The following is a 69,219-nucleotide window of genomic DNA, read 5'->3' as shown; positions in this document are numbered from 1 at the left end:
TAAGAGGTGGTTAAATAACCAACCTAAGGCCAGCATAAAGACATGGAAACAGCTGACAGAAAAATTCCTGAATCAATATTTCCCTCCAAAAAGGATGACACAGCTAAGGCTGGACATCCAAGGCTTCAAGCAAGGAGATAATGAATCTCTTTATGATGCTTGGGAGAGATACAGAGAGATGCTACGAAAATGCCCCTCTGAAATGTTTTCAGAGTGGGTTCAGTTAGACATCTTCTACTATGAGCTTGCAGAAGGAGCTCAGATGTCTCTAGATTACTCAGCTGGTGGATCTATCCATATGAGAAAGACAATTGAAGAGGCTCAAGAGCTCATTGATACAGTTGCCAAGAATCAGCATCTGTACCTAAGCAGCAACCCTTCCATGAATGAAGAGGTTAAAACAGTAACTGCTGAATTCAGTACTGTAAAATAAGCTGCTGAATTCAATCAGCAATTGGATTTTCTAACAAAGCAGCTAGCTGAATTCAAGGACAGGCTACAAGAGACAAGGATAGCTAATATACATATGGACGAACAGTTTAAGCAAACAAAGCAGCAGCTATCAAGGCAAATAGCAGAAGAATGCCAAGCAGTTCAATTAAGAAGTGGGAAAACATTAAATACCCCACCTCAAGGCATCAAAAAGTCAAGAAATGAGCAACCCACCAAAGATTCACCTAAGGACAGTAAGAGCCCAGGAAAAAATAATTCTGGCGCTAAAACGCCAGAGAATTGGTGGAAGGCTGGCGCTGAACGCCCAGACCATGCCCAAAACTGGCGTTCAACGCCAGAAACAAGGCAGGGTTGGCGTTCAATGCCAGAAATGGGCAAGAATCTGGCGTTGAACGCCCAAATTGGGCAAAATCCAGCGTTGAACGCCCAAAATGGGCACAGTTCTGGCGTTCAGACGCCAGAAGCAGACAAGGAGCTGGCGTCCAGTTTCACTCCAGCTTCTGACTCTGGCACTCAATTGCCAGTGAGGGATCAGACACACACAAGTGCTGATAACAACCCCTCTAAAAAGGCTTCTCTAACCACTAAGGTTGAGGAATATAAAGCCAAGATACCTTATCCTCAAAAACTCCAGAAAGAGGAGCAGGATAAGCAATTTGCTCGCTTTGCAGATTATCTAAGGACTCTTGAAATAAAGATTCCATTTGCAGAGGCACTTGAGCAAATACCTTCTTATGCCAAGTTCATGAAAGAGATCTTGAGTCATAAAAAGGAGTGGAGAGAAACAGAAAGAGTTCTCCTCACTGAAGAATGCAGTGCAGTCATTCTGAAAAGCTTTCCTGAAAAGCTTAAAGACCCTGGGAGTTTTCTGATACCATGCATATTAGAAGGTGATTGCACCAAGACAGCTTTATGCGATCTTGGGGCAAGCATCAACCTAATACCTGCATCCACTATCAGAAAGCTTGGTTTAACTGAAGAAGTTAAACCAACCCGGATATGTCTTCAACTTGCTGATGGCTCCACTAAATACCCATCAGGCGTGATTGAAGACATGATTGTCAGGGTTGGGCCATTCGCCTTTCCCACTGACTTTGTTGTGCTGGAAATGGAGGAGCACAAGAGTGCTACTCTCATTCTAGGAAGACCCTTCCTAGCAACTGGACGATCCCTTATTGACGTCCAACAGGGGGAAATAACCCTGAGAGTCAATGATGATGAGTTCAAGTTGAACGCTGTCAAAGCCATGCAGCATCCAGACACATCAACTGACTGCATGAAAGTTGATCTTATTGATTCCTTGGTAGAAGAGATCAACATGGCTGAGAGTCTCGAATCAGAGTTGGAAGACATCTTTAAAGATGTTCAGCCTGATTTGGAGGATTCAGAGGACATGAAAGAGCCTCTGAAATTTCTTCTAAAAGAGGAAAAACCTCCTAAACCCGAGCTCAAGCCATTACCACCATCCTTGAAATATGCATTTCTAGGAGAAGGTGATACTTTTCCAGTGATCATAAGCTCTGCTCTAAGTTCACAGGAAGAGGAAGCACCTATTCAAGTGCTAAGGACACACAAGACAGCTCTTGGGTGGTCCATAGGTGACCTTAAGGGTATAAGCCCAGCTAGATGCATGCACAAAATCCTATTGGAGGATAATGCCAAACCAGTGGTTCAACCACAGAGGCGGCTAAATCCAGCCATGAAGGAAGTGGTGCAGAAAGAGGTCACCAAATTACTAGAGGCTGGGATTATTTATCCCATTTCTGATAGCCCCTGGGTGAGCCCTGTTCAAGTCGTCCCAAAAAAGGGAGGCATGACAGTGATTCATAATGAAAAAAATGAACTGGTTCCTACAAGAACAGTTACAGGGTGGCGCATGTGTATTGACTACAGAAGGCTCAATACAGCCACCAGAAAGGATCATTTTCCTTTACCATTCATAGACCAGATGCTAGAAAGACTAGCAGGTCATGATTATTACTACTTTTTGGATGGCTATTCAGGCTATAACCAGATTGCAGTGGATCCCCAGGATCAAGAGAAAACAGCATTCACATGTCCATCCGGAGTATTTGCTTATAGAAGGATGCCCTTTGGGCTATGTAATGCGCCTGCAACCTTCCAGAGATGCATGCTCTCTATTTTCTCTGACATGGTGGAAAAATTTCTGGAAGTCTTCATGGATGACTTCTCAGTATATGGAGACTCATTCAGCTCCTGTCTTGATCACCTGAAACTTGTTCTGAAAAGATGCCAAGAAACCAACCTAGTTTTGAACTGGGAAAAGTGTCACTTCATGGTGACTGAAGGAATTGTTCTTGGGCATAAAATCTCAAACAAGGAAATAGAGGTGGATCAAGCAAAAATAGAGGTAATTGAAAAATTACCACCACCTGCCAATGTTAAGGCAATCAGAAGCTTTCTGGGGCACGCAGGATTCTATAGGAGGTTTATAAAGGATTTTTCAAAAATCGCAAAACCTCTAAGCAATCTGCTAGCTACTGACACGCCATTTGTGTTTGACACAAAGTGCCTGCAGGCGTTTGAAACGCTGAAAGCTAAGCTGGTCACAGCACCAGTCATTTCTGCACCAGACTGGACATTACCATTTGAGCTAATGTGTGATGCCAGTGATCATGCCATTGGTGCAGTATTGGGACAGAGGCATGACAAGCTTCTGCATGTCATTTATTATGCCAGTCGTGTTCTAAATGATGCCCAGAAAAATTACACAACCACAGAAAAAGAACTACTTGCAGTGGTTTACGCCATTGACAAGTTCAGATCATACTTAGTAGGATCAAAAGTGATTGTGTATACTAACCATGCTGCTCTTAAATATCTACTCACAAAGCAGGATTCAAAACCCAGGCTCATCAGATGGGTATTGCTTCTACAAGAGTTTGATATAGAAATAAGAGACAGAAAAGGGACAGAGAACCAAGTGGCTGATCATCTGTCCCGGATAGAGCCAGTGGAAGGGACGTCCCTCCCTTCTCTTGAGATCTCTGAGATGTTTCCTGATGAGCATTTATTCGCCATTCAGTAAGCACCATGGTTTGCCGATATTGCAAACTATAAAGCTGCAAGGTTCATACCCAAGGAGTACAACAGGATACAAAAGAAGAAATTAATTACTGATGCAAAGTACTACTTGTGGGATGAACCTTATCTCTTTAAGAGATGTGCAGACGGAATTATTCGTAGGTGTGTGCCTAGAGAAGAAGCACAGAGGATCCTGTGGCATTGCCACGGATCTCAATATGGAGGCCATTTCGGAGGTGAGCGAACAGCCACCAAGGTCCTCCAATGTGGCTTCTATTGGCCCACACTCTATAAAGATTCCCGAGAGTTTGTACGTAATTGTGACAGTTGCCAAAGAGTGGTAACCTGCCTCATGGTTACGCCATGCCTCAACAAGGAATCTTAGAAATTGAGTTGTTTGACGTATGGGGAATTGACTTCATGGGACCTTTCCCACCATCATACTCAAACACTTATATTCTGGTGGCAGTTGACTATGTATCAAAATGGGTTGAGGCTATTGCCACACCCACCAATGATACTAAAACAGTGCTGAAGTTCCTCCAGAAACATATCTTTAGCAGGTTTGGTGTCCCTAGAGTACTAATCAGTGATGGGGGCACTCACTTCTGCAATAAACAGCTTTACTCTGCCATGGTTCGGTATGGAATTCGCCACAAAGTGGCCACTCCATATCATCCACAAACCAATGGGCAAGCTGAAGTCTCTAACAGAGAATTAAAGAGAATCCTGGAACGGACAGTAAATACCCGTAGAAAGGATTGGGCACGGAGCCTGGATGATGCTCTGTGGGCTTACAGGACAGCATTCAAGACCCCCATAGGGACATCTCCATACCAACTCGTGTATGGTAAGGCATGTCACCTGCCCGTGGAACTGGAACATAAGGCCTACTGGGCAACCAGATTCCTAAACTTTGATGCCAAATTAGCAGGAGAAAAATGATTGCTCCAGCTAAATGAGCTAGAGGAATTCAGATTCACAGCTTTCGAAAATGCCAAGCTTTATAAAGAAAAATAAAAAAAATGGCATGACAGAAAGCTATCATCTAGAATCTTTGAACCAGAACAGAAGGTCCTGTTGTTTAACTCTAGACTCAGGCTATTCCCCGGGAAACTGAAATCCCGGTGGAGGGGACCATACGTGATTACAAGTGTGTCACCATATGGTTATGTGGAGCTTCAAGATATTGATTATGATAAGAAGTTCATTGTCAATGGACAGAGAATCAAGCATTATCTTGAAGGCAACATTGAGCAAGAATGCTCAAGGCTGAAGCTAGATTAAAAGCTCAGCAAGGTCCAGCTAAAGACAATAAAGAAGCGCTTGCTGGGAGGCAACCCAGCCATGGGGCAACAATCCTCTAAGCTTTTTTTCCCTATTTCTATTTTTATTTTTATTTGTTTATATAGAGTTCATTGATAACAAGGTAAATAATCATTTACAGAAGACCTCGGCACACAAAACAGAGAAAAAGATCTCACTGGCAAGAAAACGCCAGTAAAAGTACATTTTGGGCGTTCAACGCCCAAAATGGGCATCCACTGGGCGCTGAACGCCAGTGATGGTAGCAGTTGGGCGTTCAACGCCAGAAAGGGGCACCCACTGGGCGTTGAACGCCAGTAATGGCAGCAGCTGGGCGTTGAACGCCCAGGAGAGCAGCAATTGGGCGCTGAACGCCCAAAACAGGCAGTGTTTGGGCGTTCAAACTCCAGGAAGGCAGGGAGGAGCCAAATTCATTTTTTCCACACGTATTTCCATTTTAATTTCAAATTTTATGCTTCAATGCATGATTTTTACATGAACATGTCAAGAACCCTGATTTCTAAAACCCTTAATTTCTAAAAATCCATCTTTCCAAATTCAATCCAACTCTTTTCAAATCTTTTCTGAAAACAAATCTATCTTTTTCACTCTAAAATCTTTTCAACTAATCCATATCTTTTTCAAATCTCCATATTATCTTTTTCAAAATTAAGATTTATCTTTTTCAAAAATCTATCATATCTTTTCAAAATTAAACTATATCTTCTATCTTATCTTTTTCAACTCAATCTTTTTATCTTATCTTTTCCAATTTTTCGAAAACCCACCCCCCCATCCCTTTAAATTTGGGTTCAGCCTCCCTCCTCCTCCATCACCAATTGCACCTAGCTCTCCTTCTATCCCTCTCCTTTCTTTTCTTTTGCTTGAGGACAAGCAAACCTCTAAGTTTGGTGTGTTTATCCGAGATCACTAAGATCATGGCTCCTAAAGGAAAATAACCCACTCCAAGAGGCAAGAAAGAGAGCGTTCCAAAACCACTTTGGAATCAAGGGAAGTTCTTATCTAAAGAACATTCAGACCATTATCTTAAAGTAATGGGTCTGAGATCAGTGATCCCGGAAGTTAGATTCGATCTGAAAGAAGATGAATATCCGGAGATCCAGGAGCAAATTCGAATCAGGAACTGGGAAGTCCTAGCTAATCCTGAAACGAAAGTAGGAAGGAACATGGTCCAGGAGTTCTATGCTAATATGTGGCAGACTGACAAGAAAAAACTATCTGGAACTGCCTTCTATGAATTTCGGACCATGGTCAGAGGGAAGATTGTTCATACCACCCCTGACAAGATCAGGGAGATCTTAAAGCTACCTCAGCTAAAGGATGATCCAGACTCCTTCAACAGGAGGATGATGAGAGCAGACATTGACCTGGATAAGATTCTAGAGGACATATGTATCCCTGGAGCCAGGTGGACCACCAACACAAAGGGTGTCCCAAATCAACTCAAGAGGGAGGATCTCAAACCAGTCGCCAGAGGATGGCTGGACTTCATTGGGTGTTCTCTGTTGCCTACTAGCAACCATTCTGAAGTCACAGTCAAAAGAGCAGTGATGATCCATTGTATCATGATGGGAAAGGAAGTGGAGGTTCATCAGCTGATTTCAACTGAACTCTACAAGATTGCTAACAAAAATTCAAAAGAGGCCAGGTTGGCTTATCCAAGCGTGATTTCTCTGCTCTACAAGGACGCTGGAGTAAGGATGGGAATAACTGAATATATCCTAATTGAAAAGCCAATCACCAAAGCATCAATGGAAAAACAACAAGCACAGGAGGATCCCATCAAGAAGAGAGCACAGGAATTCCTCCCAGAGATCCCTCAAGCTGAATACTGGGAGTATCTTGAGACGTCCGTTACCAAGATACGGGAAGCTATGGAGCAAATAATAAAAGAACAGAAGGAACACAGTCAAATGCTGACCTATATGTTTAAAGAACAAGAGGAGCAGGGGCGTGACTTAAGGGAACTGAAGCGCCAAAAGTCTTCTCTTGTAGGACCAAGCACCCCAAGGATCAGAGGAACCCCCGTACCCCCAGAATAAAGGTTGTTAATTTCCAATTTCTGCCTTAACTCTGTGATAGTGTCCTTATAAAAGTTTACCTTAGAAGTCATGTAGTAGTAAGTAGTATCTATTTTGATTTTATCTCCAATTAAGCTATAGTTTATTTTTCTCATCATCAGCAAACATGAATAAAGTAGTAGATCTTTTGAATAAGAGGCAATAAAATTTCGAGTTTAATAAGAGAAATTCTAATTAGTTAAATGTGGTGGCAATGCTTTCTGTCTTCTGAATGAATGCTTGAACAGTGCATATGTCTTTTGAATTTGTTGTTTAAGACTGTTAAATATGTTGGCTCTTGAAAGAATGATGAACATGAGACATGTTATTGATAATCTGAAAAATCATAAAAATGATTCTTGAAGCAAGAAAAAGCAGCAAAGAACAAAGCTTGCAAAAAAAAAAAAAAGAGAGAGAGAAAAAGCAAGCAGAAAAAGCCAATGACCCTTAAAACCAAAAGGCAAGGGCAAATGAAAAGGATCCCAAGACTTTGAGCATCAGTGGATAGGAGGGCCTAAAGGACTAAAATCCTGGTCTAAGCGGCTAAACCAAACTGTCCCTAACCATGTGCTTGTGGCGTGAAGGTGTCAAGTGAAAACTTGAGACTGAGCGGTTAAAGTCAAGGTCCAAAGCAAAAAGAAGAGTGTGCTTAAGAACTCTGGACACCTCTAATTGTGGACTTTAGCAAAGCTGAGTCACAATCTGAAAAGGTTCACCCAGTTATGTGTCTGTGGCATTTATGTATCCGGTGGTAATACTGGAAAACAAAGTGCTTAGGGCCACAGCCAAGACTCATAAAGAAGCTGTGTTCAAGAATCATCACACTGAACTAAGAGAATCAATAACACTATCTGAATTCTAAGTTCCTATAGATGCCAATCACTCTGAGCTTCAATGGATAAAGTGAGATGCCAAAACTGTTCAGAAGCAAAAAGCTACTAGTCCCGCTCATCTAATTAGAATCTGAGCTTCAATTAAAAACTCTGGGATATTATTGCTTCTCAACCTATTAGTCTTCTATTTTATTTATCTAGTTGCTTGAGGACAAGCAACAGTTTAAGTTTGGTATTGTGATGAGCGGATATTTTATACGCTTTTTGGGGATAATTTCATATAGTTTTGAGTATGTTTTTGTTAGTTTTTAGTCTATTTTTATTAGTTTTTAGGAAAAATTCATATTTCTGGACTTTACTATGAGTTGTGTGCTTTTCTGTAATTTCAGGTATTTTTCTGGCTGAAATTGAAGGAGCTGAGCAAAAATCTGATTCAGGCTGAAAAAGGACTGCTGATGCTGTTGGATTCTGACCTCCCTGCACTCAAAGTGGATTTTCTGGAGCTACAAAACTCAAAATGGCATGCTTCCAATTGCGTTGGAAAGTAGACATCCAGGGCTTTCCAGCAATATATAATAGTCCATACTTTGCACAAGGATAGACGACGTAAAATGGCGTTCAACGCCAGTTCTCTGCCCAATTCTGGCGTCCAGCGCCAGAAAAGGATCAAAAGCTGGAGTTGAACGCCCAAACTGGCATAAAAACTGGCGTTCAACTCCACAAATGGCCTCTGCACGTGAATTGCTTAAAGTCTCAGCCCAGTACACACCAAGTGGGCCCCAGAAGTGGATCTCTACATCCTCCATCATAGTCCACTCATATTTTGTAACCCTAGGCTACTAGTTTAGTATTTAAACAACTTTTAGAGACTTATTTTGCATCTCATGACATTTTAGATCTAAAATTTGTATTCTCTGACGGCATGAGTCTCTAAACCCCATTGTTGGGGGTGAGGAGCTCTGCTGTGTCTCGATGAATTAATGCAAGTATTTCTGTTTTCCATTCAAACACGCTTGTTCCTATCTAAGATGTTCATTCGCGCTTAACTGTGATGGAGGTGATGATCTGTGACACTCATCACCTTCCTCAAATCATGAACGTGTGCCTGACAACCACCTCCGTTCTATATACGATTGAATGAGTATCTCTTAGATTCCTTAATCAGAATCTCCGTGGTATAAGCTAGAACTGATGGCGGCATTCATGAGAATCCGGAAAGTCTAAACCTTGTCTGTGGTATTCCGAGTAGGATTCAAGGATTGAACGACTGTGACGAGCTTCAAACTCCTGAAGGCTGGGCGTTAGTGACAGACGCAAAAGGATAGTAAATCCTATTCCAACCGGATCGAGAACCAACCGGTGATTAGCCGTGCTGTGACAGAGCGCGTGAGCGTAGTTTTCACTGGAAGGATGGAAGGTAGCCATTGACAACGGTGATCCACTAACACACAGCTTTCCATAGGAGGACGTGCGTGCGTGAATCAGAAGATAGAGGAAAGCAGAGATTCAGAAGACAAAGCATCTCCAAAACTCCAACATATTCTCCATTACTGCACAACAAGTAACCTTTAATTTATTCTCTCTTGGTTATTCGCAATTCAACTGATAAATATAATTGACTTCCTGACTAAGATTTACAAGATAACCATAGATTGCTTCAAACTAACAATCTCCGTGGGATTCGACCCTTACTCACGTAAGGTATTACTTGGACGACCCAGTGCACTTGCTGGTTAGTGGTACGCGTTGTGAAAAGTGTGATTCACAATTCGTGCACCAATGTGTAAGAGATGTAACAAGGCGCAGGAGACTATGGAGCATTGCCTTAGAGACTGTGAATGATCAAAGGCAATCTAGTATATGTTGGATCCTAGTATTCTGGACTCGACGGCTGGTACTGCTCTTGAAGAGTGGTTTCGGAAGGCCCTGACTAACAATGAGGCGTCCTTTGGTGCAGGGCTTTGGTGGGTATGGAGACATAGGTGCAATGACATATTCAACACTGACAACCCTTGGACAGACCATAAGGTTGTTGCCTTGGCCAGAATTACCGCCAAGGACTTACAGGTTAACAGGAATCGAAGCAATGCCTTTAGGTCTCTCCGAAATTGCCTGTGTTGGGAACCACCGATAGGCAATAGTTTTAAAGTTAATTGTGATGCAAGCTTGCATATGGATTCAAATTTAGCGGGATTTGGGTGTATTATTAAAGATTCTAAGGGAAATTGGATCTCGGGCTACTTTGGAAGTATTCCCCCTTGGTCTATAATCAGATGTGAATTATTTGTTGCTTGGAGGGGGCTGGTTTTAGCTTGGGATTGCGGTTTGAGGGATATTATATGTGAAACGGATTGCCTTGACATTCTGCCCATCATGCATGAGCTTACAAATGGGTATTCATCTGAAGTAACAGATTTGGTTCACAAGATTCAGGAGCTTTTATCTCGTCCTTGGCTTGTTCACGTTGAATGGGTGTCCCGAGAAGCAAATAGAGCTGCGGATTGGATGGCTAAATATGGTGCCAAGAGTAACTCTAATCATGTTATTTGGTCTGAGCCTGGTGTTGATCTCCAACGAATCATCCGCTCGGATTTAGGATAGTTTTTGCTTTGTTTCTTTCCTTGTTTAGACACCAAAAAAAATTGATAAATCAAGACTATGAAAATTCTTTAGAATATGCATTTCAATCTAAACTAAATATAAAGTCTCAAATCCAAATAACAAATAAAAAAAATAAAATTCTCGAAGACAAGAAACTTCTAGAAAAATAAAAAAAGAACTGAAAATTTGGGAAATATATCCTCCATATGACATATACAAGAAAATCAACTTCTTGGAGAAGAATTGTTGGTTCGTGAAAATTTTATAATGCTGTAATTGCAAAAGATACAAACAAACTGAAAAAGACTGCGGGATAAAAATCAATTATAATATTTTGTTAGTTCCTAAACTTGTTCATAATATACTTCGTTTTGGTCAAATAATGAAGAAAGGCTACGCAATATGTTACGGTCTGGCCCAAACTGAATGCGGGCCGGCCCGACACGAGCACCACTCAATCCGGACAGCTGGGATCAGGGCGCCCGATTGCCGACCCGGACACGCGTCTCTGACAGCTTCGCTACAGCTGTGCAAGGGAGGTCTCGAAGAAGGTGGGCCTATCCTTGCAGGGTCCACCTCTGACACAGTATAAATGGGGAAGGACCTGCCCTTTCCCCAAGGTACGTCACATACCACTCAATCTTTACTCACCTGCACACTTCACTGACTTGAGCGTCGGAGTGTCTTTGCAGGTGACACCCCTCTCTATATCCGAAGAGCTCGGGACCTCGCCTACCCTCATCCCAGAGATGTGCGACCAGACGACTTCCCCTTCTTTGATCAGGATATCAACCCAACCCATCCGGTATCTGACCTATCGAATATTGGCGCCGTCTGTGGGGAGGACGTCTGAATGGAAGTAGTACAAGGCCCTGGAGGAGCAGGGCGAGAAGCCGGGCAAAGAGGGGAACCCATCGTGGCGTCCTCAGAAGAGCGCACAAGATCCCCCCACGACGAACCACACGATCCCTAGAAAGACGCCCCTTCGGGGGAACCGGCGACAACCACGGCAGAATAATGTAGGAACTACGTCACAGGATGCAAGACTTGGAACGCCGGCTAGCGGACCGGGGACACGACCAGCACACCCCAGAGCAAAGCCACTCTCGTTCTTACTCAAGGAGCCATTCCAGACGCACAGCCAGCCCTCAGGCTGAATTCGAGAGCGCTGGGAAAAGAGGTCGCGCGAGAAGGCACCACGACCCCCTCATCTACGCCAGGCACGAGAGGTGGCGTACGACGGACCACCACCACGAGGACACTCGTCAGGAGGACGACGGAGGGAGAACAACGAGAACGCGGGGACCCGTGATAATGGGAGTGACCCCATTTCACCGTTCCATCCTCGAAGTCTGGCTGCCAAAACACTTTGACAAGCCAACGGACATGAGGTATGATGGAACGCAAGACCCGCTGGAACACCTCACGGCCTTTGAGGCCATGATGAACCTGGAAGGAGTGGGAGATGAGGTAAGGTGCCGCGCTTTTCCGGTCACCCTGGCGGGACCTGCAATACGGTGGTTCAATAACCTCCCGCAAGGCTCAGTGACCAGTTTTGCGGACATCAGCCATACCTTCCTAGCCCAATTCACAACTAGGATTGCAAAAGCAAAGCACCCAATCAACCTGCTTGGAGTGACCCAACAGCTCGGAGAGCCGACCAGGAAATACCTTGACCGATTCAACGACGAATGCCTGGAGATAGACGGGCTGACGGACTCAGTTGCGAGCTTGTTCCTGACAAACGGACTCATGAACGAGGACTTCAGAAAGCACCTCACCTCGAAGCCAGTGTGGACCATGCAGGAGATTCAATGTGTAGCCAAGGAGTACATCAACGACGAAGAAGTCAGCCAAGTCGTGGCCGCCAACAAACGGCAGCCCTCTTACAACCAAAACCGGCACCGCGGGAGCAGAGAAGGACAAAAGGAACACGCCAGGGACGGCGGTCCGAGCAAGGCACCCAGACCGTTTCCTTGTGTCGGGAAGTTCACCAATTACACTCCCCTCACCGCACCAATCATGGAAGTTTATCAACAAATCGCCGAAAAGGGGATCTTGTCAAAGCCCCGACCACTAAAGGAACGAATAGGAGGAAACCGAAGCCTCTACTGTGACTATCACAAGGGCTATGGGCACAAGACACAGGATTGCTTCGACTTGAAGGACGCATTAGAACAAGCGATCAGGGGTGGAAAGCTAGCTGAATTCTCCCACCTCATTAGAGAGCCGAGACAACGGAATCGCGACCACGACGGCGAAGATAGGACGCAAGCAGCAAAGCGACGCCAAGGACCGGAGGACGACGACCGAGGCCTCACGATAGTGAACGTGGTAACAGCTAGGAATGCGGCACCTAGGTCCAGGTTGGCACACAGGAAAGACGCCAAAGTTCTGGTGGTCTCCTCATCCTCTGCACGAAGCACGAGGAAACACCCATCCATTTCATTCGGCCTGGAAGACCAATGGTTCGACGAAGTCAGAGAAAGCCCTCCCATGGTCATAACGGCCAGAGTGGGAACCGGTCTCATCAAGCGAATCCTTGTAGATACGGGGCAGACTCGAACATCATGTTCCGCAATGTGTTCGACGCTTTAGGCCTAAAGGACACCGACCTACAGACTCACCAGCACGACGTCGTAGGGCTCGGCGACCACTTCATCAAGCCGGATGGCATAATCACCCTACCGACCTCATTGGGACAAAGCCAGGGGAGAAGAACGATAATGGCGGAGTTCGTGATCCTACGAGACTCCACCGCCTACAATATCATTCTGGGGAGAAAGACCATCAACGACCTAGGAGGAGTCATCAGCACAAGGATGTTGGTAATGAAATTCATAATTGAAGAAGGGTCGGTAGGATCTATGAGGGGAGACCTGGAAACGACAGTCGCTTGCGACAACGCCAGTCTCTCGTTAAGAAAGAAATTTAGGGAAGCATTGGGGGTATTCCTCGCCGACTTGGATGCCAGAATTGACGATAAGCCCAGGCCCGAACCAGAAGGAGACCTGGAAAAGTTTAGGGTCGGAAACACGGAGGACAAGTTCACTTTCGTGAATAGGAACCTCCCCCATGAATTAAAAGAGCCCTTGATGGAAATGATCAGAGTCAATGGCGATTTGTTTGCCTGGACACCTGTCGATATGCCGGGGATAGACTCCGGACTCATGTCACACCACCTAGCCATCAGGCCAGAAGCCAAACCAGTGGCTCAAAGGAGAAGAAAAATGTCTCAGGAAAGGACAGAGGAAGTGGCCAGACAAACGGCCAGCCTCCTTGAAGCAGGGTTTATCCGGGAATTGGACTACTCTACCTGGTTGTCAAATGTGGTCCTGGTAAAAAAGCACAATGGAAGATGGAGGATGTGTGTAGACTACTCTGATCTCAACAAGGCATGTCCCAAGGACTGTTATCCCCTCCCCAACATTGATGCACTCGTCGACGCGGCCGCGGGGTACCGGTATCTAAGTTTCATGGACGCCTACTCCGGCTACAATCAGATACCGATGCACCGGCCAGATGAGGATAAAACAGCGTTCATAACGCCAGGACGGACCTACTGCTACAAGGTGATGCCTTTTGGCCTGAAAAACGCGGGGGCGACGTACCAGAGACTGATGAACAAAATATTCAGCGATCTCATGGTAAAACGGTGGAAGTCTACGTGGACGATATCCTTGCGAAGACCGCCCAACCCGATGACCTCCTAAGCGACCTGGAGAATGTGTTCACGTCCCTCCAACAACACGGTATGAGGCTCAACCCGCTTAAGTACGCCTTTGCCATGGAGGCCGGAAAGTTCCTGGGGTTCATGATAACCCAAAGGGGAGTGGAAGCCAACCCCGAAAAGTGCAAGCGATACTCCAGATGAGGAGTCCGGGTTGCATCAAAGACGTTCAGCGGCTGGCGGGAAGGCTCACCACGTTGTCCCGATTCCTCGGTGCATCGGCAGCAAAGGCCCTACCCTTCTTCAACTTGATGAATAAGGGAATAGCGTTTGAATGGACTCCTGCGTGCGAGGAGGCATTCAACCACTTCAAAGAAATCCTAGCAGCACCCCCTGTGCTCGGGAAGCCCAGAGCCGGAGAGCCACTCTACCTATACCTAGCCATAACAGAAGCAGCGCTTGCAGCGGTGCTAGTGTGAGAAGAAGGGAAGGCCCAGCAACCGATCTACTTTGTGAGTAAAGTGCTGCAAGGGGCAGAACTTAGGTACAGCAAGCTGGAGAAACTGGCACTAGCACTCTTGATCTCTTCCCGCAGACTACGACAATACTTCCAGGGTCACCAGGTGGTCGTGAGAACGGACCAGGGGATCCGTCAGGTGCTCCAAAAACCTGATTTGGTGGGGAGGATGATGACCTGGGCCATCGAGCTATCCCAATACGATCTGAGCTACGAACCCCGACACGCAATTAAGGCACAAGCAATGACGGACTTCCTAGTAGAAGTAACTGGAACCGAGGACACGGGCACACGGTGGAAGCTCCATGTAGACGGAGCTTCCAACCATATGTCCGGGGGCGCCGGGATCATCCTATAAAGCCCGACCAGAGTTATTTACCAATCGGTTAAGTTTGAGTTTCTCATATCAAACAACCAAGCAGGATACGAAGCCCTTCTGGGGGGTTTGATTCTAGCTCGGGAAGTCGGGGCCACAAGGCTGGAAGTATGTAGCGACTCGCAGGTCATCACCGCGCAAGCAAATGGAAGCTACCAAGCCAGAGACTCGCTGCTACAAAAATAATTGGAAAGGGTCAAAGAGCTAAGCAAACAATTTGAGGAGGTCACGGTCCAACACGTCCCAAGGGAAAGGAACACACGAGCAAACCTCCTATCCAAGCTGACGAGCACGAAACCTGGAACCGACAACCGCTCCCTTATCCAAGGCATCACGAAAGAATCCGCAGTTGCTCCACACCTGACCAAGACGAGCCCCTCTTGGATGGACCACATCACCAATTTCTTGAAAAACGGCAAACTCCCTGGGGACGGGAAGGAAGCCAAAACGTTGAGAAGGGAGGCTGCCAAGTACACGGTCATACAGGACCAGCTATTCAAAAAAGGACTCAGCCAACCTTTGCTGAAGTGCTTACATCCCGACCAGACGGACTACGTGCTCAGAGAAGTCCATGAGGGATGCTGCGGCCACCATATCGGGGGCAAAGCCCTAGCAAGGAAGCTCATCCGGGCTGGATATTACTGGCCGTCAATGATGAATGACTCCAAAGAATTCGTGAAAAAATGCGCCAAGTATCAACAGAACGCCAACTTCCATAGGGCGCCAGCTTCCGAGTTGAGCCTACTGACGTCTTCCCGACCTTTTACACAATGGGGAATCGACCTCTTGGGGCCCTTCCCGGTTGGCCCAGGGCAAGTTAAGTACCTCATAGTTGCCGTCCACTACTACACCAAATGGATAGAGGCTGAACCGCTGGCCAGCATATCCTCATCCAATTGTAGAAAGTTCATGTGGAGGCAGGTGATAACCCGTTTCGGCATTCTGGAAATCGTCATTTCGGATAACGGGACGCAATTCACCGACAAGAAGTTTGCAGAGTTTCTCACCGGCCTGGGGATAAAACAAAAGTTCTCCTCGGTCGAACACCCTCAGACAAATGGACAAGTGGAATCCGCAAATAAAGTCATCCTGCTAGGCCTCAAGAAGCGTTTAGATAGCAAAAAAGGCCCATGGGCCGACGAGCTCACCTCGGTCCTCTGGTCCTACCGAACAACCGAGCAAAGCTCTACACGGGAAACCCCCTTTCGCCTAACATACGGGGTCGACACGGTGATACCTGTGGAGATTGGCGAACCAAGCCCGCGACTACTTCTGACGGGAGTAGAAGAAGCGGTGGAAAAAGACCTGGTGGACGAGACCAGAAAGATGGCCCACTTGTCGGAGGTAGCACTGAAATAATGAATAGCCCTACGCTACAATACCAAGGTCCTCAAAAGGGAGTTTGAGGAAAGAGACCTCGTCCTGCGATGAAACGACGTCGGGCTACCGACCCCAGGGGAAGGAAAGCTGGCGGCAAACTGGGAAGGTCCCTATAGAATCAGAGAAGTGCTTGGAAAAGGCACCTACAAACTGGAGAGACTTGACGACAAAGAAATCTCGAGGACATGGAATGCAAGTAACCTGAGGAGATTCTATTCGTAGCGTAGGTACACCGGTTAAGTGGCCTGACGAGCTAGATAACCTTTTAATTTCTAGTAATTTACTTCCATTAAGTGCCTACTGTGTTCATAAACTTGTTTAGCTGACGATTAATGTTTACTTGTTTGAATTCTCCCATCTACTATTCCCCAATATGTATCCCACACCATCGCACTCTTCAACGGCAACCCAGGACTGATCACCCCGAGAGCCAATCGAATCATAGCCATCAAAAACGGCCGCAATAATAAGACTAAGACGGTTTCAACCAAAGTTACCAACGCAAACGGCAAAACGGACACAAACAATAAGTCCACACCGAAAAAATGGTAACAAAACAAAAAATGCTACTAAACAGCAAGATAAAGGCGATAATTATAAGCCGACCAGGTGACCACTAAAGTATAACAAAAAGTTAACAGTCTCAACAAGTGTTCTACGAATCCACATAAAAAGCGAGTTACAAGAGTTCACTTTCGGGGCATGTCAACAATCTTGCCGTCCTGAATTGTTTTGAAGACTCCGATAGCCGACGTGTCGAAGTCAGGGACCACGATCTTCACCTGGGCCTTGAGAGCCTCTTCGGTCATAAAGATCGCGTTCTTTCCGTGTTCCCTGACCGCCCTATACTTCCTTTTCAGCTCTTCCACCTCAGCTCGCGCAGCCTCAGCCGACGAGACGGCCGCGTCACGCTCCTTCTCCATAGCGACCACCCGACCTTGCGCGGTGTTAAGCTGGCTCTCTAGAGTCATCTCCCGCTCGGTTAAATGGGAGACGGTGGCATCAGAGACCTTCATTTTTTTCTCAAAGGACGCAACCTTCTCCTCGGCATCCTTGTGCCCCTTCTCTGCCGCGGCTAGTTATTCCTGAAGCTTTTCAACCTGGACCTTGAATTCGTTGTTGGCCTGGGAAGCAGTATCAAGCTTCCTTCACAATGCCTGCATGCCCGACAACTCGAACTCGGCCTTCCGAGATATCACCGCTCCACGGAGAAGGGTGCGGTACATCCACCTCGCCTGCCCCGCGAGTTCGGTACTAAGAAAGTGATCATCAGTACCAGGAATCAGCTGATTATCAATAAAGGCCCCAGCATCGAAGTTCCTCTCCATCACGGTGAGAGTTCCTTCCGGGCTGGAGGATGCCCTCTGCCTCTTGGGAGTAGGGACAAGCTTCAGATCGTCATACTCCCGATGGGTAGAGGACGACTGCCCAATGCCAGCCGTCTCATCGGGAATAGGAGAAGCCTGCGTCTCGGCAGAATTCTTGTCGGACGCCTCGGCGTCCCGAGGCGAAGGCACAGCTTGATCCTCCTTCTCTTCGGTAGGGTCTTCCGGCTTCCCGGCAACCTTCTCGTCAGCCTTCTCCTGGTCGCTATCCTCTAAGAAGGTCTTAACTAAACCTTCAAGCCCGGTAACCGAAGCAGACATCTCCACTACAACAGACAAACAAATACGTCAGTCGTGAAGTCGGCAATGACAGATTAAAGGATAAACAACACAAAAGTATAAGACAAAACAGCTCACAAATATAACTCCTGGTGACCTCCCATTCGCCCATAAAGAGGTGGGGTTCACGTGGTTCTTTCCAAAGACCGCCCACAACACGTCGGCAATTCTCTTTTTTACGGGGGACATCCCCTTATAGGTCACCTTAATGAAAGTGTTGGACCCCACCCCGAAGCTCCAATAAGTCGGGATGAGGCGTTCCCCCTCCAATGACAACCAAAAGGGATGGTGACCTTTGACGGGACGGACCTTGAAATACTTGTCCTTGAACCCATGATAAGAGTCCTCGAACAAGCCAAATATCCTCCGACCTTGGGCAGATCAGAAAAACAGGAACCCTTTCCTCGCTTTCCCCTCCTTAGAAGGGTTAGTAAGATTGAAGAAGAAAAGAAAGACGTCCACAGACATCGGCAGCTCGAGATATTCACACACCATCTCGAAACAGCGGATAAAAGCCCAACTGTTTGGATGAAGCTGCGACGGCGACACGGATATCCGACTAAGAAGCACCATCTGGAAGTCAGAAAATGGTATGCAAACGCCTACCTGGGTGAACATGGCTTTGTAAAACCAAATCCAGTCGGCAACCCGAGGGGAGTGGAAATTAATCTCGTACAGCCGTTCGTGGGGGTGGGAACAAAGACGTCATACTCCCCCTCGTCCATCTGATTTGGCGAGTCCTTCACATCCTTAGTCACCCAGGCGTAGGGGTCGTAATTCGCGACAGAAGGAGAAGCCCGGGAAACGATGCGAGGCATACCTACAGTGGGGGTACCACTCCATTTGTCTATGAGGTCGGGAGTCCAGAAAAAACCCAGAAACTATGTTCGTCCTATTCAACAGTTAAGATCAAGCATGGCTAAAAGTCATCCATCATGCAAACTACCTAAAAGCCTACCCTGGAATGGTCCCCTCCCCTAACGGATCTACTTGGCACTAAAAAGTCATCTACCAACAAAAATCAAATGAAACAACTAGAACACGGAGCAAATACAAGCAACAGACGCACAACAATGAAGCAGAAAAGAGAAAGGATCAAAGATTACCTGAATTGGTTGCAAAAACTGAGAAGGAAGAAGGAAGGATGTACGGGGATGCTATAACGACGCTCTGAGATTTTTTGAGTGAAGAAGAGGAAGACAGTGGGGAAATAGCAGAAGTAAGAGTGGGAAAGGAAAAAATCGAAGCAAAACTGTTTAAAACTGCCACCCAGGAAGCGCGAAAGACCTGGGGGCAAAATAGTCTTTGCATACAGAGTTTTCCAACAACGAACGGACACGTACGCAAGGGGCATGTCCCCTCCACGGACAGCCGACCTGGTGACAACACACGAAAGGAGATGACACGCCACCAACGATCCCTACGGTCGTTGCCGGCGCGTCGGGGGCACTGTTACGGCCTGGCCCAAACTGAATGCGGGCCGGCCCGACACGAGCACCACCCGACCCGGACGGCTGGGATCAGGGCGCCTGGTCGCCGACCCGGACACGCGTCCCTGACAGCTTCGCTACAGCTGTGCAAGGGAGGTCTCGAAGAAGGTGAGCCTATCCTTGCAGGGCCCACCTCTGACACGGTATAAATGGGGAAGGACCTGCCCTTCCCCCAAGGTACGTCACATACCACTCAATCTTTACTCGCCTGCACACTTCACTGACTTGAGCATCGGAGTGTCTTTGCAGGTGACACCCCCCTCTACATCCGAAGAGCTCGGGACCTCGCCTACCCTCAGCCCAGAGACGTGCGACCAGACGACTTCCCCTTCTTTAATCAGGATATCAACCCAACCCGTCCGGTATCCGACCTACCGAACACAATACATGCACTTAGGTTTGAATTGGAGATTCACAAATCATACATGATAGGAAAATTAAAACTCTTATGGAAATAGTAAAGACGAAGACTATAAATTTTTACTAAAATGGATTGATGTCATAGAAATTGCATTAAAAATACATGAAGATAATTTATAATTGTGGCAATGATCATTTTTATATTTATGAATTAAAGCTACTATATCAAAAACAGCTGATGAGATATTTACCAAGTATATTATAAAGTATATTATAGAGATGTATCAATCTTGTAAAAGCTTAGTTCTCACTTATATTTGTGATTTTTGATGAGACACTATAGCTGCATTTATTTTCAGAGACAGGACACTGAGACAGGGATACGGAGACACAAAATCGTGTTTGACAGATGAGACATGGATAAAGACATTGTGTCCAGAGATATTGAATTAGTGTATTTTGTGTCCATTCTGACAGGAAGGACATAGAGACACTAATAAGGGACACAATTTATTTTTATTTTTTTTATTTTTTTATTAATTTTTTATAATTATATTTTTTTAGTATTATATTTTTCTTCTCAAATTTTTTAAATAAAAAAAATGAGAATAAATTAGATTTTCATAATTTGTTCTAGTTTATCACCAAACAAAATACAAGAATACAAAATTTTGTTTCTCTGTCCTTTTTTATCTTATCATCTTCTCAAAAACAAACGCAGCCTATTATTCAATAACAAGAAGTAATTCATTTTTTTTACTGATAATTATACTAAAATGACATGAAAGATCAGAAGTTTTTGACATGTATGTCCAAAAAGTTACGTTCAACTAATATGTGGAGAAATAAAGTAATCGTGTACATCAAGGTATACATTGTAACTATAGAGAATCTGAATATAATTTCAAATAATTTAGTAAATTCTATAAAAAAAAAAAAAAGAAATTAAAAGGCATAGAACATCAATTTAAAATTAGATATACTCCTTAGTAAAATGGAGTATCTAAAAAAAAAAATAGAATTGTGATAAAAATGATTAACGATAAAGATTCTATATTCTACTTGATACACAAGCCAGACAGTTATTGATTAAATTAGGGGCCAACGCAAATCTAGTAGCATTATACATATCTAATAAGCTTACACTTTCACTGATGAAGAAGAATTGTGTGTGTGCTTTATTGACACGCACACTCCAGCAACATCAACAACCTGGCTTCTATATGTTCCCAATCAAACGTGTATATGCTGAGTTGTATGAATTGGTCTACGTGGACGCAGAAACCAAGCACCATGCATCATTGGAATTAGGGAGATGCACATGTCCCAAACCTAAATCCACAAGCTTGGCTCGTGGCTAGTCACCAAATTAAAGGGGTCCTCCCACTATCTATCTGCTCTATATAGAGTGGTCTCTCTTCCAAACCAATTCAAACTCAACACAACAATCCAAACACATACACCACTAGCCTCTTACACAGATATAATAGTGCACCAATTTAGTAACATTCATACACTTGCATTGTTCGTTCAACTACTTACTCTACAAAAATGTCTTCCACTTCCAAGGTTAATGTTGCCCCTTACTGCAACAAGCTTGAAAACGATGATCGTGATGGTGGCTATGCTCCTGCAACTACTAATTGCTTTCCACAAGAGGATAATAGTGAATATGATCATTCAAGTTTCATGGAAGGTGATGATGACGATGATGGCTATGACTACGCTCCTGCTGCCTAATATACTAAAGCGAAAAGTTCAAGGGCCAGCACAATTTAGTATATATATTTGACCAGCACTTATAGCCCTCTATAATTCCTCTTAACTAAAATGTTCGGTTTTAGTAGTGATTCTAACAAAATCCATCTTAGTTTGTACTTTGGTGCCTCTTAATTATATTATGCTGATGTAGGCATATCAACCATATGAGTTAGTGAGGAGAGCTTTTGTTGTGAAGAAAATGATCAACAATTAATTAATGAAAAGCATAGGGTACCAATATATTATCTGTCAATTTATTGTCAATAATAGTTAATTATTATATTTTAAACACATATATAAAGAGACACATTTACAAAATATATCTATAAAGACATAAAGACACTTCTATTAAACACAGTCATAAAAAAGACATTTTTATTAGACACATCTACAAAGACACTTCCATTAAACACAATTATAAATAAGAGTTGACAGAAGTTGACAGAAATGCTGTTAGTAACGTAGCGTATTTGATTAATTAATTAAGCATATGCATATGTATGTTAATCATCAATTAATTAATGATTAGTTGTTGATTAAAATGCAACTGACAAGATGTCACAAACTAGTTTACTTGATTAGTCTTTAGTTGTTTCTTCTGAATTAAATACAATCTTAAATGTTGTCGTCTTTGTTAAGAGTAGTTAGTTGGATGGCTTCTAATAGGTTTTCTTTGAATTAAAGTTTTGTTTTTATTTTTTTTTCTTCTTTGTATGCTATATATTTGGGGATTATTCATTGTAAACATGTGACACACTATTAATCAATTATATCAGTTTTCTCTACAAGTTTAGGGTTCCATCTCTTTCTGATTTGGTTCTGCATAGTCTAATCATGATCTTGTTCTGTTTATACAAAACTCAATACAAAGCTTTTATGGTATCTAGAGCCTCTCACTTGCGTGAATCAGGTTATCGATCCTTATTTTTTGCACAAGTTCTTGAATAATTCTCTATTCTTTCTCTTTTTTTTCTCCTTTTTTTTCTTTTTTCTTTTTTCTTTCCTTTTCTTCTACCATGTCAATCATCTTATCAGATTCATCTGTCACTAAACGCTCAATTTCACCAATTTCTGATAAATTGATGGATAATAACTTCAATACCTGGAGACACCAGGTTCTTCTCACAATTCAAAGTCTCAACCTTGAAGATCATTTGTACTAATCCAAGATTCCAAAGCAATTTGAAAAAGATGCTGCTGAGAAAATAAAGGTTGAAAATGCTTTATTCAAGAATTAGAGACTTGATGATTTCATACTGTCTACTTGGATTCTTGCCTCAGTTACAACACCATTCAAGAATAAGATCCTTCACTGTTAAAATTTTTATGAGGTATGGAATACACTTAATGACTACTTTGAAGATTCATCAGCGACTAGAATACAAAGCTTGAAGGCATAGCTGAAGTCTGTAAAGAAAACTGGCACCATTCCTGAATATCTTAACAAAATTAAGCAATTAGTAGATTCTTTATATGCTATTGGGTACAAGATTCAAGAACATGATCATATCTCAGCTATTCTTGATAGTCTGCCAGAAGAGTATATAGTTTTTAATACATCGATCATGTCTAAATCTTCCTCATACAAGGTTTCAGAGGTTGAATCATTTCTCAAAACTTTTGATGATATGATTGGAAGGAATAAGAAACTTCAAGGAATCCTTCTTATGGCTAATCTTGCTCAAGCTCCAACATCATAGGGTTTTCAACAAGATGGAGGCAGTAATTTTAGAAGAGGTTGTGGTGGAAGAAATGGTTGTGGACGTGGAAGATTCAATTACTCTTCTCCCAGACCACAATGCCAACTATGTGGAAGGCAGGGCCATGTTGTTTAAAATTGCTTTCATCGTTTTGATCCAAAATTTCAAAATGTGGATTCGACTTCTACACAAGCATCACATCAAGTTCCTTACTCAACCATGTACCCACCACCACCTCCATCTTCCTTCCATCAACCCCGTGCTTACCTTTTAATACCGTCCACTACAAGTGTGTCATCCTAATACCCCGATTTAAGAGTAAGGCACCATGTAACCCTAGATTCGTCTAATCTACTTACTATGACACCAACAATGCAAGATTCTGATACTCTATATGTAGGTAATGGACAAGGTACTTCTATCTCTGCTTCAGGTTCTTCTTCCTTGATAGATAAAAATAGCAAAATTCATTTTTTATTGACTAGTTTATTACATGTACCTGCTATAATAGAGAATCTTCTTAGTGTTTCCAAGTTTGCAGCTGACAATCACGTATTTTTTTAGTTTTGGCCTCATTTTTGTTTGGTGCGTGACCAGAATTCTCGGGAGCTACTTCTCCAAGGCATTGCTAAAAATGGAATCTATAGCTTTGATAATCTACAAGTTCATAGATCAGATTTAAATTCTTGCAATATTACTAGGAATCCTTTGTGTAAATCTGATTCTAGCACATAGACTCAATTGTATTCTCCTACTGCATTTCTTGCTCAACACAATAATAATAAAATGGTTGAATTGTGGCATAAAAGACTTGGACATACTGCTATTTCTAATATGCTTACTGTTTTAAAATAATGTTCTTTACCTGTTCATTTTGATCCTGAATCTATGCATATATCACTACTAGAAATAGGGTTTTTTCGGACGAAAATTTCAAATGAAATTTATTCCGTCTGAATGACTTTTTCATTTCGGACAAATTTAAGACAAATGTTGAACAATTTTTAGTGGAGATATTGAAATAATATATTCTGTCCTAAATTTGTCTAAATTTTGTCCCAAATTTTGGCGCCAAAATATTTTTAGATGGCGCCAAAATTTTCATACAGATTAGCAACACATTTTGGACAAAAATTATAATTCGTCCATATTCTATCTGAATATGCGCAATAACTTCAGACAGATTTGGGACGCATTTTGAAAAATATTAATTATATCCCAAATTTGTCTATAATAGGCTTAAATGCTTTTACTATAACTAACCATTCGAAGTAAACAAAATTTTTTCCCACAAATTTGAGACAAAAATAGCATCATTTGTAAATTCCATTTGAAAGCTCATCAATTTTCAAACAGATTTCAAATATTTATTGAAAATTTTTAAAATTTAGTATAAAAATATTATTTATATTTTAAATTAGTCTATGATTTGTCCCAAATATTTTTACTATTCCAAAATAAATTTTTTTTTTCTTAAAATAACCTTAATTATATATAACTTATAAAAAAGTAGATTTTTTGTTTGCACCTTTCAATTCAAAACCTCTTTATCAAAATATGAAATAACGATCATACCAATTAACATCTTATTTATTATTATACATATTTTTAAAAATTGGATTAATAGGTACATTAGTACTTATTTATGTAGGCTTTTTTATATAAATAAGTAAATAAAATATATTAATTCCCATAATACGCATGCAGAGAAAGTTTACAAAAATACGCAGGGCCATTGTTTGCAAAGCACCCGCGAAATGGATTTAGTCATCATCTCAAGAGGGGCGCACACGAATTGGAACTTCTAGTGGGGGAAGCCATTTTGTGTCTGGGGCCAACGAAATGGGTACTTTTGGTGGGACTACCATAAAATTTAGTTGGTTTATTTTTAAAATAAATTTTTTAATATTTAAAAAATAAAAAATTATTTAATTTTTTATTAAATTAATAATTTATTTTTATATAATATCAAATATGAAATAAATTACAATATTAAAATAATTAATTGAATCATTATAGATCAACCATTAAAATATAAGACTAGTAAATTAATCTATTATTTACCATAACTCTTTTAATTCAGGTAGTACATACTCTCAGTACTAAATAAAAAAATTTAACAAATATACTTATTCAATCCTAAATTTTAGAACTAAATTGACTATATTTTTATTGGTTATTTTTTTCTATCATTGTATATTATATTTGACTTTTTTTTAGTTAAACTTAGGAGATTCTATCTTTTTATTTTTTTTATATACTTTATCTTCTTTTTTTTATTCTTTTATTTTTATTATATTTAATATTAAATTTCTTATACAAATTTTTATATACTATCTTATATTTAATTTTGATTTTTTTTAGTTACCTCATATTATTTTTTAATTTATTCTTTTAATTATTTACGTTATAATAATTCAAAATTTAATTTTTTAATAAATTTAAGATAAAGTGTATCTAAAAGAATTACATATATAAAAATCTTAAAAATAAATTAGAGAAGTGCTAGGGGGCCAACAGATTTTGTGATTTGTAGCCATCAATTAGCCATCAGTAGTATTTTTAATGGTGTGAGATTACATCTAATAGTGGAGAATTACTCATTTTTCTTTTGATGGTTAAATGCTGGCTAAATTTTAATAAAAATGCTGGCTCGGAGACTTTCTCAATAAATTATATCCAATATTCTAAAAAAAATAGTAAAAATAAAATATAATAAAAAAATCACGTAAAATAAAAAAGTCATATACTTTTTCATAAGATTAAGGTATATTAAAAATTGAAAAAAATACAAATAAATACATTTTTTAGTGGACTTTTTCATACTATTCATTTTGATCTTCATCCTCATTGTTCTCGTCGTCGTCCTCGTCCTCGTTCTCATCCTCATTCATATCTTCGTCTTCATCCCCAAGTGGCTCATCATCATCATCATCATCATCATCATCATCATCATCATCATCATCATCATCATCATCATCATCATCATCTTCTTCTTCTTCTTAATAATAATATTATTATTATTATTATTATTATTATTATTATCTTGTACTATTGGTATCCAGTAAATCAACAATATTGTCAATATCATTTGAGATATGATTGTTAGATTGATTTGTGTCATCTTCTTGATATGCAAAATCCTCTGTTGTTTCAATCTCAATTTCACCCCTTGCTTTAGTCTTGAATACAAACCACCATCCTGCTTTTTCCTTAGTGTTGCTCATTGGATGAGGTGCAAAATATACTTGAATTGCTTTATGTGCAATGATAAACGGATCATATTTACCATATCGTCGATTCTTTTGAATCTGTATGATTCCATACTCTTTGTTTACCTTTGTTCCTTTGCCAATCGTGGGATCAAACCATTCACATTTAAATAGTACAACTCTTTTTAGTGGTAGCCCAATATACTCAACTTGAATAATTTCATCAAGATGGCATAGAAATCATTTTCATATTCACCATAACCTGTGCTTTTGACACATATTCCATAATTCTGAGTTGACTTTTCACTTGAGTGAGATCTTGTGTGAAACTTGAAGCTATTGACTTTGTAGATGGGCCAACATTTAACAATTCTCAAATGACCCATGCCAAGGAATGAATATTCGAATCTGTCACATTATTTAAAGGATCATGAACCTGTTTTAAATAAGAACCAATAAGTTAGAATATAATATGTCATCTACCAAAAAATGTGTGTATAATAAGACTATCATATCATGTTGACTTACATAATTTTAAACCATTTTGTAAAATCCGCTTCAATAAATTGATCAATTTGTTCATCACTTAAAGTAATATGATCTTGTCGTATGAAGTTCACAAAGATCCTATAGTACATGAATTTCAAATAAATTAAAATTATTAATATAAGAAAATATTATTAATAGTAAGAATACATATAGGAAGATAAATACTCATTCAATATATGGCTTAATTTCATCACAGTTTATTAGTATATGATTCATGGCTGCACTGAATTCTTTGTCATCTAAATAACGAGTTTTACATTCACCAGCCAAACAACCAGGTAAATTAAAAATAGACAAAGTTGGTTGCAATGAATCATCACCCTCATCATTTTGCTTTGTGTCGATGCTAGTTTGGCTAAAATAGTACTCGCAAAAGTGAGAAATCTCCTCAATTAGATATGATTCAATGATAGATCCTTCAACATGTGCTTTGTTCTTGACCTTTTTCTTAAGATGATGAAGAAATCTGTCATAAAAAAATTTATAACAAAAATCAAATAACAAATAATTGGCTTAATAAAACAGTAAAAAGAAATTTATGAATAAATATAGAGGTGTGACTAAGGTACCTCTCAAAAGGATACATCCATCTATATTGCTCAGGACCACCGAGCAATGCTTCAAATGGCAAATGAATAGCTAGATGTTCCATTGAGTCAAAAAATCCAGGAGGAAAAATACGTTCTAACTTGCATAGCACAATTGGAATATTTTCTTCAAGCTTATTGAGAACATCTTCTCGTAACGATGTTGAGCATAAATCTCGAAAAAATTGACTTAACTCTGTTATTGGCTTCCATATCTGCTATGGCAATGAACTAAAAGCGATTGGGAGTAAACGTTCCATAAATATATGACAATCATAACTTTTCATTCCATATAACTTGCCCTCTTTTATGTCAACACATCTCCCTAAATTTGAAACATATCCATCAGGCATCCTTAACTCTTTCACTCATTCACATATTGCCCTCTTTTGCTGGAAGGTAAATGTGTAATTTGCTTTGGGTTTTATAATTTTACCTCCACTTTGTTCTGACAGTTCTAAACTTTTTCGCTTGCAGTATAATGACAGATCCATTCTAGCCTTTGCATTATCTTTAGTCTTCTCTTTGATGTCCATGACAGTATTAAATATATTATCAAATACATTCTTCTCAATATGCATTACATCAAGGTTATGACGGATTAAATTATGACGCCAATAAGGCAAATCCCAAAATATGCTTCTTTTGGTCCAATTATGCATACTTCCATATCCTTCTATCTCAAGTTGCTCAACATCACTTATCTTATCATAATTCTGAACTATATCCCATATTTTCTCTCCAGTCAATCTTGGCGGAGGTTCTGATCTCTCAATTCTATTCTTATAGAATGCATCCTTGTTTCTTCTAAACATGTGATTATCTGGCAAGAATTGTCTGTGGCAATCAAACCATGATGGCTTTTCCCCATTTTTTAATTGGAATGCCTTTCTTCGTTCCATACAGTATGGGCATGCTAGCCTGGCTGTTGTCATCCATCCAGACAACATTTCATATGCAGGAAAATCATTAATAGTCCACAACAATGCAGTTCGCATTACAAAATTTGACTTGGAATGAATATCATAAGTTAAAACTCCATCTTCCCATAGTAGTTTTAGCTCATCAATCAAGGGCTGCAGGTATACATCAATTCTAGTTTTGGGATTACGAGGACCAGGGATAATCATGGATAAAAACATGTAAGGAGTTTTCATGCACATAGAAGGATGCAGGTTATAAGGAGTGATAATTATTGGCCAACATGAATATTGTTTACCAGATTGACCAAAAGGGGTGAATCCATCAGCAGATAATCCTAGTCTGACATTGCGTGGTTCTTGAGAAAATTGTGGATGTTTTCTATCAAAATAATTCCATGCTTTTGAATCCGATGGATGCTCAAAAACTCCTTTAAACTCGTGATCAAAATGCCATCGCATGTGAGGTGCTGTGCTCATTGAAGCATAAAGTCTTCTTAAACGAGGTATAAGCGGTAAATAGTGCATTCGTTTCAAAGGGACTTGTTTACCCTTTTTACCTATCTTATACCTTGGAGAATGACAAAATTTACATTCCTTTCTTGGTATATCATCCTCATTGTAATACAGCATACAACCATTAATGCAACAATCAATTTTATTGCTTTCCATGCCAAGTTTCGATACTAGCTTCTTTGCTTCATAAAAATTGGAAACAAGTAAGTTATCCTTCGGCATCACTTCTTTCATAGCTTTCACGAAATCATCAAAGATTTGTTGAGATACATTTCCTTTAGCTTTTATACTCAACATTTTAACTGCCATTGATAATTCTGAATGATCAATACATCCCTCAAATAATGGGCGCTGAGCAGACTGTAATAAATCATAAAATATTTTAGCTTCTGTATTCGGAGGCTCTTCCATGTGTTCTTCAAATTGACTCATAAATTCTGATCCAACAGCATCAACCACCATAGATTCATACGAATTTTTTATTGGCACATTAGCATGCGAAAAAGAACATGTACCTTCTTGATTATCTTGATCTACATTCAAATGCAAAGGACTCTCTCCATGTGAATCCCAACACCAGTATCTTGGCATGAAACCATATTTATATAAATCTAGTGAAACCTCATCCGGAGTTGAGAAAATCGTATTTTTATGTTTGTTGCACGGACATCTAATAACACTGCCTTCAAGTACAAATTGAGGTTGTTTTGTAACTGTATCAATAAAATGTCGAACACCATTGACAAATTCTTGTCGTAATCCTCCTCGGTTTGGCAAATTTCTATTGTACATCCACTTTCGATGTTCTAGAATTTCCATATCTACATATAAAGTATATTAAAAATTAGATTAATTAAATTATATTTTTATGAGATAACCAACTATGAGTATAATTAATTTAATGTTACAAAATTATAATATTATATTTTGATAAATATACATCAGTGAACATAAAAAAAACTCTTAAAAAAATATTTATATTATAAACAAGAAAATTAATTAAAAATTGATAAAAAATCAAAACTTAACAAAGAATATTGACAATGATATTAGCAAAACCAATTTATAATTTAGTGTTTCGATCCGGTTAATAAATTGATTTATTCCCTAAAATTAATTTTTAACATATAAAAAAATTAATTTTAGCCTCTCTTTAATTTTTTTCATCTAACTGTAAAGTAGTGCATAAATCGAGTACTAAAAAAAAGCTGCATTTTTTTAAAACTTAATTATATTTATTTATTTTTCATAAATTTGATATAATTAAAAATGTGACAAAAAATTTATACTAAAATTAGAATAAAAATAAGCTTGTAAAATATATTATCTATTCAAGGACTAATATTTTTTAAATTAAATAGAAAAACTGACAAATTTTGGTATCCTAATAAAATAATTTATACATATAATCTCTCAATCACATTCTCTTTTTACAATCATTTACAAAATAAATATAAAAAATAGTTATTAAATATTTTCAGTAAAATAATGACATAATTAAATATACGTATAGAATTATTGCTATTAACGATGTGCAAATGTTATTTTTTGGGAAAAAAATTACATAGTAAGAACAAAAAATATAAAGATATAAACAATGTTTTCTTTTTTTTTTTTTTCAGTAAAAAGTTATCTCAATAATATTCTTAATATTAGATTAAATGAAATATGAATAGTTTTTGACGGTAACAAAAAGGCATGATATATACAATTATAGCCTTCACTAACTGCAATTAATTAGTTGGGGACTTGCTAGTTGCTACACTTAGTTGATTGAATTCCTAAATCCAATATATTCATTCCATCGTAGCTGCTTTGTACTGATTTTAGATCTTAGAAGATTATTTTGTCCTTACTTCTTTTTATGCGCCTTATTGCTTTCATTTTTCCACGATGGCCAAACAGCATGATAATAGCAATGTATATATTCCACTTTATGCACTTGCGGAAATTAAGTACAAACTTATTGATAAGGAAGTGCCAATAATTATTTATCACAAAAAATTGGGCAACTGAACTATTATTCCGTGCGTTTTAGAATAAACAAATAAATAAAATAAAGAATTAATCTTAAAGTAATAATAGAATTTTTAATAATAAAAAATCATAGTAATGAATCTTAAATCACATAATGATAATTATTAAAAAAAAATTATTTTTGTATAATTTTTTCAAGAGAACTCTTTAGCACATTAATATAAAATTATATAAACACTGTAAAAAAAATTGGATAAAAAATTACTTATCTAGAAGTCTCTGGTACGAGTTGTGAAATGGATTGGAGATTTGTGAGTCGAAATAGTTGTTATATTGTCTGACTGGAGTGATGAGGTGGTACGTACCTAACAAGGATACTCCGACGCTCAAATTAGAATAGATTTATAAAGTATATGTGTGAAATGAAGAATGTAACTGACTGACTCCTGTTTATATAATTCGAGACAGATATCTTATCTTCTCTATCTTATCTATTAATATAAAAAGAATTTTTAATTTCAAATATTAATTTTACTAAATATTTATCTTTTCACATTATTATATAACAAAGATTTAAGAGCATAATTTAATTTATATATTTTAAATTTAATATTAGATATAATTTTTTTAAAATATCTATCTTTTAGATATCAATATTCTATAACTTATTGAATATATTTTTGTTATAATTTTATCTTTTTTAATTTGATATTAAAAATTAGATATAATTTTAATTTTAAAAAATTTGCTATACCTCGTTATTTCAATGTCACTTATTATTTACTTTGCGCTAAAAATCAAAACTTTATCAAAACCGCCAAAAATCAAAATTTTGTCAAAACCGCCTTTTAATTTTAGGGGATTTTAGTTTATGAATGCCTTCCCTCTCATATCCTTCCCATAACTCAAGCCTTTTCTCATAACTATCTTTTGATGTTTCATGGTCAGTTCTTCATCTCCTTCTCCCTCCTTCTGCGTGCTCTGCCTCCGGTCTGAATTTGCCGCTCGTGCTTTGCTCTCCTTCTGCGTGCTCTGCCTCTGTCTGTGCATTGCCGCTCGTGCTAGGCCGCTCGTGCTCTGCCTCCTGGTCTTAGACATCCACCACTCCAACCTCCAATCTCGCACCTCAGATCATCTCCACCATCGTCAATCGCACTCCCAGGTACCAGCCTTCACTTGCGAACAACCGCTCTGCCTCCTGCATGTGTTCGCCTCCACGGTCTCAGAACTCGCGCCCCTGCCAGCCTCAAACACCGCCCCTTCGCTAGATTGTTCGTGCCTCCTCTTCTCTTTGTGCGTCCGTTGCAACTAGGAGCTCAGCCCAGCTCCTCCTTTTTGGCGTCATTGTCACCGCACCTCCAGCAGTGGCAATAACATAGTACCACTGCGTTCTTTTTCCCTGTCTTTGCTTCAAGAACCCTAGTCATCACCTCAGGTTCTTTCTTTGCTCTGCTTTTCAGTCTATTTTCTTTAATTAGTTAGTTAGTTAGAATGTGCATGTTGTTAGAGGATTTAAGTGGTTAAGATAGGTTAGGATTAGTTTATTAGATCTTTGTGAAGTTTCAAGTGTTGGATTATGGCTGTTATGGGTTGAATGCTGTTGAAAATTGCTTGATTATGCTGAATTTCTGAATTGCACACCACATTTTTTATTGAATGCCTATGTGATGCTTTGCATTCGATTTATATGTTGTAGCATTGTTCATTGTTAATTTGGTTGCTAATTTTTGTGCGTCCTCTACCAGCTTGATTTGTGCTTTTTTTTTCTTTTTATTTATGCATGATTTTTCTGTTTTTAATGTCAATTTCAATAATTTGTCAATCTTTGTTTGCGAGTAACCAAGCAATTCAATGTGTGTATATGCTGAGACTGAGATTGAGAAGATGCATATATGTAGATTGTGTGTCATTCATCAAATTGTGTTTAAATGATTATATAAAATAGTGATTTACTTAGTTTGTGGCTTGCAAGTAATAACTTTAACAGAGACAACCTTAATTACTTCTATTGGCTATTGACTGTGATGAGTGTTCTTAACTTTGTGTTTTACTTAGTTTGTGCTTCTTGGTATTAAGTACAAAGCAGTAGAAGACAAGCACCGTGATTCAAAAGATAATGCTCTTGAAATGGTTAATGCGTAGGCTTGCACGCTCTTCACTGTAATTTATAAATTATATGCTGTTGTTAATTCTTACAAGAAGCTAGTTAAACTGTATAACAAAGAAATTGTTATTATTAATAACTGAAAATAATGATTGTAGTTGGCTTTTGTATGTGCTATGGTTCCTATTAAGATAGCAATGACTATTGGTTCCCAAATTCATTCCTGGATCATCATTAAGCAATCATACTGCAAGTTGAACAAAGTAATATAAGAAAAAGTCCTTGTATATAAGCAATCTTAATGCATCCTTGTTTCTTAAACATTCTTCTAAATAACAAGTTTAAAAATTCATATAATGTTAACATGTTAGAGTAGTCTTAAAATTGTACCTTCTTTCTTTGAAACAATTAAGATTGTTAAAAAGTTTAGCATGATAAATCTTGTATCCATTAAGATTTTATGATTTTGAAAAAGGATAAAGGAACTAATTAGCGACTTTAATTTGCTGTTTTCTTTATAGTAATGATTCAGTGTGGTCTTTACTTGTAGAAGCTTTTATAGGCAATAAATAATAAATAATAAATAATTAGTAGGATTGCCCTTGTTTTCTTCTTCTCTCTGTGCGTGCTCTGCCACTGCCAGGTTCTAATTTTTGTGAGTAGTGATTGTTACTCAGCTTTGTTTATCAAAAATTTCCTTTCTTCATTGTTAATTTTCTTTCTTCATTGTTTATTGTTAATTTCCTTTCTTCATTGCTAATTTAAGAGAAGAGAGGGAAGAAGACTTATACTTCCCCCAACAATTTCCATCTAATTACTTTTTGATTGTATCCTTTGTATGGCTTCTTTTAGAAAAGCGGGAGTCAGTAACAAACTACACGCACACATATTTTAGTGAAGACTGCGGCATAATCATGTATTCTTATGAAGAAATGAGTAAAAAGATATTTATGACTAAAATTTTGATGCTAAAACACCCAACGTTGTATTATGTGATTATTTGATGTAATTGACTTTGGGTTTTGACTATGAATTATAATTGTCGGTGATATTATTGTGATTATAGTTTATTGGTTGGATTTAGTTTGATTATGTCTGTGTTGCAATTATGACTATGAACTTCTTAAAATGCTCATGTGTACATATATATTAGTAGTTTATTACTAAAGCATAGTAGCACTTTATCTTACCTCCTAATTGATTATTTTGGCAGTTAAGTATTATTTTACATTGTTATTATTTTAATTCTTTTGATGATGTACGTGTTACTAAAATTTAACTGCAATGTCTTACTAATCTTATAAATCTTTGTTGTTTTAGATGTCAGGTTCTAAAAAAAATAAAAAATACTTGTCAATTAAAGTACAAAAGTTTGGTAATAAGGAGGTGAATAGTGCACACAAAACTAAGCTTTCACACCCTAAACCTACAAAATCACGAGCTCCAGTTCCTTCACATGTATCTAAAAAGCCTTCAGCATTACCACTCTCTTCTTCACATCCACCACAAAAATTCAAGAGAAATTTACTATCTTCCCATGCCGATCATACACCATCACCATCACCATCACCAGCTGAATCACCATACTATTCACCTATCCAACCTCAGTCATTTGATAATACTCCTAATAATGAACGAAATTTATATCATGCTCACTCATCGGATGAAAATCATCAAGATGAATCTCTTGCTCAAGAAGGTGAACTTGTCACTCAAGAAGGGCTCTTGAAAATAGTGCCTTTTGGCAATGAGTAAGTACAACAATCACTTTTGTGTTTTAACGTTCTCTCTATATTGTTTTTATTGTGAATACATGTGTAATTACTCATTATTTAAACTTCTTATAGGTTTAATCCATGTACTGCTGTTCGTCATGTAACAAGTGCCATTAAAAGCAAATTTTCAGAATTCTGCCCTTCCTGGAGACATGCCAGTGAGTAAATGCGAGATTTGTGGTTTACTGAATTTAAGGTAAACATTTATTATCATTTTTTTTTTGTTATTTTGATATTATACATAGTGGATAATTCAATGTATATGTTTGTTTTCTTTTATAGAAAAAATGTATGTGGGAACCTCAACACAATGCAAGAATTTGTCAAATTTTTTAGATTAAAGGGAGTGCTCGATTAAGAGGGTTGATGAATCTGGAGAGACTCAATTATTCAAAAGACCCTAACCATGTACCAAAATATATTCCTGAACCCGTTTGGCGTCAACTATTACATTATTTTGCTACAGATTTGAAATTTAAGAACTGGTCAGTAGCAAATACTGTTAATCGAGCATCAAATGCTGGAAGTTCCATGCATACTGGTGGTTCCATATCTATGGGTGAACATGCACGCAGAATGGTAAGATAAAAATAGTTTATTTTTAGTCTTGTTTTTATTATGTGCAATGTTTTCTTATTCTTTTTTTTTTCCTATCGATTAAAACTGTTATATTATATGAGAAAGCTACGGGAGTAAAACCTTCTCTAGAGGAGGTTTATACTAAATGCCACACCAAAAAAGATAAAAGTTGGATTGATGAAAGATCTGAGAAAGTCATTGTATGTGATACTAATTTGTTCTTCTTTTTGTTTTTTTCAATTGCTAATTTTCACTATATGTTAGTATTTGTTCATGGCATATTTAGTTGCGATTAACATGAATTGATTTTGTAGGGTGAATTCAAAAAGCGAAAGACAGAACTTTCTTAAGTAGCTTTATCCTTGGATAATGAGGGAGATGTTGAGGCATCTAAGGAAGGCCTAGATATACCAGATGATTATACTGTTTGGAACGAAGTTGTGACAAAGGGAAAAAAGAAAGCTGCTTTTGGTTTAGGTTCTTTTGGTTTAGATCTCTCTTCAAAGTTGGATTCCAGAAATTGTTCAGAGACATCCAAAGACAATTTAAATATTGAGCAAGAACTTCACATGTGGAAAGAAAAGGCAAAGGAGCAAGAAATGATCAATGAAGAGCAAAAGGTTAAGTTGAAAGATGCTGAGCACAAGTTAAAAGATCTAGGACGTCAACTAAAAGTTCAACAGAAAAGAATTGGTTCTACTGAAAAGACAATTCATGCTTTGTATAAAAATTTGAATCTCCCACTTCCTTCAACCTTGTCTGGTCCTACGGAAGATGAGCTTGGGACAGGCTCTAGTGATGATAACATGAGTGATTGATATTTGGAGTATATATTTTTTCTGATTTAGATTAAGGAATTTTTAGGTGAATTAGTTAGTACATTTTATTTTATTCATGATATTTGACCTTTTTAAAGGCTTTCTTTGTTTTAGTTTAAGTATTTTTTTTCTTATTTTAGTTTGATTACATTACGGACAAAAGTATTTTAATAATAAATATTTTTTTAACTCTTTTATGGTAATTAACTTTTTCATGATTTTATTATGTGTTTATAATTTGGATGATGTAATATGAAAAAAATGATTATGATGGTCTTAATATAGAAAGCAGATCGAATATAATTTATTTTCTAAAATATTTATGTATTAAATAGCAAATTATTTTGTATGAAATTTGTTTCAAATACGTAAATTCTTTTAAATTAAATTTGTCTAAAATTTATTAAAAAAAATATTTGATTTTTCTAAAATTTGTTTGAAAAAAATTTGTTATATTTGACTAAATTCGTTAGAAATTTGTCTGAAATAAAGTATATTTTTTGTTTGAAATTTGTCTAAAAATTAATATTTTTATGTTTGAAATTTGTCTGAAATACGTTATTTTTATGTTGACTAATCTGTCTGAAATTTGTCTAAAATACATCATAATAGTTAGAAATCTAGCAGATAAATGCCTATTCGAAATCTGTCACAAAATCGTCTGAAAAAAATTTCGGACAAAATTTCAGACAATTTAAATTAGCAACAAGGCTTTTTGGGACAAAAAAAATTCGTCCCAATTTTATTTGAAAGAAAAGATTTGTCTCTAATTTATTCAAAATTTATTTCAATTTTGTCTCAAAATTCATCCGAAAAAGCCCTATTCTAGAATGCCTATTTCTAAAATACATCATAATAGTTAGTACATTGCAGCATGGCCAAGATGCATCAGATTCCCTTTCATAAGGCTACTACAACTTATAATACTCCTTTAGAATTGGTGTTTGCTAATATATGGGGCCCAGCCCCAATAATATCTCGAAGTGGATATAAATACTATATAAACTTTGTTGATGCATATTCTAGGTTCACATTTATTTACTTTCTCACCAACAAGTCTCAGGCATTACTTGCTTTTCAAACCTTTAAAAATCTTATGGAAAATCAAACAAATAGCAAAATTAAAGCTCTTCAAATAAATCAAGGTAAAGAATTTTTATCAACAACTTTTCTTAAATTTCTTTCTGAACATGGTATAAGACACAGACTGTCTTGTGCTTACACACATCAACAACAAGGGATTGTTGAAAACACAGACATATCACGGAGGTAGGCCTCTCTTTGCTAGCTACTGCATCTTTGCCTCTAAAATTTTGGGAAGATGCATTTAGTACAGCTGTGTTTATTATAAATAGAGTTCCTACTAATGTTCTTCATAACATATCGCCTTATGAAGCATTATGCAGTAAACCTCCTGATTACTCTACTTTTAAAATTTTTTGTTGTGGTTGTTATCCTTATTTGCGACATTTTAACAAAATTAAATTTGATTATAAGTCAGAACTATGTCTTTTTCTGGGATATGATTCACAGTTTAAAGGATACATGTGCATGAATAAAGAAGGCAGAGTTTACGTGTCTAGGCATATTCAGTTTGATGAAAAATTATTTCCTTATTCACAATTGTTTGAAGCAAAGGTAAATTCTGGCATAGCTCCAGGTAATTCTCCTACTTCTAATCCTCCTGTCTTTACTTTTGATGTTCCCACTACTATGAATAATTCTATTCATATTTCTCATAATAATTCTCCTCTTGCTGCTCCTACACAAGACACTAATCCATCTTCAGATATTTCTATTTTTGAAACTATCAACAATGCTTTGCCTAATAATTCTCCACCTACTACCAATACTCCATTTCCTATTCTGGTATTGAAATTTTCCTGCCCTTTGATTCTGCTACAAATACTACTGTTAATACCACTACAACAATATAGACTATTTTTAAAGATTATTATGTGTCAAAAAAAATTAAAATTCGTCAAAAAAATAAAATTTGACACTATTTTAACTATGAAAATATGTTAATAAAAGTTTTGTTAAAAATAGTATTTTTAATATATAAGTAATTGTAAAAAAAGTTTAAATCTTATTTTGATAAATATTGGCCATCAAAAATAATTTGTTAGAAAATTTTGAGAATATATTTTTTGTGATACTTATTAACCGTCAAAAATACTATTTATTTTGACATTTATTAACCATAAAAAATTCTCAACAAAAAGTTTTTAACAAAGAATGAGATGAGATTTTGAAACTGAAGAATAAACTGAGATTTTGAAGATGAAGAATGAGTAGTATGATCTCAAACTGAGAGCAGTATGATGCCAAAATTGACGGAGCTCAACGAAAAAAAGGAATAATGGAATATGTTAAAAACAAATGAGTGTCAAAATTGAGGAATAATTTTCTACAATCAAATTATAAATCAAAAAAGCAAAGAAAATTTGATATTTGTGATATTTGTTAAAAATATATATTAATTTTTACACTTAATTATGACTGTTAAAAAAATCATGTTAAAATAACTCTCTTTTCTTGCAGTGTACTCATAGTATGACTATTAGATCAAAATCAAAATTGCTTAACCCGACTGCTCTTACCACCAAAACTCAAACCAAATAAGACCTTGTTCATAATATCCCAACACATATTCATCAAGCTCTTCAGTGTCCTCACTGGAAACAAGCGATGGACACTAAATATAGAACCTTATTGAGATGCCAAACATGGGACTTAGCTATCCCTCCTCCCAATTCCACTATAGTTAGATCTCGTTGGGTTTTTGCAATCAAAAGAGATCCCCAGGGCAATATCCTTCGATATATAGTTCGCTTAATAGCCAGGGCTACCATCAAAAAGAGGGAATTAATTATGGGCATGTTTTCAGTCCTGTAATTCGTCCTAGTACAGTCAGAATTGTTATTAGCATTGCTTTGTCTCTTGGTTGGTCACTGAGGCATTTTGACTTTGACAATGCTTTCCTTAATGGAAAGCTAGAAGAACAAGTTTACATGTCTTAGCCTCAGGGTTACTCCAATGGAAATGCTAATCTTGTGTGCAAACTGCACAAGGCAATTTATGGCCTCAAACAGGCCCCACGAGCCTGGTTCAATACTCTTAATCGTACCTTAATGGAGTTTGGATTTCAAGCACACCACATCTGATAATTCACTGTTTGTTAAATAAAATAATAATTCTGTTATCTTTCTCCTTGTTTACGTTGATGACATTATTGTAACAGGCAGTAATAGTGTTGAAATTGGCAAATTAATCGTAGATCTTAACAATATTTTTCCTCTCAAAGACTTGGGTCATTTTTACTATTTTCTGGGACTTGAAGCTCATTATATTTCTAGTACATGTCTGTCATTAAATCAACATAAATATGCTACTGATGTTCTAAATCGTGCTAACATGTCTGATTGTCATGCTATGCCTACACCCATGGTATCTGATCTGAAATTGAGTGCTCATGAGTATGACCATTTTAAAAACTCAAAACTGTATAGGTCTATTGTAGGTGCACTTCAATATCTTACAATAACTAGACCTGATCTAGCATATTCTGTGAATAAGGTATCCCAATTCATGCATGATCCAAGATTGCACCACTAGAAGGTAGTCAAATGGATACTCAGATACTTGAAGGGAACCTTAGATCATGGAGTTATTTTTCATAAGAGCTCTAACTATCGTTTAATGGCCTTTTCTGGTGCAGATTGGGCAGGTGATATTAATGATAGGCGGTCCATCACAGGCTACTGCATCTACCTTGGAGACAATCTTATTTCTTAGAAGAGCAATAAGCAATCCAAATTTAGTAGAAGTAGCACTGAAGCAGAATACCGCTCGCTGGCTGCTGCTCAAAGTGAGCTTGTGTCGATTCAACAATTACTACAAGAACTACACATTGTTCAAATCATAGCCCATACTATCTTTTGCGACAATCAGAGTGCTTGCCTCCTTGCTGCCAATCCTGTTTTACACAGTAGATGCAAGCATCTAGAAATCGATTTGCATCGCATCAGAGATATGGTTAACAGCAAAGAACTTCATGTTGTTCACATACCCGTATTAAACCAAATAGCTGATGTTTTGACCAAACCTCTGTCTTTACACTTGTTCAGCAAGTTCAAAGACAAACTTAGGGTGATTTCAAAACCCCACCTAAGTTTGAGGAGGGTGTTAAGAGTAGTTAGTTGAATGGCTTCTAATGGGTACTCTTTGGTACTCTTTGGATTAGAGTTTTGTTTTTGTTTTTGTTTTTCTTTTTCTCTGTATGCTATATACTTGGAGGTTACTCATTGTAAATGTGTGACACACTATTAATCAATGATATCAGTTTTCTCTACAAGTTTAGGGTTCCATGCATCTCTCTCTGTTTTAGATCTGCAAGTCTAATTCATGATCTTCCTCTGTTCATACAAAGCTCAATACAAAGCTTTCAGTCCTAACTAATAATTAATGCAAGAAGTTGCTTCAGGAGAAACTGAAACTTCCACACATTTTTAAATTTAAAAGCCTACAAATAAGAGAATGCAACACAATGCAAAATTTAATTAAAATAAAGGTTTATCTATTTTGGACTTTAAGGGCACATATTAAATTTATAAATTAATTTTTTTTATTAAAAATATAAAAAATTTAAGTTTTTGATGCATTTATTTCGTATTTAATAAAACATTTAAAATTTTATATTAATAATAAATTTATCATGTATTTTTTGAATACATATTAACTAAATTCTTAAAATAATAATTTAGTTACTCTAGATTTGTTGTATTATATCAACTTAATGCAAAGCATATGAATAGGTCATTCTAGAGTTTACTGTATTAAAAGAGATACATGAAGTCCCAAAATATAAACTTTCTTAAACATATAATAAAAAGTCTTTATATTTTCTTTTGATCTTAACTTATTAATAATATAGTTATTAATTTTTTTTTTCACCATTCATCTGAATTATTCCTTTATCAAAACTATTTGTTTTATTTTCGCTATAAAATTTAAGTTCATAATATACTAAATCAACGTTAAATTATGTCATATAACTAATAGTGGTACTAAAACTATATTTGATATTTTGCTAGACGTAAAAACTTTTTTACAATCATGACTATCTCAACTATAAACATTCTCATTCTCATATTATCAAAAGACAATTATGCGAATCGTCATTGTCAGATAAAAACTTTTCTATATAAGTATAAGTTTTATGAAAAATTGTCTATAAAATACTCAACATTCTAAAAAATCAAGCAACACATTTCGTTGCTAAAAGAAGGAATTAAAAGAAGATCAACAATAAAAAGAAATTATATAGGTCTGTATTTTCTCTAATAAATCATACTAAGACAATTTTCTCAATGATAATAGGAATATCATTAGCTAAAGAATTATTGCAAAACATGAAGTAAGAGTTTAGAGATGAAAATAAAAGCTTATGGAAAGAATTTGTCAAATAAAAAGATAGTAGAGAAAATATTAATTAGTTTATGATCCAAATTTGATCTTAAAATGTCTACCATTAAAGACACTAATGATATATCAAATAAAACTAACACAAACAGAGTTAATAAACTCATTATATGCTCTTGAACAAAGGCAGACAAGTTGACACGATAAAAATTCTTTAAAAAATACATTTCAATCTAAACTCATCGATATAAAGATTCAGAATCTAAATAAAAGACGATGAGAAAAAAGACAAGAAAATTTTATAAGGCCAAAATTTTTAGAAAAAATAGAAATAAAACTAAAAATGAAAAATAAGATTCTCCATGTGGCATATGTAAAAAAATTAACCACCTAAAGAACGACTGTTGGCATTGTGAAAAAATCACAATGTTGTAATTATAAAAGAATTGACCATATTGAAAAGGACTATAGGAAGAACGATTATTATGCAAACTTCTCTGAGAAAAATGAAAGAGAAGAATATCTCTTTTATGCATCGTCACAAGAAGGAGCACAAGAAAAAAGACGACATATGATATCTTGACAATGAATGTAGTAATCACATGATAGGTGATCAAGTCCTATTTAGTAATATTAATAAATATATTTGATCTAACATCAAACTTGGAGACCAAACCATCACGAATGACAAATTAAAATATAATCACAGTCAAGATCAAGATAGAAACAAATAATATCCATGATCTTTTGTTAGTTCTTAACATGATTGCTTAGAATCTACTTAGTATATATTGATCAAACAATGGAAAAAGATTATGCATTACACTTTGAAGGAGATTCATGCGGCATACATGATAGAAAAACTAAAATTCTTCTCCCAATAATAAAGATGAAGAATATAAATTTGTCATTAAAATGAAATTATGTCATAAAACTACATTAAAAACATATGAAGATAATTCTTAACTATGACATTGAAGATTTTACGATTTTCACTTTCATAAATTAATAAAGCTACTATACAAAAAGCATTTAATGAGAGATTTGTCTAGCATTATAGAGATTAATCAATCTTGTGAAGAGTTTTTACTAGGCAAATAACATCATCAATTATTTCTTTTTGAAAGAGCTTAACGAGTTAAAGAGATGTTTGAATTAGTTTTCATTGACGTTTATGGTCTATTGAAGACGGTATCACTTAATAATAACAAATATTTCGTTCTTTTCATTGATATAATTATACTGAAATAACGTTGATATATTTTCTATGTGAAAGATAAAAATATTTGGCATCTTTAAGAAGTTCAAGCAATATGTGGAGAAATAAAATAATCGTGTAGTATTAAGGTATATTTTGTAGCAACATAAAAACTAAATACATTGCCAAAAAATTTAACAAATTTTGTAAGAAATGGGGTGTAGAATATCAACTCATAATTAAATAGAGAAAAATATCAATTTGATATTCGAAAGATTTAAACGCTGACAAAATGGTATTTAACAGATGTTATCAACAAAATGGTCTCTGAACAATTTTTAAATTTAACAAAAGTGACCACACATCGTTTAACTTCGTTTTCATTGACAAAAAACGTTGAGTTGGCAAAAAAATTTGATAAAATTCTTAATTTATCTTTGCATGGTTCTACTATCACTCTCTCTCTTTCTCTCTCTTTTGTTTGTATTCCTCCTCCTTCTTCTTCTTCTTCTTCACATATGAAAATGGAGGATCATCATCAGCTCCACAACATCACTATCAACAGGCCAAACTACTCATTCATTTTTTGGGGGGAAGATTAAAACTTTAGCAACTAAACGATAATCAAAATTTATGAAGGAACCAATTTTTTTATCCATAATCACTCACAAAAATCCCGAGAACAAGGAGGTGGGGAAGAAGAAAAATGAAAGCCGCAACAATGTAACCATAAAGAAAAATAGAAACAACACGATCAAGTATAATAAAAATAAAACACATTAAAGCAACAATCAAAAAGAAGAAGAAAAATGAAAACAGCACCGCAGATAAGAAGAACATCACTACCACCACCACCACAACAAAGACCATAAGAAGAACATAAATACCAAATCCTAACCTCAGAGAACGTGCTACGATAGAAATAAAGAAAACCCCCAAAAGAAGCACGGAGTTACAACCCTTCCATGGCGCTGCTCTGAACCTCGCCATCAGTGGTGTCCACATCTACTTCCGAGTATCATGATGGCGATAGAGAATTTTTCGAGGATTCCTCCAGTTGGGTCCTTCGCAACGAATCGAGTTTCACCGTTATAGGGTTCGATTTGTTGGCGAAGTCTCTGAAAAATTTCACAGAGAATTATTTAACTAAGAGTTTGAATTCAAAATGTAGCCACATCCAGAGCCTCAGTCTTTTTTATTTCTTGTATATAAAAAATTCATTCTTATTATTGTTGATAAAGAACAAGATGATGATAATGATGAAGTTGTGTGGTGAGAAGTTATATTAGAGTGATGACATAATTGAGATAGGATGAGAAGTTGGTGACAGCGGGAGTTGGGGGTGAGAGAGGATGGGATTAGAGTTTGCGACTAAGGGGTAAATTAGGAATTTTATCAAAAAATTTTGCCAACTCAGCGTTTTTCGTCAATGAAAGCAGAGTTAAACGACGAAGGTCACTTTTGTTAAATTTAAAAATCGTTCAAGGTCTATTTTATCGATAATATCTATTAAGTACTATTTTGTCTGTAATACCCAGTCTAACCGAAATTTAGTAAATAATAAATTAAATAGGAGCGAATATGGTTGGAAGATTTGGCAATTGGAATTTGATAATTTAAATATGATATTTGGATTCAGTGAATTTTTCCGAGTCGGAAAATATAGTTTTCTGCGTAAAAGTGCGCAGTGGAATTTTGACCGGCAGTACCGGCTGAGATCTGTCTGGTACTACAACTGAGGAAATTGATTATGGGTAAATAAGATTAAGAAATGAGGAATTATAATTAGGGAAGGTAGAAATATTTAAAGTGCGATTTAGAGCGCTAATCTTAAAGGTTTTGGCCCAAAATTGGGCCAATGGGCAAAAATAAGTGAACCGAGCCTAAGTGGGCCCAAGACCCAACATATATAAACATTAGTTGTGAGCATTTCAGCTCATTTTACCCTAAAAAGAAGGGTTGGGGCGCTGATTTGAGAAGAGAGAAGAGAAGAGAGAAAACCTAACTCTCTTTGATCTTCAAACCACCATAACTTGAGCTACGGAGCTCCGATTGACGAGTCGTTTGCGGCCACGCGTTGCTCTTCTCATCCTCTACAATTCTATCTAAGTTTGGTGGTGAGTATTTCATTCATCTCTGCCCAGTTTTCGAAATTCCCCACTGTTACACGTTTTTGGGTAGTTAGTGTTGAAATCTTGTGATTTTGGGTGTTTAGGGATACTCCAACATGGATTCTAAGTGGGTTCTACCCCTACTTCATATGGGCTGAGGTAAGAAGTGCTCAAACCCTTGTGATTTGTCATTTTTATGAGCCCTAGGTTGATGTATGTATGTGACATTGGTTATGTTAGTGTATTTGGTGATGTTGGTGCACAATTGGGAGATTGGTATTGCTTGAGGAGCTTTGGTAAGGCTTGGAGCTAAGGTTGGTGAAGAATTCCACAGAAGAGGCTCAATTGGTTTGGCTACAAGAGGTACGGTTTAAGTTTCATTTAAGTACCGTGTGTTGTGATGAGAATTCCTAGGCTAGATGCCCCTAGGATTAAGTTTGGATTGTGTAAATGGTTGGTGCTAATATACATAGTTGATATGTAATGTGAATTAATGATTGGGTTGAGAATTGTGTGACCTTGTATGCTTGGTGTATTGAGAATTTGATGTACTGGGTAATGAGTATTGATTTGTGGTTTATGCATTTAAATTGTGAAAAATGGGCCGAAGGCCGTGAATTTTGGGCCGGAGGCCGGAAAGAGGTAAGAAAGGTAAGTCGATGTGTGCATTGTATGATGGCACAAGTGATTGGATGAATTTCAGATATTGAATATATGAATGATTAGGTTGGTTATTGAATAATAAGGTTTGAGAAGTTGAAGTGTGGAATTTGGTAATTTTGGGTGAAATTATCTAGACGAGGTATGTTTAGTTCGGTTGAGATATATTATGTGATCATATATGTGATTATGATTATTGATGCCTTGATGGTATGATGATGCATTAGAGATATGTATGTTGTGATATATGCTTGGGGAATGATTAAGGTTGATTTGTGGGTGAAATCACGTGATAGTGAGTATGATATTGATTACGTATAATGATGGTTGATTGGAAATGATATTATTGGAAATTGGGATGAGGAAGGATGTATGACATGATATTGTATTTGTCCTTTAGCCATTTGATTGAGAAGTGTTAAAATGGTTAGATGTGATTTTGGGAATTTTTGGTAAAGTGTCAATGTGTGAGTTGAGGATGGCTTGATGTGGATTTTGGTACATTTTGATTGATTTCAAAAAGGGTTGAAATTGGCATGTTTTGGTTGATTTTGAAAAGAGTTGAAAATGGCTTGTTTTGAAAATGGCACCTAGTGGTTTTGTATGAAAACATGGTTTTTGGGCATACTTTGACGGGACATAACTTGGACTACGGATCTCTGTTTTGTGCCAAATTTGTTTAGAAATGAAATTGGATCCGGGATGTCCATGCCGTTTGAAGAACGGGTGAAAAATGATTTAAAATGAGAAAGTTATGTCCGTCGGAAGATTGGGGGTTGAATCTGTAAATTCTGCAGCTTTTAATTTAGAAAATTTTTAGCAGAATGACCCTCCACGCGTAGGCGCACTTGGCGCGTACGCGTCGTTCTTCAAGAAGGCACTATCCACGCGTGCGCGTGGTGTGCGCGGGTGCGTCGATGCGCTGCACCAAATGCCCAGCTATTTTCTCGAGAGTTGTGCCAGAGTTGTGCCAGTTTTGTGCCTGGGGCGCAAGAGCACCCACGCGTACGCGTGGCTAACGCTTGCGCATCGTTTGGCTATTTTTCAACCCGCGCGTTCGCGCGTATGACGCTTGCGCGTCGATGAGTTTTGTGGCCATCCACGCGTGCGCGTGGAGTGCACGTATGCGTGGTCCTGTTTTCATGCCAAAGTTGATTTTTGAGTTTTAAAAGCCAAATCTCATACTTCTAAGCCTCCGATCTCACCTCTTATGTATTAAATCATTCTGATATGCCTAGCAATGAGCTAGGGGATGTGGTAACTTGCGAGTGAAGCAAGGGGAAAAGTTATGATCAATGATGATCAAAGATGATTATATGAGATATGGAGGATGACGGTGGAAGTACCGTGTCTGCCATGAGCCGGAGGGCTATATTTATTGATAAATGGCCCGTTCTTGATTGGACCATGAGCCGGATGGCTGAATTATTGCCGGGTTACGGCAAAGCCATTATTGTTTATGGCTGAGTATAAATGCATATATGATTAATGAATGAATATGTTAAATGGATAATAATAAAAAAAATATTGAAATGTGATGTGCGACCCCGGGTAGTAGGCAGTGGCGTTGTCCACCTGCTCCAGGTATGAGACGGAAAAGGAGGATTATGATAAACGAGTTTAATCGTGGGGTTTTGAATAAATGTGTATTTGTGATACCTGGGTAGTAGCAAGGGTCATGGTTCGTCCCGCTTGCTCCGGGTCATTGTCTGAGGATTGATAATAATGAAGGGTGATTATGAATAAATATTTATTTGTGATACTTGGGTAGTAGCAAGGGTTGTGGTTCGTCCCACTTGCTCCAAGTTAATGTTTGAGATTTGGTAACAATGAATGTTGATAATATGAATTGAGATTGAATGAATATATGTTTGAGATGCCTGGGCAGTAGCAAGGGTTGTGGTTCGTCCCACTTGCTCCGGGCCAATGCTTGAGATACCTGGGTAGTAGCAAGGGTTGTGGTTCGTCCCACTTGCTCCAGGTCAGAGATTGCGACGCCTGGGTAGTAGCGGCAGTAGTGATTATTTCACTGGCTCTGGGTTGAGCGGGCAGTAGCAAGGGGGTTGTAGCTCAAACCTACTTGCTCCGCAAGGGGTGTTTCTGTCCAATGGTTAGCTACCAGGACATGTCGGGTTGGCTATATAACCGACAGATGATATCATCAGCCATAGGGCAGGCATTCATCATTTGCATATGTTTGAATTGTTTGGGTTTGCCATTTGTCTTGGATTTCTACATCATATATGCCATGTTACCTGACTATATGCTACTTGTTATATTTGTATCACGTTTGTGTATTACTTGCTTGTATTGCTTGTGTTTGTACAACTGAGAGGCCCCTCATGCTGGTGTCGGTGGGTGTGAGTGTTGTTCTTGATGGGATGAATTGATGATGCGATTGCATGATGATGTATTGATATAGAACTGCTGAGGCAGAACAGCTGGTGATGGTTTTGCTTATGATTCTGAGTCTGATTCGTGGAAGAGTCAGCGAGTTGGGAAACATGTGAAACATGAATTGAATTTAGCACTCCCTTATGACAGTTGCCTATTCATGGATTAGCGAGAACCTAGGATGAATAATTGGTGAAGAAGTTTAGGATGCTTAGTGAGTTTTTGTTGCAGTACATTGAATTTATTTGGCACTTTTACCGTACTGGGAACCCATGGGCCCGGGGTTCTCATTTCGTATATATCTCTTGTTTTTCAGATACAGGTCCAGGTGCTCAGAAGTGAGTTGTGGGTCGTCTGAGAGACGACGAAGATCTTTATTTCCTCTACTTTGTGTTTTGATTAGAATCTCTCCACCTTTGTTTTGGAAAGTTTATATTATGTATTGAACTCTTTGAATTTGCCTATAGAGACTCTCATGTTTCCTTCGGGAGAGATTAGGATATACTGTTGTCAACTAATTTCATAATGTACTCTAGCCGACCTAAACTTCGCGGGTCACGACTAGTAGCTATTTACTTATGTTATATATATCTATCTGTTATCTATCTCTTTATCTCCTCTACGCCTTGTCCGTATATCGTTTTCGGCTTCACGGTTTATCTTTTGTTGTCGAAACGTGAGAGATACATCTTCGCGATTTTATTTCTACTCTTTTCAGGCTTCTCGATTAATACTCCTTTCGAAATTACCTATATTTATTTATTAAAAATCCACCTGAGAGTCGTACCACCGTAATATCATTGACTTATGACTCGAGCATAAGGATTTGAATATTAGGGTGTTACATTATAGTATCAGAGCAGTTCGTCCTCGTGAGCCTGAGGGATGGAACTGCTTATGCTTCAATGCATACTCTGAGTCTGTGCCTGTGCTAGTTAGGGTATCCAATCGATACATCTAGCATGAAGTCCATGAGTGTACCTTTGGTACTTTGAAGCACTATACTTCTGATATTGAGACTGATCAACTTGATATCGATTGTTTGGTGTGTATAGGAACCAGATGGCACCTCGTGGACCCGGTCGGGGACGTGAAAAAGATCGTACTAATACGCAGGAACCGAAAATCAACCCGAATAACCCGGTAAACCTTATGGCGGCGTTGGAGAATATGGCTGCTGCTATGCAGGCCACTACGGAGGCTCTTGGGCAACAGATGAACAATAATGGCAATGGCGGAAGGGAAGCTCAGGGCCCGATGACACTGGCAACCTTCTTAAAGGTTAATCCACCTAAGTTCAAGGGAACCACCAATCCGACTGAAGCTGATACTTGGTTTCAGGTCATGGAGCGAGCACTGCAAGCGCAGTTGGTGCCTGAAGAGCAGCGTGTTGAATTCGCTACCTATCTACTCACGGGGGAAGCATCGCATTGGTGGCAAGGGGCTCGACGTCTCCTGCAACAGGGGAATGATCATATCACTTGGGATGCCTTCCAGGTGGAATTCTATAAGAAGTACTTTCCGAATTCCGCCAGGACAGCCAAGGAATTGGAGTTACTGCAGCTAAAGCAAGGTGCTATGTCCATATCTGAGTATACAGACAAATTTGAGGAGCTATTCAGGTTTTCCCGCATGTGTCAAGGAGCTCCGGGAGACTTCGAGGAATGGAAATGTATTAAGTATGAAGGAGGGCTCCGGAGCGACATCTTAAGTTCAGTGGGACCAATGGAGATCCGAACTTTTTCAGAGTTAGTGAATAAGAGCAGAATTGCTGAAGAGTGTGTGAAAAGGAGGGTTGCAGAGAAGGGAAGTCATAGAGAGCACAACCAAGGATTCGAACCAAGGGGTCGAGAGTTTAAGGAGAGAGGATACGTACAACACTTTCCCCAAGGACAGAATAACTTTGCGACGAGTAAGGAGTCCCAAAGGAATGGTAAGGGAAAACGAGCAGCGGCTGCTTCTGATGTTTCAAGCTGTCAGAGATGTGGAAGTCATCACCCAAATAGGCCGTGCCGATTGGGGTTAGGTGTATGTTACAAGTGCGGGTTACCAGGGCATGTATCAAGAAATTGCCAACAAGGAGAGAGTCAGGATGCGGGCCGATTGCGACAGTAAGATTGAGGTAATTGCCTTAATACAAATGGATAAATGCCTGTGATGTAAATGACTTTCTGTTGAGAATGATGTGTTGTGTTTGTTATGTAGTTGGTTGATTTCTGGATTTTTGGTGAAATGGATTGAACTCGTGACTTTTAGTTCCTTTGATTTAAATAGATAAGGGATGGTCCTAAATGATGGATTTGGAAACGTTAATTCGAATTGTCGGTCAAGTTAAGTGGTGGTTTAGTACTTGAGGAAATAAGTGATGGAACTAATACTTGACGAGAAATCAAGGTGGCATAGCGGAAGCTTGCTAAAGCGTTAACATAGTATGGTAATAATAAGGAAAAGTAGAGCATGATTGGAAATGCTTTATGCTTTGAGTACTTAAAAGTTTAGTGAGCTTATGCAGATAATGATTCTAGGTAATTGGAATTAATTGCGGCTGTGAGCCTTGATGGTTCTGAAACGGATGAGGAAATTATCATTGATGCATAATTGGATTTAGATGATGAGAGAGTGCGAGTTGTCGTGTTTGAGAGATGAGTACCATGATGTTTGGTCATAGTGACCTTGGAATTAGATTGAGATTTATAATGATTGGTTTTGAAAGACGAATGTGAAAGCCACTAAATTGAAATATAGATGCAGTACTGAGATTGGTTTGAGGGAGCCCGTGACGGGTGGTAAACTCCAATTTTTGGGGAGGTACTGTTGAAAATTTTTCTCCAAAAAATTTGAAAGAGTGCTGGTTATCGTTTTGAGGATAATTTTTTATATGAGTAACTTTAACGAAAGAGATGTGTCTCGAATGCTTTTATAGATTATTAAAGGAAAGTGGATTCTCATGATTTTTGTTAAATTTTTATTTCAAACTCATTTGCTTTCTAGAAATGAAAGGGGTTTTTGATTGATGAGTCAGAGACTTTATAACAGCAAGTCATGTAGAAATTCGAAGGTTTGAGAATAAGAAAGTAAGTTTGGAGGTTATGCTTGGAGTTGAGCTGTGATTAGTGGTAATTGGCTTGGCAGAGGGAGAGGATAGTGATGGATGGAATTTTCGAGGGCGAAAATTTCTGTTAGAAGGGTAGAATGTAATACCCAGTCTAACCGAAATTTAGTAAATAATAAATTAAATAGGAGCGAATATGGTTGGAAGATTTGGCAATTGGAATTTGATAATTTAAATATGATATTTGGATTCAGTGAATTTTTCCGAGTCGGAAAATATAGTTTTCTGCGTAAAAGTGCGCAGTGGAATTTTGACCGGCAGTACCGGCTGAGATCTGTCTGGTACTACAACTGAGAAAATTGATTATGGGTAAATAAGATTAAGAAATGAGGAATTATAATTAGGGAAGGTAGAAATATTTAAAGTGCGATTTAGAGCGCTAATCTTAAAGGTTTTGGCCCAAAATTGGGCCAATGGGCAAAAATAAGTGAACCGGTCCTAAGTGGGCCCAAGACCCAACATATATAAATATTAGTTGTGAGCATTTCAGCTCATTTTACCCTAAAAAGAAGGGTTGGGGCGCTGATTTGAGAAGAGAGAAGAGAAGAGAGAAAACCTAACTCTCTTTGATCTTCAAACCACCATAACTTGAGCTACGGAGCTCCGATTAACGAGCCGTTTGTGGCCACGCGTTGCTCTTCTCATCCTCTACAATTCTATCTAAGTTTGGTGGTGAGTATTTCATTCATCTCTGCCCAGTTTTCGAAATTCCCCACTGTTACACGTTTTTGGGTAGTTAGTGTTGAAATCTTGTGATTTTGGGTGTTTAGGGATACTCCAAGATGGATTCTAAGTGGGTTCTACCCCTACTTCATATGGGCTGAGGTAAGAAGTGCTCAAACCCTTGTGATTTGTCATTTTTATGAGCCCTAGGTTGATGTATGTATCTGACATTGGTTATGTTAGTGTATTTGGTGATGTTGGTGCACAATTGGGAGATTGGTATTGCTTGAGGAGCTTTGGTAAAGCTTGGAGTTAAGGTTGGTGAAGAATTCCACAGAAGAGGCTCAATTGGTTTGGCTACAAGAGGTACGGTTTAAGTTTCATTTAAGTACCGTGTGTTGTGATGAGAATTCCTAGGCTAGATGCCCCTAGGATTAAGTTTGGATTGTGTAAATAGTTGGTGCTAATATACATAGTTGATATGTAATGTGAATTAATAATTGGGTTGAGAATTGTGTGACCTTGTATGCTTGGTGTATTGAGAATTTGATGTACTGGGTAATGAGTATTGATTTGTGGTTTATGCATTTAAATTGTGAAAAATGGGCCGAAGGCCGTGAATTTTGGGCCGGAGGCCAGAAAGAGGTAAGAAAGGTAAGTCGATGTGTGCATTGTATGATGGCACAAGTGATTGGATGAATTTCAGATAATGAATATATGAATGATTAGGTTGGTTATTGAATAATAAGGTTTGAGAAGTTGAAGTGTGGAATTTGGTAATTTTGGGTGAAATTATGTAGACGAGGTATGTTTAGTTCGGTTGAGATATATTATGTGATCATATATGTGATTATGATTATTGATGCCTTGATGGTATGATGATGCATTAGAGATATGTATGTTGTGATATATGCTTGGGGAATTATTAAGGTTGATTTGTGGGTGAAATCACGTGATAGTGAGTATGATATTGATTACGTATAATGATGGTTGATTGGAAATGGTATTATTGGAAATTGGGATGAGGAAGGATGTATGACATGATATTGTATTTGTCCTTTAGCCATTTGATTGAGAAGTGTTAAAATGGTTAGATGTGATTTTGGGAATTTTTGGTAAAGTGTCAATGTGTGAGTTGAGGATGGCTTGATGTGGATTTTGGTACATTTTGATTGATTTCAAAAAGGGTTGAAATTGGCATGTTTTGGTTGATTTTGAAAAGAGTTGAAAATGGCTTGTTTTGAAAATGGCACCTAGTGGTTTTGTATGAAAACATGGTTTTTGGGCATACTTTGACGGGACATAACTTGGACTATGGATCTCTGTTTTGTGCCAAATTTATTTAGAAATGAAATTGGATCCGGGATGTCCATGTCGTTTGAAGAACGGGTGAAAAATGATTTAAAATGAGAAAGTTATGTCCGTCGGAAGATTGGGGGTTGAATCTGTAAATTCTGCAGCTTTTAATTTAGAAAATTTTTAGCAGAATGACCCTCCACGCGTAGGCGCACTTGGCGCGTACGCGTCGTTCTTCAAGAAGGCACTATCCACGCGTGCGCGTGGTGTGCGCGGGTGCGTCGATGCGCTGCACCAAATGCCCAGCTATTTTCTCGAGAGTTGTGCCAGTTTTGTGCCTGGGGCGCAAAAGCACCCACGCGTACGCGTGGCTAACGCTTGCGCATCGTTTGGCTATTTTTCAACCCGCGCGTTCGCGCGTATGACGCTTGCGCGTCGATGAGTTTTGTGGCCATCCACGCGTGCGCGTGGAGTGCACGTATGCGTGGTCCTGTTTTCATGCCAAAGTTGATTTTTGAGTTTTAAAAGCCAAATCTCATACTTCTAAGCCTCCGATCTCACCTCTTATGTATTAAATCATTCTGATATGCCTAGCAATGAGCTAGGGGATGTGGTAACTTGCGAGTGAAGCAAGGGGAAAAGTTATGATCAATGATGATCAAAGATGATTATATGAGATATGGAGGATGACGGTGGAAGTACCGTGTATGCCATGAGCCGGAGGGCTATATTTATTGATAAATGGCCCGTTCTTGATTGGACCATGAGCCGGATGGCTGAATTATTGCCGGGTTACGGCAAAGCCATTATTGTTTATGGCTGAGTATAAATGCATATATGATTAATGAATGAATATGTTAAATGGATAATAATAAAAAAAATATTGAAATGTGATGTGCGACCCCGGGTAGTAGGCAGTGGCGTTGTCCACCTGCTCCAGGTATGAGACGGAAAAGGAGGATTATGATAAACGAGTTTAATCGTGGGGTTTTGAATAAATGTGTATTTGTGATACCTGGGTAGTAGCAAGGGTCATGGTTCGTCCCGCTTGCTCCGGGTCATTGTCTGAGGATTGATAATAATGAAGGGTGATTATGAATAAATGTTTATTTGTGATACTTGGGTAGTAGCAAGGGTTGTGGTTCGTCCCACTTGCTCCAAGTTAATGTTTGAGATTTGGTAACAATGAATGTTGATAATATAAATTGAGATTGAATGAATATATGTTTGAGATGCCTGGGCAGTAGCAAGGGTTGTGGTTCGTCCCACTTGCTCCGGGCCAATGCTTGAGATACCTGGGTAGTAGCAAGGGTTGTGGTTCGTCCCACTTGCTCCAGGTCAGAGATTGCGACGCCTGGGTAGTAGCGGCAGTAGTGATTATTTCACTGGCTCTGGGTTGAGCGGGCAGTAGCAAGGGGGTTGTAGCTCAAACCTACTTGCTCCGCAAGGGGTGTTTCTGTCCAATGGTTAGCTACCAGGACATGTCGGGTTGGCTATATAACCGACAGATGATATCATCAGCCATAGGGCAGGCATTCATCATTTGCATATGTTTGAATTGTTTGGGTTTGCCATTTGTCTTGGATTTCTACATCATATATGCCATGTTACCTGACTATATGCTACTTGTTATATTTGTATCACGTTTGTGTATTACTTGCTTGTATTGCTTGTGTTTGTACAACTGAGAGGCCCCTCATGCTGGTGTCGGTGGGTGTGAGGGTTGTTCTTGATGGGATGAATTGATGATGCGATTGCATGATGATGTATTGATATAGAACTGCTGAGGCAGAACAGCTGGTGATGGTTTTGCTTATGATTCTGAGTCTGATTCGTGGAAGAGTCAGCGAGTTGGGAAACATGTGAAACATGAATTGAATTTAGCACTCCCTTATGACAGTTGCCTATTCATGGATTAGCGAGAACCTAGGATGAATAATTGGTGAAGAAGTTTAGGATGCTTAGTGAGTTTTTGTTGCAGTACATTGAATTTATTTGGCACTTTTACCGTACTGGGAACCCATGGGCCCGGGGTTCTCATTTCGTATATATCTCTTGTTTTTCAGATACAGGTCCAGGTGCTCAGAAGTGAGTTGTGGGTCGTCTGAGAGACGACGAAGATCTTTATTTCCTCTACTTTGTGTTTTGATTAGAATCTCTCCACCTTTGTTTTGGAAAGTTTATATTATGTATTGAACTCTTTGAATTTGCCTATAGAGACTCTCATGTTTCCTTCGGGAGAGATTAGGATATACTGTTGTCAACTAATTTCATAATGTACTCTAGCCGACCTAAACTTCGCGGGTCACGACTAGTAGCTATTTACTTATGTTATATATATCTATCTGTTATCTATCTCTTTATCTCCTCTACGCCTTGTCCGTATATCGTTTTCGGCTTCACGGTTTATCTTTTGTTGTCGAAACGTGAGAGATACATCTTCGCGATTTTATTTCTACTCTTTTCAGGCTTCTCGATTAATACTCCTTTCGAAATTACCTATATTTATTTATTAAAAATCCACCTGAGAGTCGTACCACCGTAATATCATTGACTTATGACTCGAGCATAAGGATTTGAATATTAGGGTGTTACATTATGGTATCAGAGCAGTTCGTCCTCGTGAGCCTGAGGGATGGAACTGCTTATGCTTCAATGCATACTCTGAGTCTGTGCCTGTGCTAGTTAGGGTATCCAATCGATACATCTAGCATGAAGTCCATGAGTGTACCTTTGGTACTTTGAAGCACTATACTTCCGATATTGAGACTGATCAACTTGATATCGATTGTTTGGTGTGTATAGGAACCAGATGGCACCTCGTGGACCCGGTCGGGGACGTGAAAGAGATCGTACTAATACGCAGGAACCGGAAATCAACCCGAATAACCCGGTAAACCTTATGGCGGCGTTGGAGAATATGGCTGCTGCTATGCAGGCCACTACGGAGGCTCTTGGGCAACAGATGAACAATAATGGCAATGGCGGAAGGGAAGCTCAGGGCCCGATGACACTGGCAACCTTCTTAAAGGTTAATCCACCTAAGTTCAAGGGAACCACCAATCCGACTGAAGCTGATACTTGGTTTCAGGCCATGGAGCGAGCACTGCAAGCGCAGTTGGTGCCTGAAGAGCAGCGTGTTGAATTCGCTACCTATCTACTCACGGGGGAAGCATCGCATTGGTGGCAAGGGGCTCGACGTCTCCTGCAACAGGGGAATGATCATATCACTTGGGATGCCTTCCAGGTGGAATTCTATAAGAAGTACTTTCCGAATTCCGCCAGGACAGCCAAGGAATTGGAGTTACTGCAGCTAAAGCAAGGTGCTATGTCCATATCTGAGTATACAGACAAATTTGAGGAGCTATTCAGGTTTTCCCGCATGTGTCAAGGAGCTCCGGGAGACTTCGAGGAATGGAAATGTATTAAGTATGAAGGAGGGCTCCGGAGCGACATCTTAAGTTCAGTGGGACCAATGGAGATCCGAACTTTTTCAGAGTTAGTGAATAAGAGCAGAATTGCTGAAGAGTGTGTGAAAAGGAGGGTTGCAGAGAAGGGAAGTCATAGAGAGCACAACCAAGGATTCGAACCAAGGGGTCGAGAGTTTAAGGAGAGAGGATACGTACAACACTTTCCCCAAGGACAGAATAACTTTGCGACGAGTAAGGAGTCCCAAAGGAATGGTAAGGGAAAACGAGCAGCGGCTGCTTCTGATGTTTCAAGCTGTCAGAGATGTGGAAGTCATCACCCAAATAGGCCGTGCCGATTGGGGTTAGGTGTATGTTACAAGTGCGGGTTACCAGGGCATGTATCAAGAAATTGCCAACAAGGAGAGAGTCAGGATGCGGGCCGATTGCGACAGTAAGATTGAGGTAATTGCCTTAATACAAATGGATAAATGCCTGTGATGTAAATGACTTTCTGTTGAGAATGATGTGTTGTGTTTGTTATGTAGTTGGTTGATTTCTGGATTTTTGGTGAAATGGATTGAACTCGTGACTTTTAGTTCCTTTGATTTAAATAGATAAGGGATGGTCCTAAATGATGGATTTGGAAACGTTAATTCGAATTGTCGGTCAAGTTAAGTGGTGGTTTAGTACTTGAGGAAATAAGTGATGGAACTAATACTTGACGAGAAATCAAGGTGGCATAGCGGAAGCTTGCTAAAGCGTTAACATAGTATGGTAATAATAAGGAAAAGTAGAGCATGATTGGAAATGCTTTATGCTTTGAGTACTTAAAAGTTTAGTGAGCTTATGCAGATAATGATTCTAGGTAATTGGAATTAATTGCGGCTGTGAGCCTTGATGGTTCTGAAACGGATGAGGAAATTATCATTGATGCATAATTGGATTTAGATGATGAGAGAGTGCGAGTTGTCGTGTTTGAGAGATGAGTACCATGATGTTTGGTCATAGTGACCTTGGAATTAGATTGAGATTTATAATGATTGGTTTTGAAAGACGAATGTGAAAGCCACTAAATTGAAATATAGATGCAGTACTGAGATTGGTTTGAGGGAGCCCGTGACGGGTGGTAAACTCCAATTTTTGGGGAGGTACTGTTGAAAATTTTTCTCCAAAAAATTTGAAAGAGTGCTGGTTATGGTTTTGAGGATAATTTTTTATATGAGTAACTTTAACGAAAGAGATGTGTCTCGAATGCTTTTATAGATTATTAAAGGAAAGTGGATTCTCATGATTTTTGTTAAATTTTTATTTCAAACTCATTTGCTTTCTAGAAATGAAAGGGGTTTTTGATTGATGAGTCAGAGACTTTATAACAGCAAGTCATGTAGAAATTCGAAGGTTTGAGAATAAGAAAGTAAGTTTGGAGGTTATGCTTGGAGTTGAGCTGTGATTAGTGGTAATTGGCTTGGCAGAGGGAGAGGATAGTGATGGATGGAATTTTCGAGGGCGAAAATTTCTGTTAGAAGGGTAGAATGTAATACCCAGTCTAACCGAAATTTAGTAAATAATAAATTAAATAGGAGCGAATATGGTTGGAAGATTTGGCAATTGGAATTTGATAATTTAAATATGATATTTGGATTCAGTGAATTTTTCCGAGTCGGAAAATATAGTTTTCTGCGTAAAAGTGCGCAGTGGAATTTTGACCGGCAGTACCGGCTGAGATCTGTCTGGTACTACAACTGAGAAAATTGATTATGGGTAAATAAGATTAAGAAATGAGGAATTATAATTAGGGAAGGTAGAAATATTTAAAGTGCGATTTAGAGCGCTAATCTTAAAGGTTTTGGCCCAAAATTGGGCCAATGGGCAAAAATAAGTGAACCGGTCCTAAGTGGGCCCAAGACCCAACATATATAAATATTAGTTGTGAGCATTTCAGCTCATTTTACCCTAAAAAGAAGGGTTGGGGCGCTGATTTGAGAAGAGAGAAGAGAAGAGAGAAAACCTAACTCTCTTTGATCTTCAAACCACCATAACTTGAGCTACGGAGCTCCGATTAACGAGCCGTTTGTGGCCACGCGTTGCTCTTCTCATCCTCTACAATTCTATCTAAGTTTGGTGGTGAGTATTTCATTCATCTCTGCCCAGTTTTCGAAATTCCCCACTGTTACACGTTTTTGGGTAGTTAGTGTTGAAATCTTGTGATTTTGGGTGTTTAGGGATACTCCAAGATGGATTCTAAGTGGGTTCTACCCCTACTTCATATGGGCTGAGGTAAGAAGTGCTCAAACCCTTGTGATTTGTCATTTTTATGAGCCCTAGGTTGATGTATGTATCTGACATTGGTTATGTTAGTGTATTTGGTGATGTTGGTGCACAATTGGGAGATTGGTATTGCTTGAGGAGCTTTGGTAAAGCTTGGAGTTAAGGTTGGTGAAGAATTCCACAGAAGAGGCTCAATTGGTTTGGCTACAAGAGGTACGGTTTAAGTTTCATTTAAGTACCGTGTGTTGTGATGAGAATTCCTAGGCTAGATGCCCCTAGGATTAAGTTTGGATTGTGTAAATAGTTGGTGCTAATATACATAGTTGATATGTAATGTGAATTAATAATTGGGTTGAGAATTGTGTGACCTTGTATGCTTGGTGTATTGAGAATTTGATGTACTGGGTAATGAGTATTGATTTGTGGTTTATGCATTTAAATTGTGAAAAATGGGCCGAAGGCCGTGAATTTTGGGCTGGAGGCCAGAAAGAGGTAAGAAAGGTAAGTCGATGTGTGCATTGTATGATGGCACAAGTGATTGGATGAATTTCAGATAATGAATATATGAATGATTAGGTTGGTTATTGAATAATAAGGTTTGAGAAGTTGAAGTGTGGAATTTGGTAATTTTGGGTGAAATTATGTAGACGAGGTATGTTTAGTTCGGTTGAGATATATTATGTGATCATATATGTGATTATGATTATTGATGCCTTGATGGTATGATGATGCATTAGAGATATGTATGTTGTGATATATGCTTGGGGAATTATTAAGGTTGATTTGTGGGTGAAATCACGTGATAGTGAGTATGATATTGATTACGTATAATGATGGTTGATTGGAAATGGTATTATTGGAAATTGGGATGAGGAAGGATGTATGACATGATATTGTATTTGTCCTTTAGCCATTTGATTGAGAAGTGTTAAAATGGTTAGATGTGATTTTGGGAATTTTTGGTAAAGTGTCAATGTGTGAGTTGAGGATGGCTTGATGTGGATTTTGGTACATTTTGATTGATTTCAAAAAGGGTTGAAATTGGCATGTTTTGGTTGATTTTGAAAAGAGTTGAAAATGGCTTGTTTTGAAAATGGCACCTAGTGGTTTTGTATGAAAACATGGTTTTTGGGCATACTTTGACGGGACATAACTTGGACTATGGATCTCTGTTTTGTGCCAAATTTATTTAGAAATGAAATTGGATCCGGGATGTCCATGTCGTTTGAAGAACGGGTGAAAAATGATTTAAAATGAGAAAGTTATGTCCGTCGGAAGATTGGGGGTTGAATCTGTAAATTCTGCAGCTTTTAATTTAGAAAATTTTTAGCAGAATGACCCTCCACGCGTAGGCGCACTTGGCGCGTACGCGTCGTTCTTCAAGAAGGCACTATCCACGCGTGCGCGTGGTGTGCGCGGGTGCGTCGATGCGCTGCACCAAATGCCCAGCTATTTTCTCGAGAGTTGTGCCAGTTTTGTGCCTGGGGCGCAAAAGCACCCACGCGTACGCGTGGCTAACGCTTGCGCATCGTTTGGCTATTTTTCAACCCGCGCGTTCGCGCGTATGACGCTTGTGCGTCGATGAGTTTTGTGGCCATCCACGCGTGCGCGTGGAGTGCACGTATGCGTGGTCCTGTTTTCATGCCAAAGTTGATTTTTGAGTTTTAAAAGCCAAATCTCATACTTCTAAGCCTCCGATCTCACCTCTTATGTATTAAATCATTCTGATATGCCTAGCAATGAGCTAGGGGATGTGGTAACTTGCGAGTGAAGCAAGGGGAAAAGTTATGATCAATGATGATCAAAGATGATTATATGAGATATGGAGGATGACGGTGGAAGTACCGTGTATGCCATGAGCCGGAGGGCTATATTTATTGATAAATGGCCCGTTCTTGATTGGACCATGAGCCGGATGGCTGAATTATTGCCGGGTTACGGCAAAGCCATTATTGTTTATGGCTGAGTATAAATGCATATATGATTAATGAATGAATATGTTAAATGGATAATAATAAAAAAAATATTGAAATGTGATGTGCGACCCCGGGTAGTAGGCAGTGGCGTTGTCCACCTGCTCCAGGTATGAGACGGAAAAGGAGGATTATGATAAACGAGTTTAATCGTGGGGTTTTGAATAAATGTGTATTTGTGATACCTGGGTAGTAGCAAGGGTCATGGTTCGTCCCGCTTGCTCCGGGTCATTGTCTGAGGATTGATAATAATGAAGGGTGATTATGAATAAATGTTTATTTGTGATACTTGGGTAGTAGCAAGGGTTGTGGTTCGTCCCACTTGCTCCAAGTTAATGTTTGAGATTTGGTAACAATGAATGTTGATAATATAAATTGAGATTGAATGAATATATGTTTGAGATGCCTGGGCAGTAGCAAGGGTTGTGGTTCGTCCCACTTGCTCCGGGCCAATGCTTGAGATACCTGGGTAGTAGCAAGGGTTGTGGTTCGTCCCACTTGCTCCAGGTCAGAGATTGCGACGCCTGGGTAGTAGCGGCAGTAGTGATTATTTCACTGGCTCTGGGTTGAGCGGGCAGTAGCAAGGGGGTTGTAGCTCAAACCTACTTGCTCCGCAAGGGGTGTTTCTGTCCAATGGTTAGCTACCAGGACATGTCGGGTTGGCTATATAACCGACAGATGATATCATCAGCCATAGGGCAGGCATTCATCATTTGCATATGTTTGAATTGTTTGGGTTTGCCATTTGTCTTGGATTTCTACATCATATATGCCATGTTACCTGACTATATGCTACTTGTTATATTTGTATCACGTTTGTGTATTACTTGCTTGTATTGCTTGTGTTTGTACAACTGAGAGGCCCCTCATGCTGGTGTCGGTGGGTGTGAGGGTTGTTCTTGATGGGATGAATTGATGATGCGATTGCATGATGATGTATTGATATAGAACTGCTGAGGCAGAACAGCTGGTGATGGTTTTGCTTATGATTCTGAGTCTGATTCGTGGAAGAGTCAGCGAGTTGGGAAACATGTGAAACATGAATTGAATTTAGCACTCCCTTATGACAGTTGCCTATTCATGGATTAGCGAGAACCTAGGATGAATAATTGGTGAAGAAGTTTAGGATGCTTAGTGAGTTTTTGTTGCAGTACATTGAATTTATTTGGCACTTTTACCGTACTGGGAACCCATGGGCCCGGGGTTCTCATTTCGTATATATCTCTTGTTTTTCAGATACAGGTCCAGGTGCTCAGAAGTGAGTTGTGGGTCGTCTGAGAGACGACGAAGATCTTTATTTCCTCTACTTTGTGTTTTGATTAGAATCTCTCCACCTTTGTTTTGGAAAGTTTATATTATGTATTGAACTCTTTGAATTTGCCTATAGAGACTCTCATGTTTCCTTCGGGAGAGATTAGGATATACTGTTGTCAACTAATTTCATAATGTACTCTAGCCGACCTAAACTTCGCGGGTCACGACTAGTAGCTATTTACTTATGTTATATATATCTATCTGTTATCTATCTCTTTATCTCCTCTACGCCTTGTCCGTATATCGTTTTCGGCTTCACGGTTTATCTTTTGTTGTCGAAACGTGAGAGATACATCTTCGCGATTTTATTTCTACTCTTTTCAGGCTTCTCGATTAATACTCCTTTCGAAATTACCTATATTTATTTATTAAAAATCCACCTGAGAGTCGTACCACCGTAATATCATTGACTTATGACTCGAGCATAAGGATTTGAATATTAGGGTGTTACATTATGGTATCAGAGCAGTTCGTCCTCGTGAGCCTGAGGGATGGAACTGCTTATGCTTCAATGCATACTCTGAGTCTGTGCCTGTGCTAGTTAGGGTATCCAATCGATACATCTAGCATGAAGTCCATGAGTGTACCTTTGGTACTTTGAAGCACTATACTTCCGATATTGAGACTGATCAACTTGATATCGATTGTTTGGTGTGTATAGGAACCAGATGGCACCTCGTGGACCCGGTCGGGGACGTGAAAGAGATCGTACTAATACGCAGGAACCGGAAATCAACCCGAATAACCCGGTAAACCTTATGGCGGCGTTGGAGAATATGGCTGCTGCTATGCAGGCCACTACGGAGGCTCTTGGGCAACAGATGAACAATAATGGCAATGGCGGAAGGGAAGCTCAGGGCCCGATGACACTGGCAACCTTCTTAAAGGTTAATCCACCTAAGTTCAAGGGAACCACCAATCCGACTGAAGCTGATACTTGGTTTCAGGCCATGGAGCGAGCACTGCAAGCGCAGTTGGTGCCTGAAGAGCAGCGTGTTGAGTTCGCTACCTATCTACTCACGGGGGAAGCATCGCATTGGTGGCAAGGGGCTCGACGTCTCCTGCAACAGGGGAATGATCATATCACTTGGGATGCCTTCCAGGTGGAATTCTATAAGAAGTACTTTCCGAATTCCGCCAGGACAGCCAAGGAATTGGAGTTACTGCAGCTAAAGCAAGGTGCTATGTCCATATCTGAGTATACAGACAAATTTGAGGAGCTATTCAGGTTTTCCCGCATGTGTCAAGGAGCTCCGGGAGACTTCGAGGAATGGAAATGTATTAAGTATGAAGGAGGGCTCCGGAGCGACATCTTAAGTTCAGTGGGACCAATGGAGATCCGAACTTTTTAGAGTTAGTGAATAGAGCAGAATTGCTGAAGAGTGTGTGAAAAGGAGGGTTGCAGAGAAGGGAAGTCATAGAGAGCACAACCAAGGATTCGAACCAAGGGGTCGAGAGTTTAAGGAGAGAGGATACGTACAACACTTTCCCCAAGGACAGAATAACTTTGCGACGAGTAAGGAGTCCCAAAGGAATGGTAAGGGAAAACGAGCAGCGGCTGCTTCTGATGTTTCAAGCTGTCAGAGATGTGGAAGTCATCACCCAAATAGGCCGTGCCGATTGGGGTTAGGTGTATGTTACAAGTGCGGGTTACCAGGGCATGTATCAAGAAATTGCCAACAAGGAGAGAGTCAGGATGCGGGCCGATTGCGACAGTAAGATTGAGGTAATTGCCTTAATACAAATGGATAAATGCCTGTGATGTAAATGACTTTCTGTTGAGAATGATGTGTTGTGTTTGTTATGTAGTTGGTTGATTTCTGGATTTTTGGTGAAATGGATTGAACTCGTGACTTTTAGTTCCTTTGATTTAAATAGATAAGGGATGGTCCTAAATGATGGATTTGGAAACGTTAATTCGAATTGTCGGTCAAGTTAAGTGGTGGTTTAGTACTTGAGGAAATAAGTGATGGAACTAATACTTGACGAGAAATCAAGGTGGCATAGCGGAAGCTTGCTAAAGCGTTAACATAGTATGGTAATAATAAGGAAAAGTAGAGCATGATTGGAAATGCTTTATGCTTTGAGTACTTAAAAGTTTAGTGAGCTTATGCAGATAATGATTCTAGGTAATTGGAATTAATTGCGGCTGTGAGCCTTGATGGTTCTGAAACGGATGAGGAAATTATCATTGATGCATAATTGGATTTAGATGATGAGAGAGTGCGAGTTGTCGTGTTTGAGAGATGAGTACCATGATGTTTGGTCATAGTGACCTTGGAATTAGATTGAGATTTATAATGATTGGTTTTGAAAGACGAATGTGAAAGCCACTAAATTGAAATATAGATGCAGTACTGAGATTGGTTTGAGGGAGCCCGTGACGGGTGGTAAACTCCAATTTTTGGGGAGGTACTGTTGAAAATTTTTCTCCAAAAAATTTGAAAGAGTGCTGGTTATGGTTTTGAGGATAATTTTTTATATGAGTAACTTTAACGAAAGAGATGTGTCTCGAATGCTTTTATAGATTATTAAAGGAAAGTGGATTCTCATGATTTTTGTTAAATTTTTATTTCAAACTCATTTGCTTTCTAGAAATGAAAGGGGTTTTTGATTGATGAGTCAGAGACTTTATAACAGCAAGTCATGTAGAAATTCGAAGGTTTGAGAATAAGAAAGTAAGTTTGGAGGTTATGCTTGGAGTTGAGCTGTGATTAGTGGTAATTGGCTTGGCAGAGGGAGAGGATAGTGATGGATGGAATTTTCGAGGGCGAAAATTTCTGTTAGAAGGGTAGAATGTAATACCCAGTCTAACCGAAATTTAGTAAATAATAAATTAAATAGGAGCGAATATGGTTGGAAGATTTGGCAATTGGAATTTGATAATTTAAATATGATATTTGGATTCAGTGAATTTTTCCGAGTCGGAAAATATAGTTTTCTGCGTAAAAGTGCGCAGTGGAATTTTGACCGGCAGTACCGGCTGAGATCTGTCTGGTACTACAACTGAGAAAATTGATTATGGGTAAATAAGATTAAGAAATGAGGAATTATAATTAGGGAAGGTAGAAATATTTAAAGTGCGATTTAGAGCGCTAATCTTAAAGGTTTTGGCCAAAATTGGCCAATGGGCAAAAATAAGTGAACCGGCCTAAGTGGGCCAAGACCCAACATATATAAATATTAGTTGTGAGCATTTCAGCTCATTTTACCTAAAAAGAAGGGTTGGGGCGTGATTTGAGAAGAGAGAAGAGAAGAGAAAACCTAACTCTCTTTGATCTTCAAACCACCATAACTTGAGCTACGGAGCTCCGATTAACGAGCCGTTTGTGGCCACGCGTTGCTCTTCTCATCTCTACAATTCTATCTAAGTTTGGTGGTGAGTATTTCATTCATCTCTGCCCAGTTTTCGAAATTCCCACTGTTACACGTTTTGGGTAGTTAGTGTTGAATCTTGTGATTTTGGGTGTTTAGGGATACTCCAAGATGGATTCTAAGTGGGTTCTACCCTACTTCATATGGGCTGAGGTAAGAAGTGCTCAAACCCTTGTGATTTGTCATTTTATGAGCCCTAGATTGATGTATGTATCTGACATTGGTTATGTTAGTGTATTTGGTGATGTTGGTGCACAATTGGGAGATTGGTATTGCTTGAGGAGCTTTGGTAAGCTTGGAGTTAAGGTTGGTGAGAATTCCACAGAAGAGGCTCAATTGGTTGGCTACAAGAGGTACGGTTAAGTTTCATTTAAGTACCGTGTGTTGTGATGAGAATTCCTAGGCTAGATGCCCCTAGGATTAAGTTTGGATTGTGTAAATAGTTGGTGCTAATATACATAGTTGATATGTAATGTGAATTAATAATTGGGTTGAGAATTGTGTGACCTTGTATGCTTGGTGTATTGAGAATTTGATGTACTGGGTAATGAGTATTGATTTGTGGTTTATGCATTTAAATTGTGAAAAATGGGCCGAAGGCCGTGAATTTTGGGCCGGAGGCCAGAAAGAGGTAAGAAAGGTAAGTCGATGTGTGCATTGTATGATGGCACAAGTGATTGGATGAATTTCAGATAATGAATATATGAATGATTAGGTTGGTTATTGAATAATAAGGTTTGAGAAGTTGAAGTGTGGAATTTGGTAATTTGGGTGAAATTATGTAGACGAGGTATGTTTAGTTCGGTTGAGATATATTATGTGATCATATATGTGATTATGATTATTGATGCCTTGATGGTATGATGATGCATTAGAGATATGTATGTTGTGATATATGCTTGGGGAATTATTAAGGTTGATTTGTGGGTGAAATCACGTGATAGTGAGTATGATATTGATTACGTATAATGATGGTTGATTGGAAATGGTATTATTGGAAATTGGGATGAGGAAGGATGTATGACATGATATTGTATTTGTCCTTTAGCCATTTGATTGAGAAGTGTTAAAATGGTTAGATGTGATTTTGGGAATTTTTGGTAAAGTGTCAATGTGTGAGTTGAGGATGGCTTGATGTGGATTTTGGTACATTTTGATTGATTTCAAAAGGGTTGAATTGCATTTTTGTTGATTTTGAAAAGAGTTGAAAATGGCTGTTTTGAAATGGCACTAGTGGTTTTGTATGAAACATGGTTTTTGGGCATTTTGACGGACATATTGGACTATGGATTCTGTTTTGTGCAAATTTATTTGAAATGAATTGATCCGGATGTCCATGTCGTTGAAGAACGGGTGAAAAATGATTTAAAATGAGAAAGTTATGTCGTCGGAAGATTGGGGGTGAACTGTAATTCTGCGTTTTAATTTGAAAATTTTAGCAGAATGACCTCACGCGTAGGCGCACTTGCGCGTACGCGTCGTTCTTCAGAGCACTATCCACGCGTGCGCGTGGTGCGCGGGTGGTCGATGCGCTGCACAAATGCCAGCTATTTTCTCGAGAGTTGTGCCAGTTTTGTGCTGGGGGCAAGCCCACGGGTCGCGTGGCTACGTTGGCATCGTTTGGCTATTTTTCACCGCGCGTTCGCGGGTAGAGCTTGCGGTCGATGAGTTTGTGGATCCGCGTGCGGGGGTGCCGTATGCGTGGTCCTGTTTATGCAAGTTGATTTGAGTTTTAAAGCCAAATTCATACTTTAAGCCTCCGATCTCATCTATGTATTATATTCTGATATGCCTAGCAATGAGCTAGGGATGTGGTACTTGCGAGTGAAGCAAGGGAAAAGTTATGATCATGAGATCAAAGATGATTATATGAGATTGGAGGATGACGGTGGAGTACCGTGTATGCCATGAGCCGGAGGGCTATATTTATTGATAAATGGCCCGTTCTTGATTGGACATGAGCGGATGGGTGAATTATTGCCGGGTTACGGCAAAGCCATTATTGTTTATGGTGAGTATAATGCATATATGATTAATGAATGAATATGTTAAATGGATAATAATAAAAAATATTGAAATGTGATGTGCGACCCGGGTAGTAGGCAGGGCGTGTCCACCTGCTCCAGGTATGAGACGGAAAGGAGGATTATGATAAACGAGTTTAATCGTGGGGTTTTGAATAAATGTGTATTTGTGATACCTGGGTAGTAGCAAGGGTCTGGTTCGTCCCGCTTGCTCCGGGTCATTGTTGAGGATTGATAATAATGAGGGTGATTATGAATAATGTTTATTTGTGATACTTGGGTAGTAGCAGGGTTTGGTTCGTCCACTTGCTCCAAGTTAATTTTGAGATTTGGTAACATGAATGTTGATAATATAATTGGAGATTGAATGAATATATGTTTGAGATCCTGGGCAGTAGCAAGGGTTGTGGTTCGTCCCACTTGCTCCGGGCCAATGCTTGAGATACCTGGGTAGTAGCAAGGGTTGTGGTTCGTCCCACTTGCTCCAGGTCAGAGATTGCGACGCCCTGGGTAGTAAGCGGCAGTAGTGATTATTCACTGGCTCTGGGTTGAGCGGGCAGTAGCAAGGGGGTTTTGTAGCTCAAACCTACTTGCTCCGCAAGGGGTGTTTCTGTCCATGGTTAGCTACCAGGACATGTCGGGTTGGCTATATAACCGACAGATGATATCATCAGCCATAGGGAGGCATTCATCATTTGCATATGTTTGAATTGTTTGGGTTGCCATTTGTCTTGGATTTCTACATCATATATGCCATGTTACTGACTATATGCTACTTGTTATATTTGTATCACGTTTGTGTATTACTTGCTTGTATTGCTTGTGTTTGTACAACTGAGAGGCCCCTCATGCTGGTGTCGGTGGGTGTGAAGGTTGTTCTTGAGGGATGAATTGATGATGCGATTTGCATGAATGATGTATTGATATAGAACTGCTGAGGCAGAACAGCTGGTGATGGTTTTGCTTATGATTCTGAGTCTGATTCGTGGAAGAGTCAGCGAGTTGGGAACATGTGAAACATGAATTGAATTAGCACTCCCTTATGACAGTTGCCTATCATGGATTAGCGAGAACCTAGGATGAATAATTGGTGAAGAAGTTTAGGATGCTTAGTGAGTTTTTGTTGCAGTACATTGAATTTATTTGGCACTTTTACCGTACTGGGACCATGGGCCCGGGGTTCTCATTTCGTATATTTCTGTTTTTCAATACAGGTCTAGGTGCTCAGAAGTGAGTTGTGGTCGTCTGAGAGACGACGAAGATCTTTATTTCTCTACTTTGTGTTTTGATTAGAATCTCTCCACCTTTGTTTTGGAAGTTTATATTATGTATTGACTTTGAATTTGCCTATAGAGACTCTCATGTTTCCTTCGGGAGAGATTAGGATATACTGTTGTCCACTAATTTCATAATGTCTCTAGCCACCCTTCGCGGGTCACGACTAGTAGCTATTTACTTATGTTATATATATCTATCTGTTATCTATCTCTTTATCTCCTCTACGCCTTGTCCGTATATCGTTTTCGGCTTCACGGTTTATCTTTTGTTGTCGAAACGTGAGAGATACATCTTCGCGATTTTATTTCTACTCTTTTCAGGCTTCTCGATTAATACTCCTTTCGAAATTACCTATATTTATTTATTAAAAATCCACCTGAGAGTCGTACCACCGTAATATCATTGACTTATGACTCGAGCATAAGGATTTGAATATTAGGGTGTTA

The 69,219-nt window shown here is 38.7% G+C and overlaps 2 protein-coding genes across 2 annotated transcripts; one reads left to right on the top strand and one right to left on the bottom strand.

Annotated features, from left to right (window-relative positions):
* Positions 1 to 11,632: 11,632 nt before the first annotated feature.
* On the top strand, positions 11,633 to 12,916 carry LOC112785374 (uncharacterized). Its single transcript, XM_025828847.1, has one exon. The coding sequence runs from the start codon at positions 11,633 to 11,635 to the stop codon at positions 12,914 to 12,916; it is 1,284 nt and encodes a 427-aa protein (XP_025684632.1).
* Positions 12,917 to 27,162: 14,246 nt separating this feature from the next.
* On the bottom strand, positions 27,163 to 29,839 carry LOC112785373 (uncharacterized). The gene is made up of 3 exons (XM_025828845.1): positions 27,968 to 29,839; positions 27,567 to 27,799; positions 27,163 to 27,463 (listed from the first exon to the last, which is right to left on the bottom strand). Exons 1-3 carry the CDS (start codon positions 29,837 to 29,839, stop codon positions 27,163 to 27,165), a joined length of 2,406 nt encoding a protein of 801 aa, XP_025684630.1.
* Between the last annotated feature and the right edge of the window lie 39,380 nt (positions 29,840 to 69,219).

This window comes from Arachis hypogaea, chromosome 20 (assembly GCF_003086295.3).
Source record: "Arachis hypogaea cultivar Tifrunner chromosome 20, arahy.Tifrunner.gnm2.J5K5, whole genome shotgun sequence".
NCBI lineage: Eukaryota > Viridiplantae > Streptophyta > Magnoliopsida > Fabales > Fabaceae > Arachis > Arachis hypogaea.
The sequence above is the reverse complement of the archived record's forward strand: the minus strand, read 5'-3'. Positions and strand labels throughout refer to the sequence as shown.

Coding starts and splice junctions, on each gene's coding strand:
- LOC112785373 (XM_025828845.1), bottom strand. CDS start 29,839: ATGGAAATTCTAGAACATCGAAAGTGGATGTACAATAGAAATTTGCCA. Junction 27,800..27,967: donor TTACCTTCCAGCAAAAGAGG/GCAATATGTGAA, acceptor TTGCCATAGCAG/ATATGGAAGCCAATAACAGA. Junction 27,464..27,566: donor TGGATGTATCCTTTTGAGAG/GTACCTTAGTCA, acceptor TTTTTATGACAG/ATTTCTTCATCATCTTAAGA.
- LOC112785374 (XM_025828847.1), top strand. CDS start 11,633: ATGGGAGTGACCCCATTTCACCGTTCCATCCTCGAAGTCTGGCTGCCA.